General features: G+C 37.5%; 4 protein-coding genes and 3 pseudogenes across 4 annotated transcripts; all 7 read left to right on the top strand.

Moving 5' to 3' along the window:
• LOC133066859 (putative olfactory receptor 8G3) overlaps positions 1–5,420 on the top strand; it is a 5,566-nt pseudogene extending 146 nt beyond the window's left edge.
• Positions 5,421–11,801: 6,381 nt separating this feature from the next.
• Positions 11,802–12,770, top strand: LOC133066848 (putative olfactory receptor 8G3). The gene has a single exon (XM_061158250.1). The coding sequence runs from the start codon at positions 11,835–11,837 to the stop codon at positions 12,768–12,770; it is 936 nt and encodes a 311-aa protein (XP_061014233.1). The 5' UTR covers positions 11,802–11,834.
• Positions 12,771–21,743: 8,973 nt separating this feature from the next.
• On the top strand, positions 21,744–22,706 carry LOC133068172 (putative olfactory receptor 8G3). The gene has a single exon (XM_061159295.1). It carries the CDS (start codon positions 21,768–21,770, stop codon positions 22,704–22,706), a length of 939 nt encoding a protein of 312 aa, XP_061015278.1. The 5' UTR covers positions 21,744–21,767.
• A 545-nt stretch (positions 22,707–23,251) lies between these two features.
• On the top strand, positions 23,252–36,310 carry LOC133068166 (putative olfactory receptor 8G3; annotated as a pseudogene).
• A 4,799-nt stretch (positions 36,311–41,109) lies between these two features.
• Positions 41,110–42,042, top strand: LOC133066838 (olfactory receptor 8G1-like). Its single transcript, XM_061158241.1, has one exon. The coding sequence runs from the start codon at positions 41,110–41,112 to the stop codon at positions 42,040–42,042; it is 933 nt and encodes a 310-aa protein (XP_061014224.1).
• A 5,197-nt stretch (positions 42,043–47,239) lies between these two features.
• LOC133068161 (putative olfactory receptor 8G3) lies at positions 47,240–48,217 on the top strand (annotated as a pseudogene).
• A 13,901-nt stretch (positions 48,218–62,118) lies between these two features.
• Positions 62,119–63,060, top strand: LOC133068155 (olfactory receptor 8D1-like). The gene has a single exon (XM_061159257.1). It carries the CDS (start codon positions 62,119–62,121, stop codon positions 63,058–63,060), a length of 942 nt encoding a protein of 313 aa, XP_061015240.1.
• Positions 63,061–72,089: the final 9,029 nt, after the last annotated feature.

Here is a 72,089-nt window from a genome sequence, read left to right as displayed (position 1 = left end):
TGGGCTCAGTTCTCACCTGCACACCCCCATGTACTATTTCCTCATCAACTTGTCTTTATTGATCTCTGTCAGTCCACTATCATTACCCACCCCCCAAATGCTGATGAGCCTTGTGATAGAGAAGAACATTATCTCCTACCCTGAATGCATGGCTCAGCTCTATTTCTCCCTCATTTTTGCTTTTGCAGAGTGTCATGTATTGGCTGTAATGACATATGACTGCTATGGCGCCATCTGCAACCCCTTGCTTTAGAATGTCACATTGTCTTATTACTTCTGCTTCTGCCTCACAGTGGGAGTTTATATTTAAGAATCATTGAATACACAATCCACATAGGATTTTTGTTGAGCCTACTTTTCTGCAAGAACAATGTGTTTAACCATTATTTCTGTGATCTCTTCCCACTCTTGGAGCTATCCTGTTCCAGCATTTATGTCAATGAATTATCAGTTATATTCTTCTGTGTATTTAACATCTTGACTCCTGCCTTAGCTATTCTTGCTTCATACATCTTCATCATCTCCAGCATCCTCCACATTTGTTCCACTGAGGGAAGGACCAAAGCCTTCAGCACCTGCAGTTCCCACATCTCAACTGTTGCTCTCTTCTATGGATCAACAGCATCCATGTACCTGAAGCCATCATCTGTGAGCTCAATGGACCAAGGGAAAGTGTCCTCTGTGTTTTATTTCATCATTGTGCCCATGCTAAACCCTCTGGTCTATAGTCTGCAAAATAGGGATATCAAATTTGCCCTGAAAAAAATTGTAGACAGCAGAAAGTGTAGATGAATAGAAACAACATAATGATGACATATCAGTTATTTGGTTCCCTAAAATATGTTATGCATTAGGATTATTTTTTTTACAAAAAATCAATCATACTTGCCTATATAGGGCACTTCCAAGATTTTAACCAGGCCACTTCTTGAATCTATATTGCAATATTTATATATAAAATCATAATCTGTGATTATGATTAAAGTAAAAAAACTCCTGAAGATAAAGGAGTCTTATTTTTTTATTTTTAATGATAATCCATACAGGAAGACAAAGATTGAGGCAGAAGATGATTTTGAAGTTAATCATAGTAATCTATATTGTTAATTTTATGAATGATAAAACACAATGTCCAGCATTTAAATGGATAACTTTATTTTATATTCACAGTATTATATAAGCAAGTCGTAGTATTGTTTTTCTTAAGAGTAGGATGAAATTGAATGGCATTTGGTTTGTGTAAATGTCATGGTCCCAAACATGATCTACACATCAAGCAAACTCAGTTCACTATAAGACTGAGTTTCTCAGATCACCAGCCCAGGTGGGATGCATGAGACAAGTGCTCGGGCCTAGTGCACTGGGAAGACCCAGAGGAATTGGGTGGAGAGGGAGGTGGAAGGGGGGATCGGGATTGGGAATACATGTAACTCCATGGCTGATCCATGTCAATGTATGACAAAACCCACTGAAATGTTGTGAAGTAATTAGCCTCCAATAAATAAAAATAAATGAAAAAAATAAATAAATAAAAGACTGAGTTTCTTTCCTCCAGATCTCTTCCATGCTTTTTTCCTCTTTATTTCTTCTGATATCATGAAAATAATAAAAAATATTCAAACTTGACTTCATCAAAGTAAAAGATTCATTACAGTCTCAGAGACTTGGGGCTTCCCAGGTGACACTAATGGTAAAAATCTGCCTGTAAATGCAGGAGACACAAGAGATGCAGTTTCAATCCCTGGGTTGGAAAGATCCCCTGGAGTAAGTAATGGTAACCCACTCTAGTATTCTTGCTTGGAAAATTCCATGGAGAGAGGAGCCTTGCAGGATACAGTCATGGGTCCCCAAAGAGTTGGACATGACTGAGCAACTGAGAACATATTAGAGACCTAATTGTTATAGTTGATATAATAAAGCAATATATAGCAATGATTTTTATAAAACAGCCTTAGCATTATTGTCTTATCTTTAGACAAGGAATAGCTATTTATGAAAGCAGATGCTCATGAAAGCCAACATTCCAGCTAAATTGTATCACTGTCATATGGTTCATGCTCTTTCTTTCCATAGCTTACAAATAATCACCATTTTATGTCAATTGTATCTTTGAAGTATCTTTTCTCCTATCCTGTTTTATTGTATTTCTGCTTCTAAGCATCTAACATCTTATATATATCAATTTCCATGACATTCTAAGTACTCAGTTGTTTTCTGTCTCTTCCCAGTTCAAATCATCTTATTATTTGCCAGATTGATGTTCTTTGTCTAATGTGCCATCTTATCTGATATAACAAGTACAGATGCAATGATAGAATTAAAACAATGGCTATGACCTCTTAATAATTTTTTTATAATTGTAAAATCATTTATTAAAGACCTGGTTAAATACTTCCCATTTCTGAACTCTATCTCTATTGGTTTAATCCTGAGATTCAACTGTACAAGCCTGGCTGATGATCACAGCCATATGACCAAGCAGCATCCTGTGAACTGTTGTTGTTGAGATGCTAAGTCATGTCTGACTGTTTATGACCCCATGGACTGCAGCATTCCAGGCTTCCTTGGCCTTTGCCATCTCCCTGAGTTGAGTTTACCTAAGCTCATGTCCATTGAGTTGGTGATGCCATCCAACCATCTCATCCTCTGTCATCCCCTTCTCCTCCTGCCTTCAATCTTTCCCAGCATCAGGGTCTTTTCCAATGAGTAGGTTCTTTGCATTAGGTGGCCAGAGTATTGGAGCTTCAGCTTCAGCATCAGTCCTTCCAATGAGCAGTCCTCTGAGCAGCAGCCACAAAAGTCAGGGTTCCAGACAAGGGTATGATCTCCCTTCCAGGAAATACTTGGAAGCTGGGGTTAGGGACAGGGAGAGTGCAGGCCTGCTGCCCTGTTGCCTATATCCCAAAGAGTATTTCAATAAGCCCTCAATGTGTGTCTCCTTAGATGCCTATTCCTCTTGCTTATGCTTAAAAATAAGCAAAAAAACCTCTTTCGCAAGAAGCCCAGGTGCTTTTCTAAAAGTCATTTGCCTTGAGCTGAGCTCTGGGGTGGGTTAGTCTATCTGTTTATAAGTTTTAAGAACTATGTCTTAGGGACTTCCCTGGTGGCCCAATGGTTCAGGATCTGTCTTCCAATGCAGGGAACATGGGTTGAATCCTTCCTCTGGGAACTAAGATTCCCACATGCTATGGGGCAACAAAGCCCAAATGCTGCAACTAGAGAGACCTGTGCACCACAACTACTGAACCTGCATGCCACAAGACTAAGCAGCCAAAAAAAAAAAAAAAGACTTTTTTAAAAGATCTGTTTCTCAATTCATTATAGTACTATGGGTCTCATGATCACAAACCTTGCTGACTTTCCAGATAAATGTTTTGTGGGCTTCTTTCTTGGGTTCAGGTCTTAACAGTTGGGGTGCCAGATGTGGGGTTCAAGCTGTTAGCTCCTCAAGCAAAAACTCAGGGTTCTGAGGTATGCTGACTGTGGGTTGCTGCAGCGAGCTGTGGTTTATGACAAGATTGTGTCTTAGCCTCTCATATCCACTTCAGTGTGAGCTTTTCTTGTTTCCCAAATGTATAAGAATTAATCAGCTAGTTCCCCTTCCCCCAAAAAGCACCACACAGGAAATTATTTTCTATATAGCTGTAGATCCACTGTGTCCATGGGGAAAGGTGAGTTCTGTATGTTACTACTTTGAAACAGAACACCCATGTGCGTTTTTCTTTTAGTACACTACCCATTAATCAAGCAACAGCTAGTAATTTTTTTACATTGAGGTTTGATAAATGTAAGAACAGAAACTATAAAACTCCTAGAGGAGAACATAGGCAAAACACTCTCTGACATAAATCACAGCAAGATCCTCTATGACCCACCTCCCAGAATATTGGAAATAAAAGCAAAACTAAACAAATGGGACCTAATGAAACTTAAAAGCCTTTGCACTACAAAGGAAACTATAAGTAAGGTGAAAAGACAGCCCTCAGATTGGGAAAAAATAATAGCAAATGAAGAAACAGACAAAGGATTAATCTCAAAAATATACAAGCAACTCCTGCAGTTCAATGCCAGAAAAATAAATGACCCAATCAAAAAATGGGCCAAAGAACTAAACAGACATTTCTCCAAAGAAGACATACAGATGGCTAACAAACACATGAAAAGATGCTCAACATCACTTATTATTAGAGAAATGCAAATCAAAACCACAATGAGGTACCATTACACACCAGTCAGGATGGCTGCTATCCAAAAGTCTACAAGCAATAAATGCTGGAGAGGGTGTGGAGAAAAGGGAACCCTCTTACACTGTTGGTGGGAATGCAAACTAGTACAGCCGCTATGGGAAACAGTGTGGAGATTTCTTAAAAAACTGGAAATAGAACTGCCATATGACCCAGCAATCCCACTTCTGGGCATACACACTGAGGAAACCAGATCTGAAAGAGACACGTGCACCCCAATGTTCATCGCAGCATTGTTCATAATAGGCAGGACATGGAAGCAACCTAGATGCCCATCAGCAGATGAATGGATAAGGAAGCTGTGGTACATATACACCATGGAATATTACTCAGCCATTAAAAAGAATTCATTTGAACCAGTCCTAATGAGATGGATGAAGCTGGAGCCCCTTATACAGAGTGAAGTAAGCCAGAAAGACAAAGAACATTACAGCATACTAACACATATATATGGAATTTAGAAAGATGGTAACGATAACCCTATATGCAAAACAGAAAAAGAGACACAGAAATACAGAACAGACTTTTGAACTCTGTGGGAGAAGGCGAGGGTGGGATGTTTCGAGAGGAATCGGGTGGAGAGGGATGTGGGAGCGGGGATTGGGATGGGGAAGACGTGTAAATCCATGGCTGATTCATATCAATGTATGACAAAACCCACTGAAATGTTGTGAAGTAATTAGCCTCCAACTAATAAATAAATAAATAAATAAATAAAAAAGAAAATTCTTTGTGTTTGCAAGCATTTATGCACATTTAAAACTTAAAAAGTGTTTCAAAAGGTATAAATGTGAATGTGTGTCTGTTAGTCACTCGGTCGTGTCCAGCTCTTTGTGACCCCATGGACTGTAGCCCACCAGGCTCTTCTGTCCATGGAATTCTCCAGGCAAGAATACTGGAGTGGGTTGCCATTTCCTTCTCCAGGGGATGTTCCTGACCCAGAGATTGAACCTGGGTTTCTGCATTGCAGGAGATTCTTTACTGTCTGAATCACCAGGGAAGGCCTAATACACACATACAAATTTTAAAAGTGTTAAGAAAGATAAAAATTTAAAGCCTCCTTAGGAATTTTCTATGTATTTGCAGGGTTATGGATCTCTATCTGAGAACTAGTGGAAGATGTGGTATTAAAATATTAGAATAGATATCACAGTATTTCCAAAACACAAAAAATAGAAATCAAGGACTTGGAAAAAGAGACATACTACAAATGAGAAAAAATTTAATGAATACACAGGATTTGTTAAACATTATGGCGGGAGATATTTTCAAATGTTTTAGTAATTGAAAACAGCATGAATAGGTAAATGCACTCTAAAGTAGGCACTCTGATGGACTTGGGTAATGCTCCCATGCAGAATTTGCTCTCGTTAACTTGGATTCAATCCTATATTAATTTCTTTAAAAAAATAAGAAAAAAGAAAAAAAAAAAAAAAACTGTTCCTGATGTACAATTAGCATGCTCTAGGATCTTTAGTTTGCATTTCACAGGAGTGGACTTTAGATAATTCTTTATTTTCAAATTTAATTGCAATAAGGCTTGGTCGCAATTAGGTTTCAGTGTGCATCACACACACCCACCCACACACACATGCACCATGATGCCCTAAAGATCTTCAGGACTGGTTCAGCAGCTCACTGTGGAACATCAACTTCTTTTAAATTGTTAACTGCTACAACATCTAGCTTCCATCCATCTCTTGGTCTCAGACAATAGCTCTAGATCGATCTTGCATCTTCATCCCTCAGCCATCAGAAGAAAACATGGGGAAGGAGAGGAAATGTCCCCTAACTTGGAGACCACCACTTGAAGCGACAGACCTTACCTCCTCCTGTTTCCCTTTGGTGCAATTTGGTCATGCGATCAAACTCGGCTGGAAGAGAAGTTAAGAAAATACCGAGGTGTCTAGATAGCCATGCGCCCAACTAAGATTCAGGGCATTTATTATTGAGGAAAAATGGGAGAATGAAAATTATGAATAATTAACAATCTCCTCCACTCTTTCAATATTTACATTTAGTCCTAGACATCTGTATGCTGTTTCATCTAGAGTCAACATTTGAATTTACTGGTCCATCTGAGGAAGATGGCAATATGAAATTGATTAAAACAAAATGTGTAGGGCATAAACAAAACATACTACTATTTTCATAACTTTTTAGTATCTACTACAAAGCCCTTAAGTTTTTCCAGGTAGTTTCTGTAATATCTCAACATTTCTGGGTTCATCCCTATGACCTTGGCATGCTGCTTTTCTATCCTGAAATGACTTCATGACTTTATTCTCCTTTCTCAGATTTATGCAACTTTCAATTCTACACACCTTTCTAAACCAAATACCAGCATTTAATTCTCCATGCATTTCTGATCACTCTATTATCAGGCACACTTCCAGTTCCTCACGGATACTAAAATAATCCAAATATTTGTTTGTTTTCTGAGAATATCACGATATCTAACCACAATTAGTATTACACTTGAAAAAAAAACTTTCAATATCTAACCACAATTAGTATTACACACGAAAAAAAAAGACTTTCATGTCTTACATATAAAGTTTATTTCCCTTGATTTTCTACTTTTCACCTAGTAGGAAATCACTTTATCGATAGTTTGATATGAAACTCACTGGAGCTCTAACAAAACGTGTCACATGCTTGTTTACAATACAGAATCCAACAAGAGCTCTGACACACCTGTGTGACACTGTTAAACACATGGGAGCCAAAGGGGGAAAGCAAAATTCTAATTGCTTCTTTTCCCAAGAGTTGATACCTGTGAGATATGAACCTAGTGGGAGTTCACTCTCATTTTTCCTTATTAGACTCTATGAATCAATATCCAGAGTATAAAATTGTCATTCATATCAACCAATCTTTACCAAGAGCCATTTCTTTCATCAGAGGTCAGGACCAGTGACATATCATTACCATGGAGGCTATTAGGCTATGACACCTCAGCACCTAACGGCCCTGCAAGGTTAGTATTCAGACTATTCACCAGCATCATCAGATTTTCTTTTTCGCTTCAGAGAATTTGGGGAGAAACACATAGGTCTGAAATTTCGGGGAACAAGGAGTGTGTGTCTGAATCCCAGTCCTGACTTTTATGCCTTTAGATCTTCTGCTGTGACTCTGTGCTAAGTGCTAAGTCACTTCAGTTGTCTCCAGCTCTTTGTGACCTCATGGACCGTAGTCTGCCAGGCTCCTCTGTCCATGGGATCCTTCAGACAAGAGTATGGAGTGGGTGGCTATGCCTTCCTCCAGGAGATCTTCCTAACCCAGGGATAGAACCTGCATCTCTTATATTTATCTGCATTGGCAGGCAGGTTCTTTACTACTAGCACCACCTGGGAAGCCCTCTGTGGCTGCCTCCAAGTGCAATTACAAATGCAGCTAGCTTTTTTTTTTTTTTTTTATCACTGTCTGTCCTCACTCTAATATTCACACTACATTATGAGCAAGGAGAGGATGAGATGGTTGGATGGCATCACTGACTCAATGGACATGCGTTTGAGCAAGATCTGGGAGATGGTGAAGGACAGGGAAGTCTGGCTTGCTGCAGTCCATGGGGTCACATAGAATCAGACACAACTGAGCAACTGAACAACAACAAATGAGCAAGGACTACTTTATGAGCAAGGACACTTAGCTGTCCCTGGCTGAATAAAATTATGACCAATACTTCCTTCTCTACTCACTTTGATGGAGGTAGTGTAAGAATTTTGTTCACTTATGTGGAGTCTATATTAACATGCTAAGCATCTTTCAAATGATTTTATTAAAAACTCATGTTTATTGATACTTATTGCATGTAAGGCACCATGCCAAATGTTGTATTGAATAAACACTCTAGTGCAGAAGAAAAATCAGTAATAACCCATAATAAATGATACAGGTTTATTTATGTACTAAATATAATATAAGAAATATATTTATGGGCACATAGAAAATTTTCTTATCAACTGGGTCTTCCACGGTTAAAGTTCTTAACTAAATTGACAACATCCACTGGATCATCGAAAAAGCAAGAGAGTTCCAGAAAAACACCTATTTCTGCTTTATTAACTATGCCAAAAGCCTTTGACTGTGTGGATCACAATGAACTGTGGAAAAATCTGAAAGAGATGGGATGCCAGACCACCTGACTTACCTCTTGAGAAACCTGTATGCAGGTCAGGAAGCAACAGTTAGAACTGGACATGGAACAACAGACTGGTTCCAAATCGGAAAAGGAGTCCATCAAGGCTGTATATTGTCACCCTGCTTATTTAACTTATATGCAGAAGACATCATGAGAAGCACTGGGCTGGAGGAAGCACAAGCTAGAATCAAGATTGCCGGGAGAAATATCAATAACCTCAGATATGCAGATGACACCACCTTTATGGCAGAAAGTGAAAAAGAACTAAAGAGCCTCTTGATGAAAGTGAAAGAGGAGAGTGAAAAAGTTGGCTTAAAGCTCAACATTCAGAAAACTAAGATCATGGCATCCGGTCCCATCACTTCATGGCAAATAGATGGGGAAACAGTGGAAACAGTGGCTGACTTTATTTTTCTGGGCTCCAAAATCACTGCAGATGGTGATTGCAGCCATGAAATTAAAAGACGCTTACTCCTTGGAAGGAAAGTTATGACCAACCTAGAGAGCATATTAAAAAGCAGAGACATTACTTTGCCAACAAAGGTCCATCTAGTCAAGGCTATGATTTTTCCAGTGGTCATGTATGGATGTGAGAGTTGGACTATGAAGAAAGCTGAGCGCTGAAGAATTGATGCTTTTGAACTGTGGTGTTGGAGAAGACTCTTAAAAGTCCCTTGGACTGCAAGGAGATCCAACCAGTCCATCCTAAAGGAGATAAGTCCTGGGTGTTCATTGGAAGGACTGATGCTGAAGCTGAAATTCCAATACTTTGGCCATCTGATGTGAAGAGCTGACTCATTTGAAAAGACCCTGATGCAGGGAAAGATTGAGGGGCTGAGGAGAAGGAGAAGGACGACAGAAGATAAAATGGTTGGATGGCATCACCAATTCGATGAACATGGGTTTGGGTGAACTCCAGGAGTTGGTGATGGACAGGGAGGCCTGGCGTGCTTTGGTTCATGGGGTCGCAAAGAGTCAGACAGGACTGAGTGACTGAACTGAACTGAACTGAAAGGATCTTTAAAATCATGTGCATTTCATAATGTAAAGGGAATAGAGTGAGAAGAGCTAAATAAATTTGTTGAGTCAAAAATGAGAGCCTATTATGCTCTTTTGTGAAATAATTAAATCATGTTGTACCTGTTGAAACATTAAAAAGAAAACTTTTCTTGTCAGATGATATGAATCTTGGAATGACAAAGAATTTGGCTTGACTTTATTTAAAAACCATGGAAAATATTAATAATTTAAGAAGTTAATATTCAGTAAAAAAATTTCAAGCTCTATATTACCATATGTGTTAATGCAGAAAAGAGCAACAAAAAGATGTGCTAAGGAAAAGAAACCTTAAAACTCTGGCCATGACTAAAGAATAAAAATGTTGTTCAAATAAAGCATATTATAGAGAGAAGCTGAATAGATTAACAGTAAATTAACATTGACATTTTCTTAACAAGAGCCAGAGACAGGGCTAAGCTCTTTGTAAGAATAATTTTACTTAATTTTCACATGAAACAGATTTTTGCTTTTTCAGAGTTGGAGAGCAGACCTGGTTATCTCAAGATCATATGGCAAGTATGGGGTTCAGGGAGGTTTCAATGCACTAATTCTAACTTAGTATCAGGGATTACGTTTGTGTGTTTAGTCACTAAGTCATGTCCAACTCTTTGCGATTTCATAAACAATAGCCTGCCAGACCCCTCTATCCATGGGATTCTCCAGGCAAGAATACTGGAGTGAGTTGCCATTTCCTACTTTAGGGGATCTTCCCAACACAGGGATCAAACCCTAGTCTCCTGTGTGTCATGCATCGTAAGCAGATTCTTATAAAAATTATAGAACCATGAAACAGTGAAACTGAGATGTTAAAGATTAAATGCCAAACATCAGGTGTTTCTTGTTATTAACAATGCCTGCTAAGTAACTAGTTATTCAGAACAAAATCAACATTTTATTGTAAGATGTGGGTATTTTGATGATTGGAGTGTTTGTTTTGTTGTACAATGAAATATTTCTCCAACAGTTTCAAGCAGTTATTTTTCTTCACTCTATTGATGACATATAAAATAAGCCCAATAACTCTTAAATAAAGCAATATGTTGAACTATGAGATACCTGCCAGGTGTCATATGAGTTTTTATTTTGCTAGAAAAACATCCCCAGTTATTTCATCCATTCTAATATGGAAAAATTTTTTATCATAGTTCTGAAATTTTCCAATCTTTTTTTCTGTCATGTAAAGTATTGCATTTTGAACTGAACAGATTAATTCAACCACTGTTTGAGTTTTAACTAAGATTATGATTTTCTATTTTATAGACTCTACTCATTATCTGTACAAATGTAAACTGAAAGTGAGTTGATCTTTAAAAAAGAACACATCTCAAAGTTAACCAATACTAAATTTAAATTAAAATTTCTATTTGTATTTTGCTTGTGTTCTACTAATCCACCTCTCTATCATCTTTGAATTCCATAAAGAACATCTGCAAAATGCAGGATAATATTAATAAAAAAGACCAGAATAAATGAGACCTAGTATTTGTCTTCAAAAATGCATCTCATATTTGGGGGGCATATACATAGTTTTCTCACCTCTTCCATCAACCATGAAGTGCAAATTGCATGGAATAAACTTTGTACACTGATCCCCTGGTCACAGTGGTGGAATACATGACCTATACTTAGGTCATTATATTCTGATCCCCAAGATTATCAAAATTAGAATAAAAGAGGAGTTCCTGAGTCTGGAAATGCCACTGAGGTATAAGGATGATGTTTGCCACACAGTTATGTTTCTGCCCTCTGGGATCAAAGACCAGGGAGAAGGAAGTTGGGACATTAAAGCCGTAGACCTCAGGTGAACTGATATAGATAGTTTCCCGTTCCTTCAGATATTTTGGGTTATGATTCTAGTAAGGAAAATAGCTGAAATTAATACAATTGTTTTTCATAGATTTATGAATCCTCTGTTAATTTATTAGAGAAAGCACACACTATTCTTACATATTCTGAGTGGAATAAAAATACCATGCCATTTTACATCAATATCATTAAGACATACATAAAGATTATGGGAATAGAGAAAAAGTCTTCAGAGGTCTCAATAGCAATGTTCACTCTGATTTTAAAAGTCTACAAATCAGTATTTTCTCTTAAAATCTTATGAAGTATCTTAATTATAAATTTTGTGAAGAAGTTTGTATTTTTTTTTTTTTTCTGGTTCAACTAGGATTATTGTTTGTCTCAGAGAAGCAAGAGAGACTCAGGAGACCTCTGCATCATGAGTCTCTTTTGATGAGACATCAAACAATGACCTTCCCAGAATTACTCTCCCCAGCACCCACTCACATGTACACACATACACACAGACACTCACACACATGCACACACGGGCATAAAATCTACTCATTTTCTCTTTCAACTTAGAATTGATTGAGAAGACAATGGACCCTGGAAATCACTCCTCAGTGACTGAGTTCATCCTCGCTGGACTCACAGATCAGCCACAACTACAGTTGCCCCTTTTCCTCCTCTTCCTAGGAATCTATGTGGTCACGGTGGTGGCAAACCTGGGCATGATCACACTGACGGGGCTCAGTTCTCATCTGCACACCCCCATGTACTATTTCCTCAGCAGTTTGTCCTTTATTGATCTTTGTCAGTCCACTGTCATTACCCCCAAAATGCTGGTGAACTTCGTGACAGAGAAGAATGTTATCTCCTATCCTGAATGCATGACTCAACTTTATTTCTTCATCATTTTTGCTATTGCAGAAAGTCACATGTTGGCTGCAATGGCATATGACCGCTATGTTGCCATCTGCAACCCCTTGCTTTACAACGTCACCATGTCTTATTACATCTGCTTCTGCCTCATGATAGGAGTTTATATTATGGGCATCACTGGATCCACAATCCATACAGGATTTATGTTGAGACTCTTTTTATGCAAGACCAATATCATTAACCATTATTTCTGTGATCTCTTCCCACTCTTGGAGCTATCCTGTTCCAGCGTCTATGTCAATGAATTATTGGTTATATTCTTAAGTGCATTTAACATTTTGATTCCTGCCTTAGTTATTCTTTCTTCCTACATTTTCATCCTCTCCAGCATCCTCCAAATCCACTCCACAAAGGGCAGGTCCAAAGCCTTCAGCACCTGCAGCTCTCACATTTCAGCTGTTGCTATTTTCTATGGATCTGCAGCATTCATGTACCTGCAGCCATCATCAGTCAGCTCTATGGACCAAGGAAAAGTGTCCTCTGTGTTTTATACCATCATTGTGCCCATGCTAAACCCCCTGATCTATAGCCTGCAGAATAGGGATGTCAAATTTGCGCTGAAAACAATTCTAGACTGTGCAAAACATATATGAACAGAGCCAATATCATGATCCATATCAGTCATGTGGACTGCTGAGGAATACCAATTCTTAATTATCTAGAATATATTTAATATAGAAACCTTTATCCTTAATTTATCCTTTTGTAATAGGTGTTAGTAACCTGTTTTCCAGCTAATATGTTATTTGGACTCTGAGAGGTAAATATTTTGGAGATTAGGTCAGAACTAATAAGTAATAGAGGAGATTATTTGAAATTAATAAAAATTCTAAGATGTTGCAGCTAATGTTCCCCAGTTATGAATCCATTAGGAGACCCATTCAAATTTGTATGTCTCTCTGTTGTTCAGTCACTCAGTCGTGTCCGACTCCTTGCGATCCCAAGGACTGCAGCACGCCAGGCTTACCTGTCCTTCACCAACTCCTGGAGTTTCCTCAAATTCATGTCCATTAAGTTGGCAATGCCATCCAACTGTTGACCATTTCATCCTCTGTTGTCCCCTTCTCCTCCTTACTTCAATCTTTCCCAGTATCAGGGTCTTTTCCAATGAGTTGGCTCTTTGCCTCAGGTGGCCAGAGTATGTCTCTCTGAGTTTACTCCTGTTTTATTTTCATATTATGTTTCATTACATTAAATATTAGACCTCTTTAGTATGAAGTTTAAAATTTCACAGAGTTAATAATTGTGATTTTGTAATTTTTATATTCTAGTTTAAATCTCATTGAGTGGTAAAATGCTTTCTAAACTCAACATTCAAAAAACTAAGATCTTGGCATCGGGTGCCATTCCTTCATGGTTATTAGATGGGGAACAAGTGGAAACAGGGACAGATTTTATTTTCTTGGGCTCCAAAATCCCTGTGGACAGTGACTGTAGCCACAAAATTAATAGACACTTGCTCCTTGGAAGAAAAGATATGATCAACCTAGACAGTACTTTAAAAAGCAGAGACATCACTTTGCTGATTAAGGTCCATATAGTCAAACTACAATTTTTCCAGTAGTCATGTTTCAATGTGAGAGTTCGACCATCAAGAAGACTGAGCACTGAAGAATTGATGCTTTCAAATCGTGGTGCTGGAGAAGACTCTTGAGAGTCTCTTGGACAGCAAGGAGATCAAACCAATAAATCCTAAAGGAAATCAGTCCTGAATATTCATTGGAAGGACCATGCTGAAGCTGAAACTCCAATACTTTGGTCTCCTGTTTTGAAAATCTGACTCACTGGAAAAGATCCAGATGCTGGGAAAGATTGAGGGCAAGAGGAAAAGGGGATGACAGAGGATTAGATGGTTAGATAATATTACTAACTCAAGGGACATGAGTTTGAGCAAACTCAAGGAGATAGTGTAGGACAGGGAAGCCCATCATGCTATAGTCCATGGGGTCACAAAGAAATGGACACCACTTAGGGACTGAACAGGTTTTTCTCTGATAATTTAGGTGCTAAACAATTTGCCTACAGTGCAGGAGACCCCCGTTCAATTCTGGGTCTGGAAGATTATCTGGAGAAGGGATAGGCTACCTACTCCAGTATTCTTGGGCTTTAAAGAATATGCCTGAAATGCGGGAGACCTAGGTTTGACCCCTGGATTGAGAAGATCCCTTGGAGGAGGGAAAGGCTACTTGCTCCAGTATTCTGGCCTGGAGAATTTCATGGAGTCCATGGGGTCGCAAAGAGTCGGACTTTCACCGGGAGACTTTCACTTTACTTTAACTTAGGGAATGAACAACAACAGACCTTATTAAGTGGTAAAATGCCTTATAAGTAATTTTTGCTAAATAATGGAGTACAGAAAGAAGGAAGAAGGATGGAAAAGAGGTTGAAAATGAAGAAAAAGAAGAATGGAGGTGTTGGGCTGCAACCCCTCAGGCCTATGGGTCTGCTCTTTCCCAGCTTTAAGATCAATGAAAGAGCTCAGAGTCAGTATTAAAGACATCAATGGTTCAATGGATTTTATGCTCCTGAAGCAAGATCCTGAAGGGACACCCCACCATGTGCAGCTCATGAATGGGCAGGGCATGGTGGCTGTCTTCACTCTGGGGAGAGAGGGCTGGAGTGGGGGAAGATTACCAGTTATAGGGGAATTGACCTCAGATAGCCTCATTAGTTACCAGGGAAACCAGCAGAGGGACACATCTCTCACTGCCCCTAGGCAAAAAGAAATGACTAATAGCTGGGGCCTGGGGCAGAAGGTCAGTCATGTGAGTAAGAAGTAAGTGTGGTCAGGCAGGGGATGTACAGAGAGCAAGAAAACAGCCAAATTGAGTGGCTGATTGTAAGGAAGGAAAAGAAATGAGAAGATAAAAGGAAAAAAAATCAAATTTCTCTCCCTGAAACATGCCACTACATGGCATATATTTTGCCTCTTTTTAAAATATTTTATGAGCAAACCTGTAAGAATTGTGTTGTTAATTTCTTAAATGTAAAGACCAGTGAAAGCATTTGAAAAGGTACTATAGCTTGCATCATGAACCACCATACAAATAATTTTATAAAGATTCTTCATGGGTGCATGCTCATTTGCTTCTGTCACGTTGGACTCAAAGACACCCTCTCAACTGTAGCCTGCCAGGCTTCTCTGTTCATGGAATTCTACAAGCAAGAATACTGGAATGGGTTGCCATGCCCTTCAGGGATATTCCAGACACAAGGATCAAACCCATGTCTCTTATGTCTCCTTGGCAGGCAGATTCTTTACCATTAATTCCACCTTATTGTTGTTGCTTGGTTGCTAGGTCATTAGAAGACTCTTTGTGACCCAATGGACTGCAGTATGCCAGGCTTTCCTGTCCTTTACTATCTCCCAGAGTTTGCTCAAACTCATGCCATCCAGCCATCTAATCCTATGCTGTCCTCCGTTCATGGGACATCTGGGAAGCCCCAAATCTGCCTTTATAAAGAATGTGTTTCATTTAATGTTTCTGGCAAGCTATGAAAATATACATATATTCAAATTTATGAATCTTGATCAGATCTTCCTTATCCTTGCTGATTTTTTATTAGATTTTTCTGTCTTATAAATTAACATGATTCATTTCATTCTATTTTTACTATATTGAGATTAAATCAAGACTATATCAAGATACAGTTTTGTCAAGATTACATCAAGAATGTATATACTCATTCTAAAAATAAAGTCCTCCTACCAAAAGTTTTGAAAATTGCATACACTGTGCACTGGGGAAACAAACACCTCAGTAATGATATGAAATATTTTTATCATTCTAAAAGGCTCTCTCATGGCCTTTCCCAGATATTCTCCCATGCCCCACTGCAGTCTGGAAATGACCTCATTTCTACTCTATAGGTTATTAGTTCTACTTTTCTAGATTTCCAGATTCTCATATAAATGGAATTATACAGTAGGTACTCTTTTATGTTTGGCTCATTTTAGACAACATGCCATTTTTAGGATTAGTCCATGTTTCTGCATGCATTTGTGATTTACTACTTTTATTAATAAATAATATTCCACCCTGTGCGTACAAGTACATATCACAATTCATTTACCTATTCATTAGTTAAATATTTGGGTTGTTTTCAGTGGGTTGTTAGTACCAAATCTTCTATGCTCATTTTTGTACACATTTTAGTGTATACATTTGTGTACATTTCTCTTGGGTAAAATACCAAGGAGTAGAGGTGCTAGGTTATAACGTAAGTGTATACCTGACTTTCTACAATTGCTGCACAGTTTTCCAAAGTGGTAGCTCTATATCCTCTCTAGATGTTTCATGTTGCCTCAAAGTTTTGCAATTGTAGGTTTTTGTTTGTCTATTATTTACTTATGTATTTAATGCTAATTCAGTATAGGTATGTGGTGGTTTGTCACTGTGGTTTACCTTTAGCTTTCATTTCCTAATGAGTACTGATTTTATTGTTTTTTTATGAACTTATTAACTATTCTTTTATCATCTTCTATGATATATCTGTTCAGACGGTTTTCCTATTTTTCATTGGCTTGATAATCTTCATGTTATTGTCTTGTCTGTATTGTTTATACATTTTCAATAACAGTCCATAGTGGCTTGTTTTAATTTTCTAATGATGTCTTTTAAGAATAGTTTTTAAGTTGGACAAAACAGAGTTTGTCAACGTTATATGGTTAATCTGTGTTCTAAGAATTATCAAGCTACTCCAATATATGTTTTTTTTTTTAGTCTTTTCTCCAGAAGTTGAATAGTTTAGCCTTCATGCTTATTTGTAAAATTCATTTCATCTTTCCCCCCCACCCCAAGTTCATCTTTCTTTAGCTGTTAAGTAGGCATTTCAGATTTTCTGTTTCTTCTTTTCTTATTTTTAATCAAGTGAAATTCTTTTTAAATTTTACTTTGAGGCATGTAATCATAAAATAATCTATATACTAACAGAATAGGAGACTGCATATATGATTCTACATCCCCTAGTTTGATGACTTTTTGTAGCCTCTTACTTAATGAAAGACAAAAGAGATGAGTATTTTAAACATTGTAATTGGTGTTTGTATTTTGAGGTGTGTAATTACCACTTACTTTCTAATTAATAGCATATTGTAACAATTATATCAAAAACAATTATTATTATTGTTACTACTATTTTTCAGGGTGCTCTATACTGTGCTTAGTTGCTTAGTCATATCTCACTCTTCGCAACCCTATGGACTGTAGCCCGCCAGGATCCTCTGTCCATGGGGATTCTCTAGGCAAGAATACTGGAGTGGATTTCCATGCCCTCCTCCAGGGGATCTTCCTGTCCCAGGGATCCAACCTGGCTCTCCCGCATTGCAGGCAGATTCTTTACCATCTAAGCCATCAGGAAAGCCCTTCAGGTGCTGTATCTCTGCTAAATAGAGAGTGAGGTTGCTTGTCCAAGTTTACCAGCAGTAAATGGTGGATCAGGAGATGAACAGAAGCACTTGGACTTTAAGCATACTCACTGAAGCACTATTTATACCTCTTCCCTCAAGCAAAAGATCTCCAAATTGGTGAATAATGTGTCAATTCCGGTATCATATTTGCATGAGTCTTTTGAATAAAAATATTAAGTGTAATTTTTATTTCCTAATAAAACTATTTAGTATTAAAAAACTAAAATAATCTTTATAACACATGTATCTGTATTTTGTTCTTCAACATATATTTTATAATTATTGGGGAAATTATAAAATTATTAGTCATCATCCTTTGATTTTAGATTTGTTAGGAACTTCTCACAGGGTTATGACAATAGCTATAAGATGCTTTTAGTTAGTCTCAAGTTAAAATATCCAAGTACTTTTATTTAGGAGTGTATCATCATATATAAGTACAGTTAGTATTATATATGAAAACAGAAATTTCAAATCTTACATATAAAATTTGTTTCCCTCAATTTTCCATTTTCCCCTTGTGAAAAACCACTTTAAGACATTACTTTAGTGTATGTCTGTATAATTTCATGAAATTTTGAACTTTTAATTAGTTTGACATGAAATTTAGTGGGCTCTAACAAAATCTATTACATCCTTGTTTATGATAAATAACCTAACAAGAAAAAATAACCAGAGTTATGTGACACTGTTCAACACTTGAGAGTCAATGGGGAAATAGGGAAATTCTAATTATTTATTTTCCCAAGAGCCATAGTTGTGGGGTAAGATTCTAGTGGGAGATAATTATCATTGTTTGTTCCTCATCATCAGACAATTAGTATTGATACCCAGAGTATAAAATCCTCATCTATCAACCAACTTTTGCAGAGGGCCATCAGCTTCATCAGAGATCAACTAGTGACACAAAATTATTATCACAGACGCTTTTAGGCTATGACCCCCAACACCACAGAGTCCTGCAAGGTTGGTACTCATAACTATCCACTGGCATCGTCAGAATCATTTTTGCCTTCAGAGAAGTAGGGGGGGAAAACAATTCAAAATTTTTAAGGAGGAACTGTCTTAAACCCAGTTCTAACTTTTTCAGTGTCTCCCTCCTGGTGCACTAACAGGAGATACAGGTAGCTATTTTTTCTATCTCTGCCTGTCCTCACTCGAATAGTCAACTCCCAGATGAACAAGTAATATTTTACCACCTATCTTTTCCCTGCCGAAGAAATTCATGGCAAACAGTTTGTTTACTCACTTCAACTCTGGCACATCTGAGAGCTTCATTCACTTATGTGAAGTCTATGTTAACTTTTTGCTAAATTTTCAATCATTTTATTAAAATATCATATTTATCAGTACTTTCTTTATGGAAGGCACTGTTTTGAGTTAATCATCAGGTACAGAAGAAAAACTAGTAAATAACTAAATTAATAGAAATTAAAGTTCATGCTAAATGTGACATAAGAAATGTATTCTTGGGCACATAGAAAATGTTCTTATTAACTGTGTCTTGCACTTTTTAAGGACCTTGATTACAGTGTACTTTACTATTAAATAGATTTCACATGATAAGGGGGTAGAGTGAGAAAAGCTAAAGGAATTTGATGAATTGAAAATGAGAGCCTACTATGCTTTTCTGTGAAATAAATTATGTGATAGCTGTTCCAACATTAATAAAAAAACATTTCTTTAGCTGTCAGACAATATAAATCTCTGAATGACAAAGAAATTGATTTGAACTTATATAGTCACTATGGAAAATATTGATAGTTTAGGAAGCTAATATTCAGTAAAAATCTTCAAATATGTATTACCATATGTGTTAATGTAAAAGAGGCAAGAAGAAGGTGTGCTAAGGAGAAGAAAATTTAAAACATTGGCCATCATTAAGGAATGAAAATGTTGGTTAAATAAAAGATATATTGGAAGGAAACTTAATATATCAAAGGTAAAATAACATTGATATTTTCTTACTAAGATCCACTTAATTTTCACATGAAACAGATACTAGTATTTTTGTTTTTTCAGAGAACTGGACAGTAGATGTAATTAACCCAAGGTCATAGGGCAAGTATGGAATTGATATGAAGCTTTAATCCATTACTAGCTTAATATCAGAACTTATAATAATTATAAATTCATTAAACATTGAATCTGGAAGAGATGTAAAAGACTATTTGATCCAACCAGCCATCAAGTGCTTATGTCATTAACAATATATCTGCTAAATAACTAGCTATTCAGGCTGAAAGCAACACTTTGACTAAGATCTAGTTATGTCAGAGTTGGAACAGTCATTTCAGTTTGAACCCAAATATTTCACCTGTAGTTTCAAGCAGTTAATTTTACTTCAGTCTCTTGATGGCATATAAAATGACACCAATATGTCTTGAGTAAAGCAATATTTTGAGACATGAGTTAACTGTCCTATGTTACATGAATTTTTGCTTTGCTCTAAAACTATCTTCAGTTTTTTTCAGACATTCTAAAATGACAGATTTCTAGATCATTTTTCTGAAATTGTCTAGTTTGTCTGTTACATTAAGTATTGTACATCAGACTGAACATATTAATCCAACCACTGTTTGAGTTTTAATTAAGAATATAAATTTCCATTTCCTAGAATCTGCTCATCTTCCTTGCAAATGTAAACTAAACATATCTTTGCCTCAAAAAAATCACACAACTGACCAACATTATCCAAAATTGCTTTTAAACTAAAATTCCCAATTGTATTTTGCATGCACTCTACTAACCTATATCTCTACCATCTTTGAATTCCATAGAGAGCACACGCAAAATACATGATTGCGCGCGCACACACACACACACACACACACACAGACCAGCATGGAATCTTCTGTTTGCCTTTAAAAACCTTTCTTATGTTTTTGGAATATGAACATTTTTCTCACCTCTACCATTGGCCATGAAGTTCAAATTGCATTGATCAATCTGAGTATACTGCCACCCTGGTCACAGTGATGGAATACCTGCCCTACTTTTAGGACATTGTATTCTGGTTCCTGGGATTATCTAAGGCTTCCCAGGTAGTGCTAGTGGTAAAGAACCAGCTTGCTAATGCAGGTTGTCATAAGAGAGTAGTGGGTTCGATCCCTGGGTTGGGAAGATCCCCTGGAGGAGGACATGGCAACCCAGTCCAGTATTCTTGCCTGTAGAATCCCATGGACAGAGGAGCCTGGTGGGCTATGGTCCATAGGGTTACAAAGACATGTTTGAAGCAACTTAGCTTGCACACACACAGGCACAAGATTATCTAAATTAGAACAAGGGAAGATGGGTTCTGGAGTTGGACAAGCTATGGAGATATAAGCATGATGTCTGCCAAAAAGTTATGTTTCTGCTCTCTGGGGTCATGGTCCAGGGAGGAGGAAGCTGCCATGTGAAACAGCAGCCCTCAGGTGGAATGACACTGGTAGTCGTCCAGTGCTTCAGATATTTTGAAGTGGGATTCTAGTAAGGAAAGTAGCTGAGACTAATACAGTTAAAAGTAATAAAATTGCTTTTCAAAGATTTATGAATCCTCTTTATTAATTATAGAAGACATGCACTCCTATTACTTATTGTGGGTGAAATGAACATTATGCCATTTGACATGCATATGTTAGTATACACATAGAATATGGAAGGAAAGAAAAAGTACTCAGAAATGGAAGTGCGTGCTTAGTGCTTAGTCACTCAGCTGTGTCCGACTCTTTGTGATCCCGTGGGCTGTAGCTGCCAGGATCCTCAGTCCACGGGATTCTACAGACCAGAATACTGGAGTGGTTGCCATTCCCTTCTCCAGGAGATCATCCCAACCCAGGAATTGAACACACATCACATGCATTGCAGGCAGACTCATTTGAGCTACCACGGAAGCCCATTCCGATGATTTTCAAAATCCAGCAATTGGGGTTGCCTCTGATAAAGTTATGAAGTGCTTGAATTATAAAAGTTTGTAGAGTTTATATTTCCTTCTCTGATTCAACCAGGATCTTCTTCTTCTTCTTTTTTTTTTGGTCCCAGAGAAACAACAGAGACTTGAGAGATCCAAGAAAAGATTGTCAATCTCTTCTGAGAAGGGACCAAATAATGATCTCTGGAGAACTACTCTCCCCTATAACACATGCACACTAAAGTATGCTGATTTTCTTTTGTAAACTTAGAACAGACTGAGAAGATAATGGACCCTGGAAACCACTCCTCAGTGACTGAGTTCATCCTCGCTGGACTCACAGAACAGCCGCAACTCCAGCTGCTCCTTTTCTTCCTCTTCCTAGGAATCTATGTGGTCACGGTGGTGGGGAACCTGGGCATGATCACACTGATTGAGCTCAGTTCCCACCTGCACACTCCAATGTATTACTTCCTCATCAACCTGTCTTTTGTTGACTTCTGTCATTCCACTGTCATAACCCCCAAAATGCTGGTGAATTTTGTGACAGAGAAGAATATTATCTCCTACACTGAATGCATGACTCAGCTCTATTTCTTCATCATTTTTATCATTGCAGAGGGTTACATGTTGGCTGTAATGGCATATGACCGCTATGTTGCCATCTGTAACCCCTTGCTTTATAATGTCATCATGTCTCACCACATCTGCTTCCGCCTCACAGTGGGAGTTTATATTTTGGGCTTCACCGGGTCTACAATCCATACAGGCTTTATGTTGAGACTCTTTTTCTGCAAGAACAAGATGATTAATCATTATTTCTGTGATCTCTTTCCACTCTTGGAGCTATCCTGTTCTAGCACCTACATCAACAAATTATTGGTTCTAGTCTTGAGTGCATTTAACATTGTGACACCTTCCTTAACCATCCTTGCTTCCTACATCTTCATTCTCTCCAGCATCCTCCAAATCCACTCCATTGAGGGCAGGTCCAAAGCCTTCAGCACATGCAGTTCTCATATTTCAGCTGTTGCTGTTTTCTCTGGATCTGCGACATTCACATACCTGCAGCCATCATCTGTGAGCTCCATGGATCAAGGAAAAGTGTCCTCTGTGTTTTATACCTGCATTGTACCCATGCTGAATCCTCTGATCTACCGTCTGCGTAACAAGGATGTCAAACTTGCCCTGAAAAAATTCTGGAGATTGAAAAATGTGTATGAATAGAATCACTATCATGATGACATAGAAGTCCTTTTGCTCCCTGAGATATAATATGTATTGAGTTTATTGATTTGGAAAACTTAGTGACATATAAATAATATATCCAAAATTCTACTTCAGGCCTCTTCTTCAACATATATTAAAGTCATTATATATAAAATCAGAAACTGTGATTATGTATAATATTCTAAAAACACTTGAGGGTTAAAGGAGTCTTAGTTTTATTTGCAATGATAATGCAGAGAACAAGAACAATATAAAGGAAGGAATGAAGATTTTGAAGACAATCCTAGTAATCTATATTATCAGATTTTATGAAATATTATGCACTATTTCCAGCACTTGAAATGGATAACTTTATTTATATGCACAGCCTATATCAGAGTAAACCCTAGTCAAATTTAGTTTGATTATTTGCCCACAGTACTAAACATAACAAATGGTAAAGCCTAGTGTTTGTTTCCAACACCTGTGATTTTTCTCAAGATGATTCTTTGGCCCCATGTAATTGTGGGAGGTAGTGCTAGTAGTAAAGAACCCATTTACCAATGCGTGAGACAAGTATTTGATGCCTGGGTTGGGAAGATTCCCTGAAGGCAGAAATGGCAACCCACTCCACTGTTCTTGTCTGAAAAAATCCCATGGACAGAAGAGACGGGTTGGATACAGTCCATGGGGTGTGCAAACAGTCAGACATGACTGAATATGCATGAACTAAGGTTTCCCTAGGAATTTTCTTCTACACATCAAGCAACTTCAGTTTCCTATAAGACTGTTTTGCTTTCCTCTAGATCTCCTTAATACTATTTTTACTATTATTTCATCTAGTATCATAAAAATAATAAAAATATTTCTAACCTACTTAATCAAAACAAGAAAAAAGGAGACTTTTTATAGTCTCATATTAGAGACTTAAATTACTATATTTGATAGAAAAAAATTTTTATAAAAGCAACCTCAACAACCTTGACTTATCTTCTCAGTGCAATGCTATAGCTACTTACAGAGCAACTGCTGATATGCTAATTTTTATCACTGTGGTATGATTCAGGCTGTTTTGCCCCATAATTTACAAATAATTGCCATTTCATGTTGGTTTTGTTTTTGAAATTTCTCTGCTCTGCCACTTGAAATATTGCTTTTCTGCTTCTGGACATTTGCCTTGCAACTATGAATTCACATGGTATTTTAGATGCTCAATTGTCTTCAGTCTTTTCCCAAATAAACCATCTTACTCATTAAGATCATGCTCTTTGGATAATGTGCTGCCTTATTCACCTGGGGCTTCAGTAGTATGAGAACCATGAACTTACCAGATGTTCAAGCTGGATTTAGAAAAGGTACAGAGATCAAATTGCCAACATCCATTGGATCATTGAAAATGCAAGAGTTCCAAAAAAAAAAAAAAATCTACTTTTACTTTATTGACTATACCAAAGCCTTTGGCTGTGTGGATCACAACAAACTGGAAAATTCTTAAAGAGATGGGAATACCAGGCCACCTGACCTGCTTCCTGAGAAATCTGTATGCAGGTCAAGAAGCAACAGGTAGAACTGGACATGGAAGAACAGACTGGTTACAAATTGGGAAAGGAGTATGGGCAAGGATTATATTGTCACCGTGCTTATTTACTGCTTTCCTTGTGGCTCAGCTGGTAAAGAATCCATCTGCAATGTGGGAGACCCGGGTTTGATCCCTTGGTTGGGAAGATCCCCTGAATAAGGGAACAGCTACCCACTCTAGTATGGACTTCCATGGTGGCTCAGCCGGTAAAGTGTCTGCCTTCACTGTAGGAGCCTGGGTTCAATCCCTGGGGCAGGAAGATCTCCTGGAGAAGGAAATGGCAACCCACTCCAGTATTCTTGTCTGGAAAATCCCATATATGGAGGAGCCTGGTAGACTACAGTCCATGGGGTTGCAAAGAGTCAGACATAACTGAGCGACTTCACTTTCACTTTCTTTCTTTCTGCCTATTTAATTTACATGCAGAGTACACCATGCAAAATGCTGGGCTGGATGAAGCAAAAGCTGGAATTGGATTGTCAGGAGAAATATCAATAACCTCATATATGCAGATGACACCACCCTTATGGCAGAATGTGAAGAAGAACTAAAGAGCTTCTTGATGAAGGTGAAAGAGGAGAGTGAAAAAGTTGGCTTAAAACTCAACATTCAGAAAACTAAGATCATGGCATCCAGTTCCGTCACTTCATGGCAAATAGATGGGGAAACAATGGAAACAGTGACAAACTTTATTTTCTTGGGCTCCAAAATCACTGCAGATGGTGACTGCAGCCATGCAATTAAAAGACGCTTGCTCCTTGGAAGAAAAGTTATGGCCAACGTAGAGAGCATATTAAAAAGCAGAGACATTACTTTACCAACAAAGGTACATCTATTCAGAGCTATGGTTTTTCCAGTAGTCATGTATGGATGTGAGAGTTGGAATGTAAAGAAAGCTGAGCACCAAAGAATTGATGCTTTTGAACTGTGGTGTTAGAGAAGACTCAGGAGAGTCCCTTGGACTGCAAGGAGATCCAACCAGTCCATCCTAAAGGAAATCAGTCCTGAATATTTACTGGAAGGCCTGATGATGAAGCTGAGGATGAGATGGTTGGATGGCATCACTGACTCAGTGGACATGAGTTTGAGTAAACTCCAGGAGTTAGTGATGGACAGGGAGGCCTGGCCTGCTGCAGTCCATGGAATCATAGAGTCAGATATGACTGAACAACTGAACTGAACTGAACCCTTTTATTCCATTACCCATTCATTCGTCAATGTCAGACATTCATTTTCCAAGTGCTCTTGTATTATTTGACTTAATTTTCATCAGTACTGTAAAAGAAGGAAAGCAGCTACAATTAAAATTCCTATTCTTCCAAATAAAATAAATTTAAAAAAATATTTATAAAAGCTCCTGTCTCGGGCATGATACCTACTCTGTTAGACCAGCTTTACAACCTTGATTCCATAAACTGGAAGTACAAGCTTAAGAATTGATGCTTTTGAACTGTGGTGTTGGAGAATACTCTTGAGAGTCCCCTAGACTGCAAGGAGATCAAATCAGTCAATCCTAAAAGAAATTGACCCTGCCTATTCATTGGAAGGACTGATGCTGAAACTGAATCTCCAGTACTTTGGCCACCTGACTCATTAGAATAGACCCTGATGCTGGGAAAGATTGAAGCCAGGTGGAGAAGGGGATGACAGAGGATGAGATGGTTGGATGGCATCACTGACTCAATGAACATGAGTTTGAGCAAGCTCTGAGAGATGGCAAAGGACAGGGAAGCCTGATGTGCTTCAGTTCATGGGGTCACAAACAGTCATACGTGACTGAGTGACTGAACAAAAACAACATATGTATTCACCTAAATCAGAAAATGTATCCTGTAAAAACAGAAAGACTGGCTTCTATGAGTATCTTAATATTTTTCAGGATGTAGAGTCATAGGAAAATATGTTTATACTTTCTGTTTACATTCTTTCTGTGTCTGACCTTTTGTTAATGTTGCTGTTGTTGTTCAGTCACTCAGTCGTGTCCGACACTTTGTGACCTCAGGAACTGGAGCACTCCATCTCCTGGAGCTTGCTCAAACTCATGTCCACTGAGTCAGTGATGGCCATCCAACCACCATCTCATCCTCTGTCATCCCCTCCTTTTTCTGCTGCCTTCAATCTTTCCCAGCATTATGGTCTTTTCAAATGACTTAGCTCTTCATATCAGGTGGCCAAACTATTGGAGCATCAGCTTCAGCATCAACCCTTCTAATGAATATTAGACTGATATCAATATCAATCAATATCAGGATTGATTTCCTTGAGGTTTAACTGGTTTGACCTTGCAGTCCAAGGGACTCTCAAGAGTCTTCTGTAACACCACAGTTCAAAAGGATCAATTTTTCAGCATTCAACCTTTATGGTCCAACTCTCACATCCATACATGGCTACTCAAAAAAGCAAAACTTTGACTAGATAGACCTTTGTCAGCAAAGCAATGTCGCTGTCTCTTCTTTTTAATATGCTGTCTAGGTTGGTCATGGCTTTTCTTCCAAGGAGTAAATGTGTTTTAATTTCATGGCTGCCATCATCATCTGCAGTGATTTTGGAGTCCAAGAAAATAAAGTATGTCACTGTTTCCATTTTTCTCCATCTATTTGCCTTGAAGTGATGGGACCAGATGCCATGATCTTAGTTTTCTGAATGTTGAGTTTTAATCCAACTTTTTCACTCTCCTCTTTCACTTTCATCAAGAGGCTCTTTAGTTCCTCTTCTCTTTCTGCCATAAGGGTGGTGTCATCTGCATATCTGAAATACTGATATTTCCCTTGGAAATCTTGGTTCCAGCTTGTGCTTCATCCAGCCAGGCATTTTGCATGTTGTACTCTGCAAAATACTTAAATAAGCAGGGTGATAATATACAGCCTTGACCTTTACCAAACTCCAAGTCTCTTTCTTGCTTCTTTTATTCAGCACACTGAAGTAAGTGTAAATCATAGTGTGCTCACCTATAAGGTGGCATTCCATACACATATATTACCCTTCAAACATCCCAGAATCCTGCAGCCACACCAAATCCAATGCTAAAGAAATCTTTTAATTGGGGGCACTTCACTAGAATCTGTAAGAATTCTAGGAAGATATTCAAAACAAGAGGTCTTCCACCATTCGTTTTTTCACGTGGTCCATAGATGAGTAGCAGTGACGAGATCTGAGACATTTTATTTAGAATACATAATCTCGAGTCATTTATGAGACTTACTATCAGAATCTAGGCTTTTGATCAAGATCCTTAGGTTATTCCCATGCACATTAAAGGTTTAAAAGTTTTCAAAAAATACTGATATCTTATGTTATACTCTAAAAATTTGACTTTATTGACATAGGGTATACCCTGGGTATTGAAATAATAATAAAACAAACTCCCTTGTTTACTTGAAATGAGTATCCAAAATTGAGAAACACTAAGGTATGCAAGTGTAACCTGGTAATAATAATTGAACTGATATATTTAACTATATAGTATCTCTCTTCACTAGAGAGACCAATTTACCTTGATTCAGTTAAATATTAGATTATTTCCCATTTTCTGCTTTTAGAACAAAAAATGAAAACATGAGAAAATACTAAAATAGAAGAAATAAGAAACAAAGATGCCTAATAAAACATTTCTTTATATATGCAAATAGCAACTTGAAATTTTAACAGTGAGGACCTTAAAAAAATCAAATATTACATCAATATTATGAATTCTTACCCCAAAACTGTAAATCTTATTATATATAAGATTGACTTTTGAATCAATATTTATATTTTCTATTTATAGTTAAATGAATTAAATGTATCTTTATACAAGTTTAATTAATTTACTTCATTATTTTAAAATCTGTTTCCCTATTAACATTAAGATAACTTGTCAGGAGACTTCCCAGGTGGTGATGGTGGTCTTCACCAGCCAGCCAATACAGGCATAAGAGATACAGGTTTGATCCCTGGGTCAGGAAGATCCCTGGAGGAAGGCATGGCAACCCACTCCAGTATTCTTGCCTGGAGAATTCCAGAGACAGAGAAGCTTGGCAGGCTACAGTCCATGGAGTCTGTCAGACACAACTGAGCATGCATGCATGCAACTTGTCAAGATGAGCCACGATCCTTTAAAACCTGTTTTTTACACAGTGGACTGGCAACCAGTAGCATTGTGTAGGAGTTTGTAAGAGATGCCAGAATCTCAAAATTTCAAATATTCCTTGGAACCACTGGATGAGGATCTGCATTAAAAAAAAAAAAAAGTCCATCAAAAAAGAAAGCAAAATATGCATAGAAATGAATGAAAATGAAAACATGACAACCCCAAACCTATGGAATTCAGTAAAAGCAGTGCTAAGGGGAAGGTTCATAGCAATACAAGCTTACCTCAAGAAACAAGAGAAAAATCAAATAAATAATCTAACTTTATGCCTAAAGTAACTAGAAAAAGAACAAATGAAGAACCCCAGGGTTAGTAGAAGGAAAGAAATCATAAAAATTCAGGTAGAAATAAATGAAAAAGAAACAAAGGAGACTATAGCAAAAATAATAATAATAATAATAAAATAAAAAAATCAACAAAACTAAAAGCTGGTTCTTTGAGAAGGTAAATAAAATAGACAAACTATTGGCCAGACTCATCAAGAAAAAAAGGGAGAAAAATCAAATCAACAGAATTAGAAATAAAAATGAAGAAATCACAACAAACAACACAGAAATACAAAGGATCTTAAGAGACTACTATCAGCAACTATATACCAATAAAATGAACAACTTGGAAGAAATGGACATATTCTTAGAAAAGTATAACCTTACAAAACTGAACCAGAAAGAAATAGAAAATCTTTACAAACCCATCACAAGCATAGAAAGCGAAAGTATAATAAAAAATCTTCCAACAAACAAAAACCCAGGACCAGATGGCTTCACAGCTGAATTCTATCAAAAATTTAGAGAAAAGCTAACACCTATCCTACTCAAACTCTTCCAGAAAATTGCAGAGGAAGGTAAACTGCCAAACTCATTCTATGAGGCCACCATCACCCTAATACCAAAACCAGACAAAGATGCCACATAAAAAGAAAGCTATAGGCCAATATCACTGATGAACATAGATGCAAAAATCCTTAACAAAATTCTAGCAAACAGAATCCAATAACATATTGAAAAAAGCATACATCATGACCAAGTGGGCTTTATCCCAGGGATGCAAGGATTCTTCAGTATTTACAAATCAGTCAATGTGATACATCACATTAGCAAAATGAAAGATAAAAACCATATGAGTATCTTAATAGATGCAGAGAAAGCCTTTGACAAAACTCAACATCCATTTATGACAAAAAAAAAAAAAAAAAAACCTCCAGTAAGCAGGCATGGAAGGAACATACCTCAACATAATAAAAGCCATATATGATAAACCCACAGCAAACATTTTCCTCAATGGTGAAAAGTTGAAAGCATTTCACCTAAAGTCAGGAACAAGACAAGGGTGCCCGCTCTCACCACTACTATTCAACATTGCTTTGGAAGTGTTAGCCACAGCAATCAGAAAATAAAAAGAAATAAAAGGAATCCAGATTGGAAAAGAAGAAGTAAAACTCTGTTTACAGATGACATGATCCTCTACATAGAAAACCCTAAAGACACCATGAGAAAATTACTAGAGCTACTCAATAAATATAGTAAAGTTGCAGGATATAAAACTAGAACACAGAAACTGCTTGCATTCCCATACACTAAACAATGAGAAAACAGAAAGAGAAATAAAGGAAACAATTCCATTTGGCATTGCAATGAAAAGAACAAAATACTTAGGAATAAATCTACCTAAAGAAACAAAAGACCTATATATAGAAAACTATAAAAGACTGATGAAAGAAATCAAAGGTGACACAAATAGATGGAGAAATATACCATGTTCATGGATTGGAAGAATCAATATAGTGAAAATGAAAGTATACCCAAAGCAATCTATAGTTTCAATGCAATCCCTATCAAGCTACCAATGGTATTTTTCACAGAACTAGAACAAATAATTTCACAATTTGTATGGAAATACAAAAAAACCTCAAATAGCCAAAGCAATATTGAGAAAGAGAATGTAACTGGAGGAATCAACCTCCCTGACATCAGACTAGACTACAAAGCTACAGTCATCAAGACAGTATGGTACTGGCACAAAGACAGAAATATAGACCAATGGAACAATATAGAAAGCCCAGAGATAAATCCACGCACCTATGGACACCTCATCTTTGACAAAGGAGGCAAGAATATACAATGGAGAAAAGACAATCGCTTTAACAAGTGGTGCTGGGAAAACTGGTCAACCACTTGTAAGAGAATGAAACGAGAACACTTTCTAACACCATACACAAAAATAAACTTAAAGTGGATTAAAGATCTAAATGTAAGACCAGAAACTATAAAACTCTTAGAGGAAAATTCAGGCAAAACACTCTGGCATAAATCACAGCAGGATGCTCTATGACCCACCTCCCAGAATATTGGAAATGAAAGCAAAAATAAAAAAATGGGACCTAATTAAACTTAAAAGCTTTTATACAACGAATGAAACTTAAACAAGGTGAAAAGACAGCCTTCAGAATGCTAGAAAATAATAGCAAATGAAGCAACCGACAAAGAATTAATCTCAAAAATATAAAAGCAGCTCATGCAGCTCAATTCCAGAAAAATAAACGACCCTATCAAAAAATGTGCCAAAGAACTAAACAGACATTTCTCCAAAGAAAATATACAGATGGCTAACAAACACATGAAAAGATGCTCAACCTCACTCCTTATCAGAGAAATGCAAATCAAAACCACAGTGAGGTACCATTTCAAGCTGGTCAGAATGGCTGCTATCAAAAAGTCTACAAACAATGACTTCTGGAGAGGGTGCAGAGAAAAGGGAACCCTCTTGCATTGTTTGGTGGGAATGCAAACTAGTACAGCCACTATGGAGAACAGTGTGGAGATTCCTTAAAAATCTGGAAATAGAACTCCCATATAACCCAGCAATCCCACTGCTGGGCATAAACACCGAAGAAACCAGAATTGAAAGAGACACGTGTACCCCAAATTCATCGCAGCATTGTTTACAATAGCTAGGACATGGAAGCGACCTAGATGTCCATCGTCAGACGAATGGATAAGAAAGCTGTGGTTCAGTTCAGTTCAGTCCAGTCGCTCAGTTGTATCTGACTCCTTGCGACCCCATGAACCGCAGTAGGCCAAGCCTCCCTGTCCATCACAAACTCCGGGAGTTTGCTCAAACTCATGCCCATCGAGTCGGTGATGCCATCCAGCTATCTCATCCTCTGTTGGCCCCTTCTCCTCCTACCCCCAACCCCTCCAAGCATCACGGTCTTTTCCAATGAGTCAACTCTTCACATGAGGTGGCCAAAGTATTGGAGTTTCAGCTTCAGCATCAGTCCTTCCAATGAACACCCAGGATTTATCTCTTTTAGGATGGACTGGTTGGATCTCCTTCCAGTCCAAGGGACTCTCAAGAGTCTTCTCCAACACCATAGTTTAAAAGCATCAATTTTTCGGTGCTCAGCTTTCCTCACAGTCCAACTCTCACATCCATACATGAGCACTGGAAAAACCATAGTCTTGACCAGACAGAACTTTGTTGGCAAAGTAATGTCTCTTCTTTTTAATATGCTCTTTAGGTTGGTCATAACTTTCCTTTCAAGGAGTAAGTGTCTTTTAATTTCATGGCTGCTGTCACCATCTGCAGTGATTTTGGAGCCCCAAAATATAAAGTCTGACACAGTTTCCACTCTCTCCCCATCTATTTCCCATGAGGTGATGGGACCGGATGCCGTGATCTTAGTTTTCTGAATGTTAAGCTTTAAGCCAACTTTTTCACTCTCCTCTTTCAATTTTATCAAGAGGCTTTTTATTTCCTCTTCACTTTCTGCCATAAGGGTGGTGTCATCTGCATATCTGAGGTTATTTATATTTCTCCCAGCAATCTTGATTCCAGCTGTGCTTCCTCCAGCCCAGTGTTTCTCATGATGTCTTCTGCATATAAGTTAAATAAGCAGGGTGACAATATACAGCCTTGATGTACTCCTTTTCCTATTTGGAAACAGTCTGTTGTTCCATGTCCAGTTCTAACTGTTGCTTCCTGACCTGCATACAGGTTTCTCAAGAGGCAGGTCAGGTAGTCTGGTATTCCCATCTCTTTCAGAATTTTCCACAGTTTGTTGTGATCCACACAGTCAAAGGCTTTGGCATAGTGAATAAAGCAGAAATAGTTGTTTTTCTGGAACTCTCTTGCTTTTTTGATGATCCAGCGGATATTGGCAGTTTGATCTTTGGTTCCTCTGCCTTTTCTAAAACCAGCTTGAACATCTGGAAGTTGTTGGTTCATGTATTGCTGAAGCCTGGTTTGGAGAATTTTTAGCATTACTTTACTAGCATGTGAGATGAGTGCAATTGTGCAGTAGTTTGGGCATTCTTTGGGATTGCCTTTCTTAGGGATTGGAATGAAAACGGACCTTTTCCAATCCTGTGGCAGCTTCTGAGTTTTCCAAATTTGCTGGCATATTGAGTGCAACACTTTCATAACATCATCTTTGAGGATTTGAAATAGCTCAACTGAAATTCCATCACATCCACTAGCTTTGTTTGTAGTGTTGCTTTCTAAGGCCCACTTGACTTCACATTCCAGGATGTCTGTGGTACATGTACACAATGGAATATTACTCAGATATTAAAAAGAATGTGTTTGAATCAGTTTTAATGAGGTGGATGAAACTGGAGCCTATTTTACAGAGTGAAGTAAGTCAGAAAGAAAAACATCAATACAGTATATTCATGCATATATATGGAATTTAGAAAGATGGTCACTATGATCCTATATGTGAGACAGCAAAAGAGACACAGATGTAAAGAACAGACTTTTGGACTCTGTGGGAAAAGGCGAGGGTGGGACAATGTCAGACAATAACATTAAAACATATATATTACCATATGTGAAATAGATCGCCAGTCCAGGTTTGATGCATGAGATAGGGTGCTCAAGGCCGGTACACTGGGATGACCCTGAGGGATGGAATGGGGAGGGGTGTGGGAGGGGAGTTCAGGATGGGGGACAAATTTACACTCATGGCTGATTCATGCGAATGTATGGCAGAAACCATTACAATATTGTAAAGTAATTAGACTCCAGTTAAAATAAATGAATTAATTAAAAAAAAAATGAAGCCATAATATGACCATGCTTTTATGGGTATAACAGTTATTCAGTTAATATATAGTAGCTAATTTATGCCCAGATACTTAAATGTTTTAATCAAATGAAACTGATACACTGATAGAAAAAAAAAAAAAAAGCATCACACTTTGGCTAGTATTGAATTGACTCTAAAATTACTTATTTTATTTTACATTTACTTTACTCATCCACATCTCTAACATGTTTGAATTCTATTGAGAGCACATGCAAAATACATGATTATATTTTAAGAAGGTTGGCATACCAAACACCTAGTTTGTAAACAAAGCCTTTTACAATTTGGAGAATAGAATAATTTTCTCACCTCCATCATTTAAATCATGAAGTCAAATTGCATAGATCAATCTTGGTACCCTGATGCCCTGGTCACAGTGGTGGAGTACATGACTTGTATTTAGACCATTGTACTCTCACCTCTAAGATTATCCAAATTAGAAAAAGTCTTCTTTTTCTAATGGTTCCTAGGGTGGGAAAACCTATTGAGGTATAAGCATGATGTCTGCCAAGCAGTTACATTTCTGTTTCTGGGTTCAAAGTCCAGGGAGAAGGAAGCTGGGACATTAGAGCATCAGATCTCAGGTGAAGTGATACAGGTTGTCACATTTCAGATATTTTCAGCTGGGATGTTGCTAAAGAAGACAGCTCCAACTGATATAACTACTTTCCACAGACTTGTGAATCCTCTATGCATTAATTATAAAAAGCATACAAGACTACTACTTATTATAAATGGAAGGAAAATACTATGTCATTCGACATGCATATTAATTTATGAACATAGAAACTTGGAAGAAAAAAGAATACTCAGAAATAATACTAGAAATGTTCATACTGATGGATTTTAAAAATGCTTAAATTGCTATTTCTCTTAAAATTTATGAAATCTCTTAATTATAAAGTTCTTGAAGTTTATAATTTCTATTCTAGTCCAACCAGATTCATTGTTTGTCCTAGAGTAGCACATCACCTCATAGGAAATAGATAGGGAGAGAGTGGAAACAGTGTCAGACTTATTTTTTTGGGCTCCAAAATCACTGCAGATGGTGACTGCAGCCATGAAATTAAAAGATGCTTACTCCTTGGAAGGAAAGTTATGGCCAACCTAAAGAGCATATTAAAAAGAAGAGACATTACTTTGCCAACAAAGTTCTGTCTGGTCAAGACTATGGTTTTTCCAGTGCTCATGTATGGATGTGAGAGTTGAACTGTGAGGAAAGCTGAGCACTGAAAAATTGATGCTTTTAAACTATGGTGTTGGAGAAGACTCTTGAGAGTCCCTTGGACTGGAAGGAGATCCAACCAGTCCATCCTAAAGGAGATAAGTCCTGGGTGTTCATTGGAAGGACTGATGCTGAAGCTGAAACTCCAATACTTTGGCCACCTCATGCGAAGAGTTGACTCATTGGAAAAGACCATGATGCTTGGAGGGATTGGGGGTGGGAGGAAAAGGGGATGACAGAGGATGAGATGGTTGGATGGCATCACTGACTCGATGGCATGGGTTTGGGTAGACTCTGGGAATTGGTGATGGACAGGGAGGCCTGGCAGGCTGCAATTCATGGGGTCGCAAAGAGATGGACACGACTGAGCAACTGAACTGAACTGAACTGAATTGAGCAGAAGATGCTTGCGATTTCCCTGCATTATGTGTTTCCTCTGATGAAGGATAAAGAATGATCACAGATTTACTCTCTGTCTCTGTCTCTGTCTCTGTCTCTCTCTCTCTCTCTCTCTCAGACACACATGTACAGACACACACATGTGCATAAACCTCTCTCTCTCTCTCTCTCTCACATGTTCATAAACCTCTCTCTCTCTCTCTCACACACACACAAACACACACACACTTAAGTACACTCATTTTCTGCTTTTTTAATTAGAACATGCTGAGAAGAAAATGGACCCTGGAACTCACTCCTCAGTGACTGAGTTCATCCTCAATGGTCTCACAGCACAGCCACAACTCCAGCTGCCCCTTTTCCTCCTCTTCCTAGGAATCTATGAGGTCATGGTGTTGGGGAACCAGGACATGATCACATGATTGGGCTCAGGTCTCACCTGCACACCCCCATGTACTATTTCCTCAGTGATTTGTCCTTTATTGATCTGTCCGTCCACTGTCATTACCCCCAAAATGCTGGTGAACTTTGTGACAGAGAAAAATATCTTCTTTTACCCTGAATGTATGACTCAGCTCTACTTCTTTCTTCTTTTTACTATTGCAGAGAGTTGTATGTTGGCTGAAATGGTATATGACTGCTATGCTGTCATCTGTAAGTGCTTGCTTTATAATGCCATCATGTCTTATTATAGGTGCTTCTAGCTCACAGCAGCAGTTTACATCTTGTGCATCATTCATTTGACATTCCATACTTGCCTTATGTTGAGACTTTATTTCTGCAAGGCCAATGTGATTAACCATTATTTCTGTGATGTTTTTCCACTCCTGGAGCTATCCTGTTCTAGCATCTATTTCAAAGAATCATTGGCTCTAGTCTGTAGCTCTTTCAAAGTCCTGATTCCTGCCTTAACTATTCTTATCTCCTACTCTTCATCCTCTACAAAATCTTCCACATCCACTCCATAGAGGGCAAGTCCAAAGCCTTCAGCACCTGTAGTTCCCACATCTTCGCTGTTGCTGTTATCTATGGATCTGCAGCATTCATGTACCTGCAGCCATCATCTGTGAGTCCTATGGACCAAGGGAAATTGTCCTCTGTGTTCTATACCTGCATTGTGCCCATGCTGAATCCTCTGACCTACACTCTGCAAGACAAATTGGCCCTGAAGAAAATTCTGGAAAGTGGAAAATGTAGATGAATAGACTCCATGTTGGTGTTATATCAGAAATACCTTTGCTGAGATACATAATGTTTTAGCTGTATTGTTCAAATTTTTGAAATTCAGGATCATTTTCCCATACAATACATTTCCCAAATTCCTTCCAGGCTAATTCCTTTGAATTTGTGTTACATTGACTGTATAAGGAGAAATATCAAAAATAAAGTCAGAGACTCTTGAGAATGAAAGAAGTTACAGTGTAATATAAAAAAAGAATACAGACAACAAGAATCACTGATGATCATCATAATGCAATAACAATATTTTTGAGATAGTATAAAATATCAAACTCTGTGTCCAACAGTTTATATTAGACAACTTTCTTTAATATTCCTGATATTCTTTCAAGGCAAGCCCTAGTATCATTTCTGTTTGAAAGATGAATAAATTGAAGCTTGTTTACTTTGAGTGAATGTCCATAGTCCCAAACATAATAAAGACAGAGGCTAGAATGTCTGGCTCCAAAAACTGTGATTTTACCCAAAGTAATCTATTGGCCTCAGGTAACTGTGGTTAAGTGTAAGGACTTCCCAGTAATTTCTTTCTACTCATTAAGCTTCTATCTCCTGTGAGACTGTATTGTTTTTCACTAGATCTCTTCAATTTGATTTTCACTTTTACTTCATTTGATTTAATGAAAATAATCAAAATATTTCAAACTTGCATTGATCAAGCAAAAAGATCAAATGCAGAGTGACTGCAGAAACTTATGGTAAGACTAATCAAAGAGATTAAAATTATCATGCTTAATGCCAACAATTTTACACAAGTAGTCCAACACATTTTTATCTCTAGGGGCTTCCCTGGTGGCTCAGTGGTAAAGAATACAGCTGCCAATGCAGGAGATGTGAGTTTAGTCCTTAAGTGGGGAAGATTTCCTGGAGAAGGAAATGGCAACCCACTCCAGTATTCTTGCCTGGGAAATCCCATGGAGAGAGGAGTCTTGCGGGATACAGTCCACAGGGTCACAAAGTGTCCATCCAAAAACAATCTTGCCACTAAACTACAACAATAAATTTATGTTAACAACTACTCATAATAACCCCAAATTCTGTAAGTTGTATTACTATCACACCCTTTTGCCATATAAGTTATAAACAATTGTCATTTCACATCAGTTTTATCTTGGAAACATCGTTTCTCTCCCCTCATATTGCTCCTTTTTAGCTTCTGATCATCAACATCCGGTAACTATAAATTCACATGGAGCTCTAAATACTCAGTGTCTTCTGCCTCGTCTCAGTTCAAACCGTCTTTCTCATTACTGATAGATCAAAGTTCTTTGTGCAGTGTGCTGCCTTATTCACCTGTAGTGTCCAAATAAATGGATATATATATATATATATATATATATATATATAAAACAATATTATTTACCACCCATGTAGTTCATTATCCACTCATTCATCAATGTCAAACATTCATTTTCAATTATTACATATTCTTTGACTTAATTTTCATGTTATTTGTCTTATTATTTGACTTAATTTACATTAGTACTATAAAAGAAGGCAAAATGGTTACAATTACAACTTCTACCTTAGGCATGATTCTTAGTATGTTATATATAGTCCAGATATATATAGTCCAGAATATGTATGTGTTTGAGTATACACACACACACACACACACACATATATATATATATACATATACATATATATATATATAAATCAGCTAAATCAGAACATAAACTCTGTTAGAACTGAAAGAATGACTTCTATGGGTCTCTTCAAATTTTTAATTTCTGAGTAATTATAGGATCTGTTTACTTCTTGTTTACATTCTTTCTATATCTGACCTCTACCAAACTCCAGCTCTCTTTCTCACTTCTTTTATTTGGCACAGTGAAGCAACTTCAATTGTAGTCTGTTCACTTATAAGGTGGCATTCCAGACACACAGTATTCTTCTCCAAACATATCAGAACCCTGCAGCCACAGCAAACCCAAAGCTAAAAGATTTTTGATGCATGGGTATGGTGGATTTTCCTTGAATCTGAAAGAACTCCAGTGGGAGGTATTCAAAACAAGAGATCCTCTAGAACCTTGTTTCTCAGAGTTGTCTATAGATGAGAAATATTGGCAAAAATCTGAGAAATTTTATTTAAAATGTATAATCTCAAACCATACACGAGACTTACTATCAAAATCTGCTTTGGATCAAGATCCTTAGGTTATTCTCATGCACATTAAAAGTTGAGAAGCTTTTGATAAATATTGATATCTGACCTCACACCCTAAAATTTTGACTTAATTGGCATAGAGTTCACCCTTGGTATTGAAATTAAAAAAAAAAAAACTTCCCTGATAATTTTTTAATGAGTTTAAATGAGTATAAAATTGAGAAGCACTAGCTTCCCTTGTGGCTCAGCTAGTAAAGAATCCACCTGCAATGTAGGAGACCTGGGTTTGATCTTTGGGTTGGGAAGATCTCAGGGAGAAGGGAAAAGCTACCCACTCCGGTAATCTGACCTGGAAGAATTCCATGAACCCATAGTCTATGGGGTCACAAAGAATCGGAGACAACTGAGTGACTTTCACTTTCAATGTAACACAAGTATAAACTGGTAAAAGTAACTGACTCTTCTTATATTTAACTATAAGATCTCTCCTGACTTGAGTGTGCAATTACCTTGATTCAATCATTTCTAAGTATGGTTCCAATTTTCCTATTTTAGAACAAAAAGTGAAAATATAATATATAAGAATAGAAGTGAAACATAAGTGCCTAATAAACTATTTTATATATGCAACTTAGCAACTAGAATCATTAACAGTGAGCACCTAAAAAAATAAAAAATTAAGTTAATATTCTGAATTCTTACCCCATAACTTTAAATCCAATAGCATATAGATTTGACTTTGAATTAATATGTATATTTTGTATTTACATATAAAATTGATTAAATACATTTTCGTATAAGGATAAATGATTTACTTCATCATATTAAAACTTGTTGGCATGTTAATATTAAGATAACTTGTCAGAATGTTGCCCAGTCCTCTAAAACCTTTTATTCACAGAATGGACTGGGAACTGGTAGCTCTGGCTAGAAGCTTGTACGAGATGCAGAATCTCAAGACCTCAAATGCTCCTCAGAACCGCTGGATGAGGATCTGATTTTGAAAAAATATCCAGGTGAATCTGTGAAGAAATCTTAATCACTAATTGATGAGTTTAAGACTGACAAAGAATCCCTCTTGAAGGGAAAAGTTAGACAACTGGGGCCATGCCAACTGTAACTGCTTCTTTTCTCAAGAGCTTGTCTCCTGAGAAGTGGAAATCCTTGGAGAGTATTTGAATCCATGTTATTTATTGCCTGGCATATATGAAATCCAGGACACACCTTCATAGCACAGTGATCACAACCGCTCAGGGGAGAACTGAGAAAGGTGCAGATGTTTGCTCCCTTGAAGCTGAAGAAACACACACTAAGACAAAGTTAGAGATGCTGACCTGTGATGCATACCAGCTTCAAAAGGGGCTCTAAGACCTGGGCTGTGCTGGCCCTCTCGACAGACAGCAGAAAGCTGGGTACCTATCATTCCTGACACCAATACAGAGCTATCTTCTGAGTCAAAGGAAGCATGTTGCAAATAAAATTTGGTGTTGAGATTTCCAGCAAGAAGAAAGGTGAGTATATTCATCTCACATTTGTGGCCTGAGACTATTAAGTCTGGAAATACTAATGTGAAAATTCAGGCAAATATTCCTCATATATTCATGTATGGGATTATGTATAAAATCCCATTTATATTCTCAGCACTATACAATTGCTTGTTATACAAAGGAGAATAAGTCTGATTCTGTGCATCATCTGACTTACAGTATATCTCAAGTCTAAAAATGTACTGTTTAGAAATGACAGTTTTTTGAACTTGAAGTAGGAAGGTTAAAACAATTACAAGGTGTTGGAGAATGTTTTCATGATGATTTCTAACTTAAATAAGATTGAAAAGAAAAGAGAACTTATTTAGCACACAACAGAGACAAAGAGAATTGGTAAGATTATTTCATGTGAAAAAAAGAAAAAAAAAACATGTAAAAAGACAGACAGCAGCTACCTGCTTCTCCTTTAGCCTTCAATATTCCCCAGCATCAGAGTCTTTTCCAGTGAGTCAGCCCTTCACATCAGGTGGCGAAAGAATTGGAACTTCAGCCTCAGCAACAACGCTGTCCAATGAATATTCAGGGTTGATTTTGATGGCACTCATAGGAAATGGTAACAATGATATGGCATCATGAGGTAGACAGATGAGGCAGTTTGTGGCTGAAGGTGAAGAATTAAGAGATTCTGCATGTCACACTTTAAATCCCAACTATAGATGCCCTCTGTATATGTCTATCTATATTTATATGTACACACACAAATGTATATATATATGAATATGCATATTTTATGCATGTATGTATTATACTATGACTCATTCATCTATTCATCAGTTGCTGAACATAAATTTGAATTATTTCCAATTTGGATTGTTATGCATACAGCTGCCATGCATGTTTTAATGATGATTAACATGGCTAAATTTTTTAATAGAAAATATATTTATTATATTTGAAAATGAGGCTTTATAAATATTGGATTGAGATGTATTGTGATTCCATAAATAGACCCAGAGTTAAGTGATTATATAGGTCAAAAGGATACCTAAACAGTGAATCATTTCTATGGAACATTCTACTGCAAACGAAAAAAAAAAAAAAAGCAAAATGGATTCCTTCCAATGACTGTGTTTTTCTCTTTCCCCTCCAGGGACTATGCAGACAGAAATGGCAGCAGAAAATCACTCCTCAGTGACTGAGTTCATCCTCGCTGGGCTCACAGAACATCCACAAATCCACCTGCCCCTTTTCCTTCTCTTCCTGGTAATCTATGTGGTCACGGTGGTGGGGAACCTGGGCATGATCACACTGATTGGGCTCAGTTCTCACCTGCACACCCCCATGTACTATTTCCTCAGTAACTTTTCCTTCATTGACCTCTGTCAGTCCACTGTCATTACCCCCAGAATGCTGGTGAACTTTGTGACAGTGAAGAACATCATCTCCTACCCTGAATGCATGACTCAGCTCTACTTCTTTGTTCTTTTTATCATTTCAGAGGGTTACCTGTTGGCTGCAATGGCATATGATCGCTATGTTGCCATCTGTAGCCCCTTGCTGTATAATATTACCATGTCCCATCAGGCCTGTTTCTCCCTCCTTTGTGGAGTGTATATGATCGGACTGGTATGTGCATTCTCTCACACAGGCTGCATGCTTAGGGTTCATTTCTGCAAATTAGATGTGATCAACCATTATTTCTGTGATCTTCTGCCCCTCCTAAAGCTCTCCTGCTCTAGCACCTATGTCAACGAATTACTGGTTCTATGTTTTGGTGCACTTAACATCTTTGCCCCCATCCTGACCATCCTCAGCTCCTACATCTTCATCATCTCCAACATCCTCCACATTCGTTCCTTGGAGGGTAGGTCCAAAGCCTTCAGCACATGCAGCTCCCACATCTCAGTTGTTGCTACTTTGTATGGATCTGCAGCATTTATGTACCTGCAGCCATCATCTGTGAACTCCCTGGACCAAGGGAAAGTGTCCTCTGTGTTTTATACTATTGTTGTGCCCATGTTGAATCCCCTGATCTACAGCCTCAGAAATAAAGATGTTAATGTTGCCCTGAAGAAAATGCTTAAGAGAATATTTTTGTGACCAGACATGAAATGAGCATGATATTTTAGATCTGGTCGTTGCTCATTACATTGCATGGATTTATGGTTCTGAGAGAGCCAATTCCTAGACAGGTTGATGAGAAGTCTGGGGGTCCCCAAGGAGAGAGGAGTCTGGAATTCTCAAGGAGGAGGAAAGGACAATTTTTTTTTCCCTTTACATTCCTTAGTCCTAGTCACATAAAACATTTTTATCTTTAAGCCTGGAACCGATAATTACACAACAAACAACTCAGTTTAAACTCTGTACTAAGGACTATATAACAACAATGCATCCTGCTTGAGGACAGTTTCTCCTTCCTGACAACCTTCTGGCTAATCCTGTTATCTTAAAATATAAATTGTGGGAGTGGGTCTAGTAAAATTTTCACAAACTTGAGACATTCTTTTGATTCATTGTAATAACTAATTAAAAGGCATATAACTCCATTGCTAACACTAGCAAGGGGGCACTCCCCATCCCCGTTCTGATATCTGTGTCAGAAGTGTTCTCTCTTTTATATGTTAATAAAACTTTATTACCCCAAAGCTCTGAGCGATCAAGCCTTGTCTCTGGCCCCTGATTGAATTCTTCTCCTCTGGAGACCAAGAATCCTGGTGTCTTTCATGGTTCAGAAACAACCTTTCAGTTCTCTTACTTCAAAATCTTTACCAGAGCTTAAAATCTGAGTTAAGAACTCCTTCATGCTTTGTAACACTGCTCAAACCAGTATGTCTCCTACAATGCATTTATTGTTTTGGTTATGCAGTTGCCTGCTTATTGTTCAAAATGCACTGAACTGTAATGTTCATAAAGGTCACCCCCATGCATGTATTTTACTGCCATATCTGCAGGACCTAAGATAGTTTCTGGCACTAGAAAGACCTTGATAATTTTCTTATTTCTTTTTAAAAAGTATTTAGGTTGATGGGGTCGCAAAGAGTCAGACATGACTGAGTGACTGAACTGAACTGAACTGATGTGAAGTCATATTTCTCTCATACTATCTTTACCCATTACTTTCTCCAAATATCTACACATCACTTTTAAATGTTAAAATCAATTAAATTTATACCTGAAGAGTTCTTCAAAGGTCTGCAATAAAACTGATGGCATCCTAAATTATTTCTATACAAAAATTTAGAAAAATGAAAAGTAGCTGCTATATCAAACCCCAGTGCAGATAGTATACCCTATGAGCACCTGATTTCTTAAGTCATTTGATAAAGTTAACAATCCAATATCCTCGAAACAAAAACTCTTGGTTTTCAATCATGCAGCCTACATGTGTTAAAAAATAATATGTATGTTTGATATCTGATGGGTCAACATAGCAAATCAGAGGTACATTGGTATTTGGAACTTGAATACTCCAGTCTAGAGTACCATGGTTTCCAATACCCAGACTAGAAAAGAACATCACCTATGCTGACATTGAGAAAATTCTTAGCATGTAGAATTTTATCATATATAAATTAAAATTCAATAAATTTGATTTCAAGATAAAGAGAAAGTATGATGACCTATATTGCTGCAGTCAGAACTGTGGATCTTCCTAGATTGCCACGTTGAACCAGAACATGAATTTTTTTTATTCCTCTATATATTAAGCAATCAACATTTAGTAAACTTTTTCACAGTAAGCGACAGATTTCTATATTATTCCTCAATATTTCTTTTATTTATAGAGTTAGGTAAAGTCATCAACTTATTATACTTGTTAGGAAATTTTCATGGGGTTATGACAGTAAACAATTGAAACCTTCCTGCAGCCTACATGTTAAAATGTTTCAAGTATTACTGTTTTATAAATACATCATGGCATCTAAATACAGTTAATAGAGGTCAATGAGAAAAGAAAATCATTCAAATATTGCACACAAAGATTTTTTTTCTGTTTTTTTTTCAATTTATCTTATGTGAAATCACTTTAGAAAATTCCTTTAATGCATGTCTTAAAAATTTCCTAAAATTTTGAATTCTTTTTTTTTCTTTTTTTTTTTAAATTTTTATTAGTTGGAGGCTAATTACTTCACAACATTTCAGTGGGTTTTGTCATACATTGATATGAATCAGCCATAGAGTTACATGTATTCTTATATAGCTTGACATGAAGTTCACTGGAGTTCTAATAAAATCTCTCACATTTTTGTTTCCAAGCTATAATCTAACAAAAATGATAAATTACAACTATATGGGACGATTAAACACTTGAGAGTCAATGGGAGAAAAGGGACTTGCTAATTGTAACTTTTCCCAAGAGCTGATACTTGTGGGATATGATCCTAATGGGAGATCATCAGCATTACTTGTTCCTCATCTTTTGTTAGCATCAATACTCAGAGTATAAATCACAGTTCATATCAAGCAACCATTGCAGAGGGCCATCAACTTCAACCAGTGATTCAGTTATTACAGCAGAGTCTTCTAGGTTACGGCCCTACAACAACTAGAAATCCTGCAATGTCAGTACTCAAAACTATCCACCAGCATCACTAGAACCATTTTTCCCTTCATGAAAATAGAGGAGAAGAATACACGGCACTGATGTTTTGGGGAGCAAGAGGGATGTATCTGAATCCCAGTCCTGGACTTTAAAAAGTTGGATCTCCTGTTCTAGCTCCCTCACAATGCACTAATAGATGAGAGTAGCTATTTTTCTGTGTCCATCTGTCCTCACTCTAATATCCACACTTCCTGAGGAGCAAAGGTTCCCTTATCATCTCTCTCTCCATGCTGGATAAAAGTATGGCCAGTATTTCTTTGTTTACTCACTTCAACTCAGGCAGTGTGAGAGCTTTGTTCACTTGTGTTGGAGTCTATGTTAACTTATTACTACACTCTTTTCAATAATTTCATTTAAAAAGTCATACTTATTGATACTTGTATGTAAGGCATTGTGCCAAACACTGTACTGAGTTTACCATCTGTTACAGAAGAAAATTCATAGGTATCTCATAATAATTGATACAGAATTAAGCATGTGCAAAATGTAAACTTGAGAAAGGTATTCCTGAGCATATAGTTAACTGGGGTTTCCATTATTAAAGCCCTTGACTTAAGGACCCTAACTATTGAATATATTCCATCAGATACCCTGGGAATGTGTGAAAGACAGATAAAGAAATATAATGAGTCATAGAAGAGATTCTAACAAATGCTCTTGTGCAATAATTAAATCCTATGATACCTGGTGGGATATAAAAATAAAAGATTTTGTTGTTGGGTGATATAAATCATTGAATGACAGAAATTTTTCAAGCTTTATTTGGGTCCTAGGAAATATTGATATTTAGGAAGTTAATATTTAATAAAAATTTCAAATTTCTGTATCATTGTATGCATTTAGGTAGAAAGGAGGAGCAAGAAAATGTCTTAAGAAAAAATAAAATAAAAAAAAATTCCAGCCATCATAGCAGAAATGAAAATGCCACTGAGACAAAAGATAATGGAAAGAAACTCAATAGGTTAACATTAAAATAACATTACAGTATTAAGGTCTTTCCAAGAATATGGGACTGTGCTAAGCATATCATAGGAATCACTTACCTGAATTTACACAGAAGGTAGATTTTAGTGTTTCTGTTTTTCAGAGAGTTGGACGACAGACATATCTCAAGACCACACAGCAAGAATGGGGTTAAGCTGAGGATTCAATCCTCTACTGTCTAACATAATCAGGATCCATTAGAATGAAGATAAAAGAAGTACATTTAATCCAACTACCTATTAGGTGTGTCCTTAGAGAATATCTGCTATGTGTGTGGTTATTCAGTCTGAGTAATCTGTACTCAAATTTTTATGACTGTCAGCTCAGAGTGTGTTTGATGATAGGGATGTTTGTCTCTGCTGTGAAACCATATATTTCTTCCCATAGTTTGAAGCAGTTGATTTTACCAAATCTCTTGAATGTATACAATAAGTTCAGTACCTCTTACTGCCATGTGATGAATGTTGAGATAACTGTCTTGTGCAATATGAATTTTTGCTTTGCTAGAAAAAATTATCCTTGATTATTTTAGCCATCTTAAAATACCATATTTCTAGATCATATTTATAAAAATGTATACCTTTTCCTATATCACACACAGTATTTTATTTCAAACTGAACACAATAGTCCAAATATTACTTGAGTGTTAAGAATATAAATTTCTGTTTTCTAGAACCTACTCATTTCCTTATCAAATCTAAAAAAAAAAAAGATACATTGGTTTTTAAAAAGCATATCACTGTTGACTAGAATTGACACTAAAATTACTTATTTTATTTTGCATGTACTTTATTAATCCACATCTCTACCATCTTTGAATCCTATTTAGAGCATGTGCAAAATACATGATTATATATAAAAATGTTGACATAGCAAATGTTTAATGCTTTGCATAGATCTTAGTACACTGATGCCCTGGTCACAGTGGTGGAGTACATGACTTGTATTTAGATCATTATACTCTCACCCCTAAGATTATTCAAATTAGAATAAGAAAGAATGGTTCTTAGAGTGGGGAAACCTATTGAGGTATGAACATGGTGTCTGCCAAGCAGTTATATTTCTGCCCTCTGTGGTCAAAGTCCAGGGAGAAGGAAGTTGGGACATTAAAGCATCATTTCTCAGGTGAAATGATACTGGTCTTCAGATATTTTCAGTTGAGATATTACTAAAAAAGACAGCCCCAACTAATATAACTACTTTCCACAGACTTGTGAATCCTCTATACATTAATTATAGAAAGCATGCACTACTATTACTTATTATAAATGAAAGGAAAATTCTATGTCATTCAACATGCATGATATTAATATATAAACATAGAAACTTGGAGAAAAGATGAGTAATCAGAAATAATACTAGAAATGTTTTTTGGACTGGCTTTAAAAATTCATAAATTGTTGCTTGTCTTAAACTTTATGAAGTAACTTAATTATAAAGTTCTTGAAGTTTATAATTTCTGTTCTGGTTCAATCAGAATGATTGTTTGTCCTACAGTAGCAGGATATACTGGAGAATTCCCTTCATTATGTAGGTCCTCTGAAGTGGGATTAAGAATTATCTCTGCAGAATTACTCTCTGCCTCTCACACAGACAAGCACACACATACATACATATGTGCATAAACCTCTCTTTCTCTCTCACACACACACTCACACACAAGTACACTCATTTTCTGTTTTTTAAACTTAAAACCTACTGAGAAGAAAATGGACTCTGGAAATCACTCCTCACTGACTGAGTTCATCCTCACTGGGCTCACAGAACAACAACAATTCCAGCTACCCCTTTTTTCCTTCTCTTTCTAAGAATCTATGTGGTCACAGTGGTGGGGAACAAGGGCATGATCACACTGATGGGGGTCAGTTCTCACATGCACACCTCCATGAACTATTTCCTCAGCAATTTGTCCTTTATTGATCTCTGTCAGTCCACTGTCATTACCCCCAAAATGCTGGTGAACTTAGTGACAGAGAAAAATACAATCTCCTACCCTGAATGCATGACTCAGCTCTATTTATTTCTTCTTTTTATTCTTACAAAGAATTATGTGTTGGCTGAAATGGCATATGACCCTATGTTGCCATCTGTAACCCCTTGCTTTATAATGCCATCATGTCTTATTATAAGTGCTTCCAGTTCACAGCAGCAGTTTACATCTTGTGAATCATTCAATTGACATTCCATACTTGCCTTATGCTGGGACTCTATTTCTTCAAGGTCAATGTGATTGACCATTATTTCAGCGATGTTTTTCCACTCATGGAGCCATCGTGTTCTAGCATCTATTTCAACCAGTTATTGGCTCTAGTCTTTCAACATCCTGATTCCTGCCTTAACTACTCTTACCTCCTACATCTTCATCCTCTACAAAATCTTCCACATACACTCCATGGAGGGCAGGTCCAAATCTCGCACTTGCAGTTTCCATATCTCAGCTGTTGCTGTTTTCTATGGATCTGCAGGATTCATGTACCTGCAGCCATCATCTGTGAGCTCCATGTAACAAAGAAAAGTAACATGAGCCCATGTAACAAAGAGGTACTGAACGTATTGCATACATTCAACAGATTTGGTAAAATTATACCTGCACCGTGCCCATGATGAATCCTGTGATCTACAGTTTGTGGAATAAGGATGTCAAATTGACCCTGAGGAAAATTCTGGAAAGTGGAAAATGTAGATGAATAGACTCAATGTCATGGTTTCATATCAGAGTTAAGTGTTTGCTGAGATACATAATGTTTCAGTTTTACTGTTCAAATTTTTGGAAATTCCAGATCATTTTCCCATACAATACGTTTCCCAAGTTGCCTCCAGGCTAGTTCCTTTGAGTTTGTGTTATATTAACTATGTATGGAGAAATATCAAGAATAAAGTCAAAGACCTTGAGAATTAAAGAAGCTCCAGTGAGGTACAAAAAATAGAAACAACAAGAATAACTATAATGATCATCATAAAATAATAACATATTATTATTGAGATAGTATAAAATATCAAACACTGTGCCCAGCACTTTATATTAGATAACTTTTATATTTACGGTATTCTTTCAAGGCAAGCCTTTGTATTGTTTTCATTTGAAAGACGAATAAATTGAAGCTAGTTTACAGAGAGGAAATTCACACAGCCCAAACCTAATAAAGACAGAGGCTCGAATGTCTGACTTCAGGAACTGTGATTTTACTCAAAGATGTGTATTGCCCCAGGTAATTGTGTGTAAGTGTAAGGCCTTTCCAGTAATTTTCTTCTACACATTAAGCTTCTACCTTTCCTTTGAGATTCTATTGCTTTCCATTAGATATCGCCAATGCTATTTTCACTTTTATTTCATTTGATATAATGAAAATAAAAATATTTCAAACCTGTATTGATCAAACAAAAAGACCAAATGGGAGAACAAGATGGTGGAGGAGTAGGTGGATGTAGAGTGGATGTACATCTCTCTCCACGGATGCAAGAGGAATACACCTTCAGACCCAGAAGTGCATGCAGAACACCATCTGAGAGTGGACAGGAGGTCCTGACCAGAGGAAAAGAATATATAGAATCACAAAAAACTCGGTAGGATGAAGAAACTACGGGGAAAAACAGGAGTGTTAGTAGGACTGGGCCTGCCCTTGTGGGTGGGGGAACTGAAGCTGGGGTCTGATCCCCACTTTGGGGCAATTGTCTGAGTCAGAGGAAAAACATTTAAGGCGGGGAGTGAAACAACCGATCTGTGGCAGCCTAAATAGAATAATAATCATACAGTCCTTGTATGAACGCATACATACGTTCATGCCCCGGACAGGGACGCAGGTCCCCTGGAAGGTGTAGTGGCTGGGAGGTGAAGTTTAAGGATTATGGAACAACCCCAGGGTGAGGGCTGCTCTTGACTGTGGAGAGACTGATTGAGGGGATGTGAGGGGGGAGAGTGTACTGGGAAATGCATGTGGAGGAGAGCTGGACAGCCATGGAAGCAAAGTGATACTGAGTCACACGTAGGGGGTGGAGCCATCACCATAGCCTCTGTCTCCCCACGGGCCAGAATCCGCAGCTGAACAATAGCGAGGCTGGCCCATCAAACGCCTGATGCACTGAACTAGAGAGCAGAACACTCCCAAGGTGCTCCTTTAAGTGACTGATGAGATTAGGGCTCCTCCCAGGGCGCCCCTTTAAGTGCCTGACGTGCTGATCTACAGAGTAGGACCCCAGTCAGGAGGGCCCCTCTGAGTGCCTGACACATGGAACAACAGAGAAGGAATCCAGGGAAGGGAGCCCTCTAAGAACCTGCATCAGCGGAGCTATGGAGAAAGACTGGCTAAGGAGGCCTTTTGATTGCCAGCTACAAGAGGCTGGAAGAAAGACTCTGATAGGGTCATAATTCCTGCGTTGTAGGCAGAACATGTCCCTGCAAACCTGGCACTGCTAGGGTCCCTGCAAGCCAAGCAGCTGTGCCACCTTCACGTTCAAATCTCAATGGGACAGAGCTGCCGCAGGCCAAAAAGTCTTGTCTATGCGTGCAGGGTCGCTTCGGTAGTGTCCAACTCCTTGCGACCCTGTAGACTGTGGCCTGCCAGGCTTCTCTGGCAGGGAGGGGGCTTCTCCAGGTAAGAATACTGGAGTGTATTGGCCAATATTGGTTGCCATATCCTTCTAGAGCACTGTGTTTCCTGCTGCCCTAGCCACCGACTCCCCTGAGTACCTGGTGTTGTCATAACCCCTGTGATGCAAACAGCTGAACTACCTCCACATCAGACCCTCACAGGGGCAAGCCCACATCCTCCAGGGCAGACTCAGGAGCAAACCTGGGAGATCGACCCACTTGCAGAGGTGGAAATAAAACCACAGTTGAAAGCCAGGGGGCAGTGTGGCTAAGGAAGATGACCCCACACCTTCCCACCACCTGTACAACCTGCAGATTAAATCTACACTATCAACTAAGCAAACTCAGTGTCTATGGAATATACAAAAGGTCATTGAGAGCTCCCACAAAAGAAAATGCACTAGTTCTGATAACTGTGGGTACTGGAGATAAGAACACACAGGATTAGGACCAGTTTAGAAGCTGAGCTGCCCCAAAAGATGGTCCAAAGATCAGAACAGTGTCAGAGGGCATTCTAGGGAGGTGAGGTGGACTGTGATTCCCAGTGAGGCAAAGGACTCTTAACAGCAGTGACTCAACAAAAACATTTATTATTCCTATGTTTTGACTTGTTCTGTAGATTGTTTTGAATTCCCTGCCGCCATTTTCTCCCCCTGTGTTCAGTTCAGTTCAGATCAGTCACTCAGTCATGTCGACTCTTGGCAGCTCCATGGACTGCAGCACGCCAGGCCTCCCTGTCCATCACCAACTCCCAGAGTTTACTCAAATTCATGTCCATTGAGTCAGTGATGCCATCCAACCCTCTCATCCTCTGTCATCCCCTTCTCCACCTGCCTTCAATCTTTCCCAGCATCAGGGTCTTTTCCAATGAGTCAGTTCATCGCATCAGGTGGCCAACATATTGGGTTTCAGCTTCAACATCCGTCCTTCCAATAAATATTCAGGCCTGATCTCCTTAAGGATGGACTGGTTGGATCTCCTTGCAGTCCAAGGGACTCTCAAGAGTTTTCTCCAAACGACAGTTCTAAAGCATCGATTCTTTGGTGCTCAGCTTTTTTATACTCCAAATCTCGCATCCATACATGACTACTGGAAAAAACATAGCCTTGACTAAAGGACTTTTGTTGGCAAAGTAATGTCTCTGTTTTTAAATATCTTTTATAGGTTGGTCATAACTTTTCTTCCAAAGAGCAAGTGTCTTTTATTTTCATGGCTGCAGTCACCATATGGAGTGATTTTGGAGCCCAAAAAGATAAAGTCTGTCACTGTTTCCCCATCTATTTACCATGAAATGATGGGACCAGATGCCATGATCTTAGTTTTCTGAATGTTGGGCTTTAAGCCAACGTTTTCACTCTCTTCTTTCATCATCAAGAGGCTCTTTAGTTCTTCTTTGCTTTCTGCCATAAGGGTGGTGTCATCTGCATATCTGAGGTTATTGATATTTCTCCCAGAAATCTTGACTTCAGCTTGTGCTTCATGCAGCCCAGCATTTCTTGTGATGTACTCTGCATGTAAGTTAAAAAAGTAGGATGACAATATACAGCCTTGATGTACTCCTTTCCCTATTTGAACCAGTCAGTTGTTCCATGTGCAGTTTTAACTGCTGCTTCCTGACGTGCATACAGATTTCACAAGAGGCAGGTCAGGTGGTCTGGTTTTCCCATCTCTTTAAGAATTTTCCACAGTTTGTTGTGATCCACACAGTAAAAGGTTTTGGCATAGTCAATAAAGACGAAGTAGATATTTTTCTGGAACTCTTTTGCTTTTTTGATAATACAGCAGACGTTGGCAATTTGATCTCTGTTTCCTCTACCTTTTCTAAATCCAGCTGAACATCTGGAAGTTCGTGGTTCACATACTGTTGAAGCCTGGCTTGGAGATTTTTGAACATTACTTTACTATCATGTGTGAGGCGAGCCGAAGTAACGCAGCTTAGATTAGGAGTAGACCTTGCTACTTGGTACCACTGTTTGCCAATTAGGACCAATTAGCTTTCACTTAATTCTGACTGCTGTTTGCCAATTAGGAAATTAGGAACCGGGCGGACACCCCCAGGAAAGTCCCGCGCGTGAAAGTATTGACCAATGAAATTGCTTTGCAAACGTGTAACCAATCCGCTTCTCACCCTATAAATTTGTGTAACAGCTTGGGCTGGGGGCTCTCTGACTCGCACCACTGCGTTGGTTGCGGGCGGAGAGTCCTGGCTCGAGTCAGTAATAAACTTCCCTTCCTGCGAGTTGCATTGTCTTGGAGGCCTCCTCTCTTCCCGCTCGGGGATTCGGACATCAGGCATAACACATGTGAGATGAGTGCAATTGTGTGGTAGTTTGAGCATTCTTTGGAATTGCCTTTCTTTGGGATTGGAATGAAAACTGACATTTTCCTGTCCTGTGGTCACTGCTGAGTTTTCCAAATTTGTTGTCATATTGAGTGCAGAACTTTCACAGCACCATCTTTTAGGATTTGAAATAGCTCAACTGGATTTCCACCACCTCCACTAGCTTTGTTCGTAGTGATGCTTCCTAAGGCACACTTGACTTCGCATTCCAGGATGTCTGGCTCTAGGTGAGTGATCACACCATCATTGTTATCTGGGTCATGAAAATCTTTTTGGATAGTTCTTCTGTGTATTCTTGCCATCTCTTCTTAATAGTCTCTGCTTCTGTTAGGTCCATACATTTTCTGTCCTTTATTGTGCCCATCTTTGCATGAAATGGTCCCTTGGTATCTCTAATTTTCTTGACGAGCTCTCTAGTCTTTCCCATTCTATTTTTTCTCCTCTATTTCTCTGCTCTGGTCACTGAGGAAGGCTTTCTTATCTCTGTTTGCTATTCTTTGGAACTTTGCATCCAAATTGGTATATCTTTTCTTTTTTCCTTTGCCTTTCACTTCTCTTCTTTTCTCAGCTATTTATAAGGCCTCCTCAGACAACCATGTTGCCTTTTTGCAATTCCTTTTCTTGGGGATGGTCTTGATGACTACCTCCTGTACAATGTCACCAACCTCCGTCCATAGTTCTTCAGTCACTCTATCAATCAGATCTAATCCCTTGAATCTATTTGTCACTTCCACTGTGTAATCATAAGGGATATGATTTAGGTCATACCTGAATGGTCTATTGGTTTTCCCTACTTTCTTAAATTTCAGTCTGAATTTGGCAATAAGGAGCTCATGATCTGAGCCATAGTCAGCTCCCAGTCTTGGTTTTGCTGACTGTCTAGAGCTTCTCCATCTTTGGCTGCAAGGAATATAATCAATCTGATTTCAGTCTAGTGATGTCCATGTGTAGAACTGTCTCTTGTGTTGTTGGAAGAGAGTGTTTGCTATGACCAGTGCATTCTTTTGGCAAAACTCTATTAGCCTTTGCCCTGCTTCATTTTGTACTCCTAGGCCAAATTTGCCTGTCATTCCAGGTATGTCTTAACTTCCCACTTTTGCATTCCAGTCCCCTATAGTGAAAAGGACAATTTTTTTGGGTGTTAGTCTTGTAGGTATTCATAGAACCATTCAACTTCAGCTTCTTCAGCGTTACTGGTCGGAGCATTACTGTGATTACTGTAGATTACTGTGATATTGAATGGTTTGCCTTGGAAAGAACAGAGATCATTCTTTCGTTTTTGAGATGCATCCAAGTACTGCATTTCAGACTCTTCTGTTGTCTATGATGGCTGCTCCATTCCTTCTATGGATTCTTGCCCACGGTAGTAGATATAATGGTCATCTGAGTTAAATTCACCCATTCTCGTCCATTTTAGTTTGCTGATTCCTAAAATGTAGATGTTCACCTTTGCCATCTCCTGTTTGACCACTTCCAATTTGCCTTGATTCATGGACCTAGTATTCCAGGTTCTTATGCAGTATTGCTCAGTATCCCTCTGTTGTAGTTGTCAATTTTATTGTCACTATGAAATCTAATTAACTTCTGAGGGCCCCCCCCAACCCCAGTCATGTTTTTTATTGTTGTTTTAAACTTCTGCCTCTACTTGGGCTTTCGCACTTCTGTGGAGTTTTCCTTTATTTTTTTCGTTTCTCTTTTCTTAATTTAAATTTTGAATTTTTAAAATCTATTATGACTTTTTCTACATTATTCTTGTATTTGCTTTTCCTGCTGTTCTTTTCCCCTTGCAGTTAATCTTTAATGCATATAAATTTTCTTTATCTACCTCTATTTAACTTTGAATATTTATTATTTGTTTCTTTTCTTTCTTCCTTTTCTCTCAACATATTTGTTAGTTTTATTTCCATTGCTTTATTCTTCAATTGGCACCTTGCTTTACTTTTGTTTTCCAGTTTGTACTTTAGTTAGTTTTGCTCTAGTAGATTTAATTTTTCATTTCCATTGTTGGCCTGGTCGATCTATTATACTTTATTTTTGTTGGACTCTTGATTTTTCTTATGGTTGTATATGTATACGTGTATATTCAGTCACACTTTTTATTGTTATCAACCTCTTCCTCTAGGTTGGGCTTTTGCAGTTCTTTGGAGTTTTCCTTTTTTTTTTTTTTTTCTTTTCTTTCTTCTTCTCCCCCCCCCCCCCATTTATTTTTTTATTACTTGGAGGCTAATTACTTTACAATATTGTAGTGGTCTTTGTCATACATTGACATGAATCAGCCATGGATTTACATGTATTCCCCATCCCTATCCCCCCTCCCACCTCCCTCTCCACCCGATCCCTCTGGGTCTTCCCAGTGTACCAGGCCTGAGCACTCGTCTCATGCATCCAACCTGGGCTGGTGATCTGTTTCACCCTAGATAATATATATGTTTTGCTGCTGTTCTATATGCAAAACAGAAAAAGAGACAGATGTACAGAACAGACTTTTGGACTCTGTGGGAGAAGGCGAGGGTGGGATGTTTCTTTCTTCTTCTTCTTATTTCTTGTCTATTTTTATAATTGTAATTTTAAAAATTATTCTATTATCTATGTATTTATTCCTTTGTTTGCCTTTCTTACTGTTCTTTCCCCCTTGTGCTGCTGCTAAGTCGCATCAGTCTCATCCGACCCTGTGCGACCCCATAGACAGCAGTCCACCAGGCTCCCCTGTCCCTGGGATTCTCTAGGCAAGAACACTGGAGTGGGTTGCCATTTCCTTCTCCAATGCGTGAAAGCAAAAAGTGAAAGTTAAGTCGCTCAGTCATGTCCGACTCTTAGCGACCCCATGGACTGCAGCTTACCAGGCTCCTCCGTCCATGGAATTTTCCAGGCAAGAGTACTGGAGTGGGTTACCATTGTCTTCTCCAAGCAGTTAAAATTTAATGTATATAGATCTTCTTCATCTACCTCCATTTAACTTTGAATATCTAGTCTTTCTTTCCTTTCCTCTCAAAATATTTGTTAGTTTTGTTTTCATTGTTTTATTTCCAACTTGGCAACTTGCTTTAGTTTTGTTTTCCAGTTTATGTTTTAGTTAGTTTTATTCTTAACTGGTAAATATAATTTTTTATTTCCTTTTTTCCCTGGGTCAATCTACTGTACTTTCTTTTTGTCGGACTGTTTTGACTTTGCTCATGGGTGTATATGTATACATGTATCAGTTCAGTTCAGTTCAGTCACTCAGTCATGTCCAACTCTTTGCGACCCCATGAACAGCAGCATGCCAGGACTCCCTGTCCATCACCAACTCCTGGAGTCCACCCAAACCCATGTCCATTGAGTTGGTGATACTATCCAACCATCTTATCCTCTCTTGTCCCCTTCTCCTCCTGCCTTCAATCTTTCCTAAGACCTTGATGTGAAGACAGTTCTTCACATCAGGTGGCCAAAGTATTGGAGTTTCAGCTTCAGCATCAGTCCTTTCAATGAACACCCAGGACTGATCTCCATTAGGATGGACTGGTTGGATCTCCTTGCAGTCCAAGGGACTCTCAAGAGTCTTCTCCAACACCACAGTTCAAAAGCATCAATTCTTCAGTGCTCAACTTTCTTCGTAGTCCAGCTCTCACATCCATTCTCACATCATTCACTATAAATAAACTAAAATGAAATTCCAAAAAATATCAAGTAAACCATAGGAGGTCAAGAAAGGGAATCAGGGAAAATAGGGGGAAAAAAAAACATAATAAAGTGGCAGACTTAGTCCTTTACATACCAATAATCAATTTAATTACAAATGGTCTAATTCATGAATCATCTATGGAATCACTAATAGAGCAACTCTGTCTGCAAGAAATCTTTTTAAATAGAGTGACATAAGCAGGTGGAAGTAGGAAGATAAAAATTATATACTATGGAAACATTACTATTTAAAAATAAGGAGTGGATTTATTAATATCAGGTCAAATAGACTTCCAAGCAATAGGCAAAATATCAACAACAAACTAATAAAGTTCATCTAGCCCAGAAAGGAAGAAGTAAAACTTCTTAATAGCATGTGATAGTCTATGTAGAAAACCCAGTGGAATCTATAAGACGAGCTACTATAAATAGCAACTGACTTTAGTCAGATTGTAGGAAACAAAATCAACAAACAAAAATTTATTATTTTCAATACACTCTCAAAAAACAATAGAAAATTAAATTAAAAAAATACCATTTGCAAAAACAAAAATCTTATAAAATCCTTAGTGATAAAGTTGGCAAAATATATGTAAGATCTTTATAAGCAAAACTTTGTTGAGAGAAATTAAGGGAGACATGAATATACTGAGTTCCTGTAGCAGAAGACTCATTACTAAGATGTCAGTTTTTCTCAAGCTTATTTACAGATTCAATATAATCCCATTCAAAACCCCAGCAGACATTTTATAATGATGATAAGCTATTTATAAAATTCATAAGAAAATGCAAAAGTCCTAGGGAAAAAAAAAAAAACCTTGGTAAAGAATGATGCTTGAGGATTCATGTTATAAACTTCAAAATGTATTATGAAGTTGCAAGTAACAGGACAGTGTGATACAGGCATCAAGATAGATAAATAGATCAATGAAGAACAAAAATTTAAAAAATAGACTCACACATATTTGGCCAATTGATCTCAATAAATTTACAAAACAAGGCCATCTGATGGTACTAGAAAAGCTGGACATGTGATTCAAAACAAATAAAAAATGAAAAGAAGGGGAAGAAAAGAAACTATGGATACACACAAAGAAACCATGAGTGAATCTCAAAATAAATATGTTGAATAAAAGAAGTCAAGGTAAGAGTACATACTAGATAGTTTTATAGGTTTAAAGTTCTTGAAAAGGTAAACTAATCTACAGTAGCAGAAAGTGGATTCACGGTTGCCTGGGAATGAATGGAAGAAGCTTGAGAGGGAGAGATTACAAAGGGTGGGGTGAATATGTTCATTCTATTAATTTTGGTGATGATTTCATGGGTAAACATGTTGAGTTTACCTAATTATACACTTTAAATGTGTAATTGATTGTATGTAAATTATACCTTGATAAAGCTGCTAGCATTTTGAAAAAGAAATGAACAAACAATTTATGGAAGCTTCTATTGGCTAAAAGACACATATTTGAAATCAGGACTGGCCTGGGAAAGTGTATGTATATACGCTTTCCACAGACATGTGACATATAAGGAAAAGCTTTGGAGACCAGGTGACACCTTATAGAAAAAAAATCACCTATTCTTTTTCTCCATGTATAATCCTTGAAAACATCTAGAAGAGTTAAGAACAATAAATTTTTCTGTGTTCAGAGATAATGGAATGGGTTTGACTGGATTACAGAAAGTTTTAAATGCTAAGGAAATACTTGATATTGTGTGGTTTTAATAAAGCAATGTAATTTTAATATGGTTTCCAAAGTTTGATATTTGCTATCTGTTGTTGTTCAGTCACTCCATCATATCTGACTCTTTGCAACTCCATCATCTGCAGCACTCCAGGCTTCCTTGTCCTTCACCATCTCCCAGAGCTTGCTCAAACTCATGTCCATTGAGTTGGTGATGCCATCCAACCACAGTATATTTGTTATGGAATCATTATTAATTTTCTTACCACTCAGGGAAAGAAGTTTGATGTTTGTTTTAAACACTCCAGGAATAGGAATACCACTATACTGCCAACAAACAGATATTTTATAATTGCTTTTTCCCTATAGAGTTCAACTACTGGGATGACAATGCCCTAAGGGGAATTTATGCTTACATCATCTCCTTCAGGTCCACGTAGATGCAAATAAAATTTTTCTTCAATAACAGAGGACTGAGAGTCAGTGGGATTACTTTTCTTGCTCTGCTTAATTGGTTTTAAGCTGTTACTCATCAATAACATTTCTTGAATCCTTATATAACATCAACTCCATGGCTTTTCCAGAATCAGAAAGATTTGGAGCCATTAATGCTTGGTTGTAAAATTATCTTGTGTGTGTGTGTGTGTGTGTGTGTGCACGCACACATGCATGCACTGTGTGAGACCAAATTTAAAACATCATATGGGACCAACAACACTTTACCTATTGGTAATATTCAGGTAAGTCATGAAATTCTATCTACCTTTAATAAGATATTGTAGTTGAAGCTGAATTTTGGAAGGCAGTTAAAAATTCTTATCACCCAAGCTAATGGGTAATACTGAACAGGCAGGTGTCTGCTTCTTGACGGGTAGGCATAAAGCATGTAATGCATAGAGACCATTTCTCCTCTCACTAGTTCTATACCTGTTCTTCTGACTTCAAACTCTTGATTTCCTGAGTGCTGTCATATTAATAATATCTCTCATTTATATGCAACTTTGCAGTTTATAGAGAATTTTCAAGTGCATTAATAATGTAACATCACAAGATTTATTCAGGTCAGGAATTCCTTTTACTACAAAGACATTGACATTAACCAATTGATATTATCCAACATCTCTAAGTTAGCAATGGGTCAATCGATGAATAAAAATTCAAGCTCCTGACACTCAGTCTAATTCATAAACTGCTACATTAAGGGTCAAAAATCATGCCATTCTCCACTCTATGCTTTCCAAAAGTAGATTCACAAACCTTCAAAATGAAAGGCAGGAAATCCTAGCGTTCTTTCTGACACCTCTATTCATTTATTCTGTCTGCTTTTCTCTTTTGGTTGCAGTACTAGAATGAGAAACATGTCCCAGAACTTAAATTAAGTTAGATGTTTCCAATTTAAAAAAAGACTCTTTTTCATCGCTTAAACATCAAGATCTTCAAAAATTTTCAAACAACCCTATGCCTCAGAGACAGAATCACCCAAGAGTTCCTATTGTATTAGAAGAAGTTAAAGGAACTTTGTATCTAATACTTTGTCAAGGAAAGAAATTTTGAACTATTTTTTGTTAATGTCACAATCCATACAGGTATATATATTTTTAATATTTATCTGAAGTGTGTCCAGTTTCTAATAACACTAAGATAATTAAATCTTATCCCAGTCTTGGCACTCCTTATTCAGATTTTTCTAAGAAAAGAGAGTAATGCAAAGAATGTAAATGCAACCAAAGAAAATTTTTAAAAAAGAAAGGAAACCTAGGGGAACTTTCATGTAAATATAGGCTACTGTCTGAGAGTATTGCTTTATTTGAAGACTGAAAAGAATTAGGGGTAGAAAGTGTGCCAAAGTCATGTTGGTAGAATTTGAAAGAAGAGAGAAAAGTGAACAGTTAAGTACAGATCTCTGTTAGATCCTAGAGTCTGTGTTGGATGTCTACAGAGCAACACTGTTGCTCTGTTGGAATACTGCTCTGGCTGAATTGCTGTAGGGAGTAGTCAAGATAAGTCAAGATAAGGAATAGAAAAAGAATGGAGAAAAGGCACTAAAAATTCTTAATGTCTAGCTCAAAATATCAGATATAACAATAAAAATGACCAAACCAAACTTTATTGATAACTTTTCACATACTGGGAACTGCTTTAAGGTGTTTGTACACATCATACCTGATTGACCTCATCCAGTCCCTTGGCTTTTAATGTCATACATGCACTGATGATTCAGAAAATAATGTCCAAGGCAGACCTCGCCTCTGAACTCCAAACTCATACCTTCAGTTTCCTACTCAATATATCCATTTGGTCATATAATAAGACATCCAAATTAAAATATTGAAAACAGAAAACTGCCTCTTAAGCCTGCTCTCTACCATGACCATTGATCCAACCTCAGGCTCATATCCTCCATCCTATCTCTGCCACTCTTTCTCAGATGCCCATATCCAACTTGTAATCCAGCTGCAATTTTTCTGACTACTTCTCGATATCCCCATCATTATTAGCCTGGTCCAAGCTATCATCTCTCAACAGGAGCACATTTTGTCTCCTATCTGATTTCCCTGAATCACCTGGTTCACTCTTCAATGAACATTCTTGACAGAGCAACCAGAGCCTGAAGGATCCTTTTAAAAAAACATCAGAGCACAGAACACACTGCCTTCTGCAAACTCTCCATCATTGCCCCATCATAGATGAGATGAGATTCACAGGTTTTACTAATACCTGCAGCCAGCATACAGTTCCATTTACAGCCTCCACTTGTCTTTTAGATTCTGTCTAGTCCAGCCTCATTGGCCTCCTAGCGTTCCTCCAACACCCCAAGCATGCTCTCTGCCAAAGTCTTTACTCTGGGTGTTCTCTCTGCACAGAACAATGTTTGATTTCCAGATTTATCTAGACATACTTGACAGATAACACTGTATAAGTTTTAAGTGTACAATATGATGATTCAATATATGTATCTACTACAAAATTATCACACTAAGTTTAGTTAACATCTACCATTTCGCCTAGTTACAATTTTTTCTTGTAATGAGAACTTTAAGATCCAGTCTATTAGCAACTTTCAAATATACAATATAGTATTGTGAACTGTAGTCCACCATGCTGTATATCATATCCTCAGGGCTTTTATCTTATAATTGGAAGTTTGTATTTTTTGATGCTTTTAATTCATTTCACTCAGGATAATTTGTCTTTAAATTTTTTATGTATTTTTAACTGAAGGATTATTGCTTTACAATATTGTATTGGTTTCTGCCATACAACATGAATCAGCCATAAGTATACATATGTCCCCTCCTTCCTGTCCCTCCCTCCCACCTCCCACTCCATCCCACCCTATCCCACCCCTCTAAGCTGTTATCCAGATACTGACATGGCTGCCCCTCTGGCTCCCATTCTTAGAGGGCAAAGAAAGACTGAGAAAAGAGGCAAGTCACTGCAGATTGGTAGGTGGCAGCTTTAATAAATGAAAAAATGAGGTTTGTCTCTGGTGGCCATATGGCAGTAGATCTCCACACCTGCCCACCAGAATCTTAAAGGTTTGTTTAGTGAAATAAGCAGTGAAAATATTATTGCTTTTAAATTGTGTGATTTAACCCACATGTTTACTTAACCTCTTTCTCAGTCTCTCAGTCAAGCAAAAACAAAGAAAAAGTCAAGATATCTTGGAGGAAACAAGCACTTTGCAACTGGAGTCAGAGAAGACCAAATTAAAGATGTTAAAGATGCCAAAGCCAAGAAGAAAAATGCAAGTGAAACCAGCAAGAGACCATTTATAATAGCCCTTGAGACATTGGAAGAGAGCACAGATTGTTGCAGACTGAACATCAACAAAACAGGGTGGCAACACTGTACTTTCTCCAAAGGTGTCTGAATTACAGAAAGGTGGTTTTCCATTAATTGTTGTTGTTCAGTCACCCAGTCGTGACTGTCTCTTTGTGACCCCATGGACTGCAGCATGCCAGGCCTTTCTGTCCCTCAACATCTCCCAAAGTTTTCCCAAGTTCATGTCCATTGCATTGGTGATTCCATCCATCCATCCATTAGTAGATGAATCTAAAATTCCATTTGTAAAGACAAAATGGTTTTCACCCCTAAATGTCACTTGAGAGTAGTAAAAACTGGAGCCAAGTAAAGCATCAACATCTTGAGATCAAGTCTTCAATCAGGAGTAGATTTTAGTCTCTTGTTTTCTGAAATTCTGGGTCAGTTAGAAAATATGTCATTCATCAGATCTTGGATTGTTAAATCCTGTCAGATGACAATATTTGGCCAATGAGAATCTCTTCCCAAAACCACACTGGGAGAAGAATGGATACAAGAAATCATTCTTTGGTAACTGAGTTCATCCTTGAGGGGTTAACAGATCAGCCAGGACTCCAGCTCCCTCTCTTCTTCCTGTTTCTATTGATCTACATGGTCTCCGTGGTGGGCAACCTGGGCTTGGTCATTTTAATCAGGATCAGTTCTCAGCTTCACACGCCCATGTATTATTTTCTCAGTAATTTGTCCTTCATAGATCTCTGCTACTCCTTGGTCATAATTCCAAAGATGCTGGTAAACTTCGTGTCAGAGAAGAACTTCACTTCCTTTCCTGAGTGCATGGCCCAGCTCTTTTCCTTCTGCTTCTTCATTATTAATGACTCCTACATGCTGGCAGCCATGGCATTTGATCGTTATGTTACCATCTGTAACCCCTTGCTCTACACTGTTACCATGTCCCACAGAGTCTGTTTCCTACTGGTCACTGGTGTGTACATACTGGGGGCTGCTGGAGCCTTGATTCACACCAGCTTCATATCTAGTCGCTCCTTCTGTGGCACTAATGTCATCCACCATTACTTCTGTGACATCCTTCCTCTTCTGAATATATCTTGTTCAAGAGACTACACCAAGGAACTTTCAGTGATGATTTTGGTTGGATTCAATGTCTTTGTATGCGCTGTAGCCATCTTCATCTCTTATGCTTTTATCCTTCGCAGCATCTTGCACATCCACTCAGCTGAAGGCAGATCTAAAGCCTTCAGTACCTGTAGCTCCCACCTTGCAGCTGTTGGGGTTTTCTATGGCTCCATCATCTTCATGTATTTTAAACCATCTACCAGTGACACAATACAGGAGACGGTGGCCTCTGTGTTTTATACCACAGTGATTCCCATGCTTAACCCCCTTGTCTATGGCCTTAGGAACAAGGATGTCAAAGAATCCATTAAAAAAGTTCTGAAGGGTGGGATACTTCCCAGGTCTGTGTAGAAAATAGTACTTTTGAAAAGAAATAGCACAAATAGAACTTGTGTTTTCTTTTAGCTTGTTTTTAACAGTAATTATTTTCAAATCAAGAGCCATTTTAAGCTAAATGGTCTGAATAACTTATTTTCAGTTACTCTTTAGGTGCCCTTACTCCCAAAAACAAGTGTCTTTTAACTCTCCTTAGTCTCCTACTTACTCAAGAAACAAACTCTTACATATATTTTCACCCTTTGGTATAAGCTTATAGGTATCTCAGAACTCTTTCTTTTTGTAATTTTTCTTGCTAAACTGAAAAGTCCTGACCAAACTTTTTTCAGTTGTAATATCGAATGATGACTAAATATGTAAATCCCCTTAGGTATTTGCATTTTTAATACACAACAGAGTTATAGAGGCAATATACATTTTTTTGTAAAAATTTTTAAGGAAATCTGAGTGCTAAGTTCCTGCAGTCATGTCTGGCTCTTTGCAATCCTACATAGTTTCTAGTAAATAAGAAGAAATAGCATTTTCCTAAGATTTCTAGCCATTGTTATAACCATCAAAAATAAGATCTGTCTTGTGGTGGTCTCAAGCAGGGTAGAGGCTGGGATGGGCATAGAACAAAAGAGCAAAATTATTTTAAATTTTCACTCTAATTTTAACTTACATATTTTTCTGTCCAACTTATTGTGTAGTTTAAGTTGGAGCTTAATGTGACTTTGTTCTGGATGACTTCCTTAGTTATTCCCTACTTATTTTCTCACTATTGATAATAATTCCTCTGCCCCACCATACCATTATATCTCATTCTTCCAGTCAATCAATCAATTTTTGATGGACAACCATGTGACAGACAGACAAAATCCCTACCCTTTTAGGGAACAAATAATGAAAAAACATATATATATATATATACACTGCATATAAGGAGGAGAAATTTTAAAAGTGTGCTATAAACAGGGAAAACAAATGTCAGAGTAATAGAAGGTGACAGAAAGATGGTGGGGGAGGAGGGCAAGTATCTGTAAGGCTTTATGGGAAGGTTTGAAAGTTTTGACTGTCCTTCTAAGTGAAATGGGAAGTCACTGAGGGTGTGAACAAAAGACCTGATCTGATTAATAGGTGATTTTTGCTCTTTTTGTTGAATGGGCCTAAAAGCAATGAAATCCAAGTAATAAAGATCATACCTATCATCTAATGATATTTGGTTTCTAACTATCACACTCCACTAAGAAAAACCAAGACTTAATGGAGAAATGGCAGATTCCAAGGTAGGATATCTAAAATTCAGGATGAGTCTAGAGCATCCGAATATTTCATAGAGGAAGAAAGTGCCCAATAATTATGAAGATGTATCAAAAGTAAGGAGCCTATACTGGACAAATTTAGAACAATTTAAATATCAGAGTGGATGGCTTATGAGATTCTATGAGTCCTTCCTAATACAAAAATAATAATGAAAATAATAAAATTAAAAGTAATAGAAAAGGGAAAGTACTTCTTTACAGAATGATGTCAACTAATGATATAATTAGAATGACATCATTCTATATCTAAATAAATCTATATCTGATATAAATTTATATATATATATATAAATTATATATCAGTTCAGTTCAGTCACTCAGTTGTGTCCACCTCTTTGTGACCCCATGAATAGCAGCACACCAGTCCTCCCTGTCCATCACCAACTGCCGGAGTCTACCCAAACTCATGTCCATCAAGTCAGTGATGCCATCCAGCCATCTCATCCTCTGTCGTCCCCTTCTCCTCCTGCCCTGAATCCCTCCTAGCATCAGGGTCTTTTCCAATGAGCCAACTATTCACATGAGGTGGCCAAAGTATTGGAGTTTCAGCTTCAGCATCAGTCCTTCCAATGAACACCCAGGACTGATCTCTTTTAGGATGGACTGGTTGGGTCTCCTTGCAGTCCAAGGGACTCTCAAGAGTCTTCTCCAACACCACAGCTCAAAAGCATCAATTTTTCAGCACTCAGCTTTCTTCACAGTCCAACTCTCACATCCATACATGACTACCGGAAAAACCATAGCCTTAACTAGATGGACCTTTGTTGGCAAAGTAATGTCTCTGCTTTTTAATATGCTATCTAGGTTGGTCATAACTTTCCTTCCAAGGAGTAAGCGTCTTTTAATTTCATGGCTACAATCACCATCTGCAGTGATTTTGGAGGCCAAAAAAATAAAGTCTGACACTGTTTCCACTGTTTCCCCATCTATTTCCCATGAAGTGATGGGACCAGATGCCATGATTTTAGTTTTCTGAATGTTGAGCTTTCAGCCAACTTTTTCACTCTCCTCTTTCTCTTTCATCAAGAGGCTTTATAGTTCCACTTCAATAATTTAAACATATATTTATTAATTTACATAATCATTATAATGATATATTTTTTATAAATTTATATATAAATATAAATTCAGATATGAATCTATATCTGAATTATATAATTAGAAACTTATCAAGTTGCAATGACCATACTAATAATTGAATTAGCTAAGAATCATCAATGGAAACTAAAATCAATGGGTTGAAAATACCTCCCTATAAAAAAACAAAAAGTACCTCCCTCTTAAGGGAATAAGAACAAGCCAGACCTACAGTCTTAAGGTGTCATGTCACAGATTCCTCATTCATAATAAAGTAAAGGGAATACCTCTGCAATAGTAAATTTTAATGGAAACCATTTTTAACCAAATGATTAAATTTAACATTAGCAATAATGGAACAAATTGATGTCTCATCCCTTCTACTGTGATTTTCTGAAAGAAATAACACAATGTCACCTAGAGTAGCCATCTGGGCCAAAGATGTTTAACCTGAATTTAATCACAAGGAGTTAGACAAGTGAAAATTGAAAGATCATCAAACATGATGAACCATGTTCTTTTTAAATGCCAATGTCATCCAAGACTGAAAAAGGCTGGGAAAAGGACTTTAAATTATGTATACTAAAGGTAAATGTCAATTAAACATTATGCTTAGTTAGCTCTTCAAAAAAACAAAACAAAAATAACCTGTAACACTCATTATTGGGGACAATTGAGGATATTCAAATGTGGGTTATGTGTTCATCGGTAAAAGTGAATCAATGTTAAATTTTCTGAGTGTAATAGCTGCATTGTGGTTGTATAGGAGGACATCTCCTTTCTTAGGGGACTTATGCCAAACTGTTTAGGGATAAAGTGTCATGATGTGATGTGGATAGTCATCTCTCAAATGAGATGGCATTGTGTGTGTGTGTGTGTGTGTGTATTCCCAAATTAAACACAATTCAGTTTTATGGTGACAATGGCCATGTTTCTCTTGTGTGCCTTTGTATCTCTAATACCTATGGTAACAAATGATTCACAGTTGTTGAAACAATATTCATTGAATGACTCAATGAATCTCTGTAAATAAGAGTGATAAGCAAGAATTAAATAAATGAAAAATAAGTAGAGGTAATGCATGCAGTCAAACTCCTAGATGCATATATTTCTCTCCTCTGGGAGTAAACCTAAGTGCTTATTATTCGCTTATTTGCTTATTTTCGCTTATTGAGGAGACATTGAGTTTCCTCCACCATCCTCCTCCTTTACATCCCCTTCCTCCCTTTTCCCCTCCCCGCCAATTCCTCTCCCTTTCCCCTCCTGCTCCTTCTCCTCCTTATCTTTCTTCTCAGGATTTTACATTTACTCACTCACTTTTCTTTTCCTCTTTCAATACAGATTCAAAAAGTTTCCTCTTCCTTCACTTAATACTCTTTCCCTAGAAGTGTTGCCTTTCTAAGGTTGCATCTTTGAGTCTTATGTGAACTTTCTTGACTTCTTTCCTATAGTCAATATTCTAGTCTACCAAGACTACATTTTTTGGTACTTATTGCATTTAAGTCATAGCTTTTAATTCTAGGAGTCATATTTCTACATATAGGTAGTTTGAACTTAGTAGTGCTCTCTTCATATAGCTGTGCTGAAGGTGCAGTGATTACGTGGTTTCACTTGTTCTTCTAGTTGATCTGTACAGCTTTCAGGAGAATGTATGGAGAGATTTCAATTTGCACAGGTGCCATCACCTCAGTTACCCCCAAAGTTCTCGATAAAATATTTGAAAATTTTAAAAGTACAACCATTGTAGTGCAAAAGCTTTTAAGTTTCATTAGGTCCCATTTGTTTAGTTTTGCTTTTATTTCCAATATTCTGGGAGGTGGGTCATAGAGGATCTTGCTTTGATTTATGTCGGAGAGTGTTTTGCCTATGTTCTCCTCTAGGAGTTTTATAGTTTCTGGTCTTACATTTAGATCTTTAATCCATTTTGAGTTTATTTTTGTGTATGGTGTTAGAAAGTGTTCTAGTTTCATTCTTTTACAAGTGGTTGACCAGTTTTCCCAGCACCACTTGTTAAAGAGGTTGTCTTTTTTCCATTGTATATCCTTGCCTCCTTTGTCAAAGATAAGGTGTCCATAGGTTCGTGGATTTATCTCTGGGCTTTCTATTCTGTTCCATTGATCTATATTTCTGTCTTTGTGCCAGTACCATACTGTCTTGATGACTGTGGCTTTGTAGTAGAGTCTGAAGTCAGGCAGGTTGATTCCTCCAGCTCCATTCTTCTTTCTCAAGATTACTTTGGCTATTCGAGGTTTTTTGTATTTCCATACAAATTGTGAAATTCTTTGGTCTAGTTCTGTGAAAAATACCGTTGGTAGCTTGATAGGGATTGCATTGAATCTATAGACTGCTTTGGGTAGAATAGCCATTTTGACAATATTAATTCTTCCAATCCATGAACACTTAAAAGCTTTTGCACTACAAAGGAAACTATAAGTAAGGTGAAAAGACAGCCCTCAGATTGGGAGAAAATAATAGCAAATGAAGAAACAGACAAAGGATTAATCTCAAAAATATACAAGCAACTCCTGCAGCTCAATGCCAGAAAAATAAATGACCCAATCAAAAAATGGGCCAAAGAACTAAACAGACATTTCTCCAAAGAAGACATACAGATGGCTAACAAACACATGAAAAGATGCTCAACATCACTCATTATTAGAGAAATGCAAATCAAAACCACAATGAGGTACCATTACACGCCAGTCAGGATGGCTGCTATCCAAAAGTCTACAAGCAATAAATGCTGGAGAGGGTGTGGAGAAAAGGGAACCCTCTTACACTGTTGGTGGGAATGCAAACTAGTTCAGCTGCTATGGAAAACAGTGTGGAGATTTCTTAAAAAACTGGAAATAGAACTGCCATATGACCCAGCAATCCCACTTCTGGGCATATACACTGAGGAAACCAGATCTGAAAGAGACACGTGCACCCCAATGTTCATCGCAGCACTGTTTATAATAGCCAGGACATGGAAGCAACCTAGATGCCCATCAGCAGATGAATGGATAAGGAAGCTGTGGTACATATACACCATGGAATATTACTCAGCCATTAAAAAGAATTCATTTGAACCAGTCCTAATGAGATGGGTGAAGCTGGAGCCCATTATACAGAGTGAAGTAAGCCAGAAAGATAAAGAACATTACAGCATACTGACACATGTATATGCAATTTAGAAAGGTGATAATGATAACCCTATATGCAGAACAGAAAAAGAGACACAGAAATACAGAACAGACTTTTGAACTTTGTGGGAGAATGTGAGGGTGGGATATTTGAAAAGAACAGCATGTATACTATCTATGGTGAAACAGATCACCAGCCCAGGTGGGATGCACGAGACAAGTGCTCAGGCCTGGTGCACTGGGAAGACCCAGAGGAATCGGGTGGAGAGGGAGGTGGGAGGGGGGATCGGGATTGGGAATACATGTAAATCCATGGCTGATTCATATCAATGTGTGACAAAACCCAGTGGAAAAAAAAATAATAACAATAAAAAAAATAAAATAAAAGTACAACCAAATAGCTGAATAATAAACAATTAGTCTACATGATTGGATATCAAGGGATTGCATACAATGAGACACTATGACATTACACCAAAAAGGTTACAATTTAAGAGACCCACAATATTAGGTGTTGGCAAGAATCGGCAGAAGCTGGAACTCTCAGGCATCACTAGCAGCAGTATAGCATTACCAACTGAGTTGTAATACAGTTTGGCATTATTTTCTAATACTAAATATTAATCTTCTTTATATACCCTAGAGAAATAAAGATGTACATCAATTAAAAGATTGGTAAAATAACATACATAAAAGATATAACAGTTCCAAACTGAACATGATCTTAAACATTCATCAAACAGAAGGATGGATAATTAAGTGTGTCGTATTTATACAATGGAGAGTACACAAACATGTCATGACACAAAAATGTCTTACAGACAAATTTTTGAGTGAAACAAGCTACACACAGAAGAGTATATACTGTGTGATTCCACTTAAATGCAGTCCAGAAAAGGTAAAACTACCAAAATGTACACTACTTCTACTCCTTGGAGAACTTCCCTGTTGGCTCAGACTGTAAAGCATCTGCCCTCAATACGGGAGACTTGGGTTCGATCCCTGGGTTGGGAAGATCTCCTGGAGAAGGAAATGGCAACCCACTCCAGTATTCTTGCCTGGAAAATCCCATGGATGGAGGAATCTGGTAGGCTATAGTCCACGGGATCACAAAGAGTCGGACATGACTGAGCTACTTCACTTCACCCCTTGGAACATGATAAAGCCTTATGATGTGATGCTAATTTTCTATTTATATTTTTATCTGATTAGTCACTAAATAGGTATGAGCATAATAAAAAATTCAAAGAGCTGTATTCTTAGTACATTTTGTATATATAGATATGTAAAAATTCACTGAGGTACAGTTGAAGTATGTCTTGAAAGATGCTTGGAATAGAAGGTAAAACTCCTTCAATTCCCCTGCACTCAACATAGACACATAGAAAATTACTTCAAAATCATCTCTATAGCAATGTCCTCATTCATATGCAGGATATTTAATTATTGCAGCTGGAAAAGAGGAAAAAAATTTTAATGCACCTTGAAATTTTCATCCTGTTGAATCATGTGTATGAGTGCCATTTGCAAGCAGATCTTTTTAAATTTCTACTTATCTTGAATATATTCACTGTCACTAAGTATAATTTTATAAAATTATTTTAATGACTACTTTTTATTCTATTGTACATCTCTACCATATTTTACTTAAGCTTATATTTTTGAAGGACATTTATTGAAATTACTTTTTTAATTATCAGTAGCACTTTATCTTTGCAGCTTTATCTTTGCCAGTTTTATTTTATTTATTAAATATGGATGACCAGAAATTGAACACCTTGGTAAAAGTTCATATAGAATTTACAATATAGTGTATTTAATATATGTTGTTAAACTGTCTTACAGAAATTAATATAGATATTTGAGCATGTATATCACTATTGTTTTATCAAAATTTGTGTTTCTAACAAAGTTGGAGAAGTTTAATGTGCTAATTTGCATTTATATTATTCTTGATATTTGTCTATTGAGTGATTTTGGCTTAATTTTCTATGGGCCATCCATTTTTGTATTAATTTATAAGGATCTTTACATATTTTTATTTTGGTCAATGAAAGTCCTCTTGCTCTTCTAACATCATTCTGACTTTTCTTTCTGGAATCAAAACAGAATAATCCTAATAAGTTTACTAATAAATGTTTTAACCATAAAGAGGATTTTGTGTCACTTTGCCTAAATCTTACTTAGAATTCTCAGTTATAATTTCAATTTTGAGTATTTTCTATTTCCTAATTCTATTTTTATCCACCATAGACTTGCTTTTTTTCTAGATTGATTGAAGTCTGTCTTTTCTAAATTCTAGGTGTGCATGAAAGATGAATGAAACAGCTCTTTCTCATCCCCAATATTCCTTCCATGTGGTGGAACATTAATTCCTTCACTCTGGACTCTGTTTTACACCCTTATTCACACCTCCTGGAAAGATGGAATGACTTATCTGATAGGTGAGCTTCAAATAAGAAGATATTCTTTTATTGTTTATTTTCTTTCTGAGAGTAAGCATATTTTCAAAAAGCGCATATTCTCATATATTTCCCATGCATTCCTCCGTGTTCTGGTAAAGAACGGCAGGAATCTAGCACTTCCTGTGATTAGAGTAGTAGGTTGCCCACTCAGGGCTTGGATTTAAGTATACCTTGTCCAACAATAAATATGTAATAAAGATATTTTGTTCTTCTATTGACAGATTGTTTATGTACTTTTCTATTGGTCTAGAACAGGGGCTCTGTAATTGATTTCCTCAAAAGTACCTTGTGCATTGGACCAGGGATATAAAGAAGTTAAAAAGAGAAGATTTAGAAACAAAAAGGGAGCTAAGGATTTGGGGCTTTTTGATGGGGAGATGGGAATACTACATCAGTGGCATGAATTGACAATTATTTTGATGTTTTTATATTTTATAGCTTATGCATAACTTTTCGCTAACCAGATCCCTGCAGGTGGCTATGAGTCTAAACTTCTAACAGTGTGGGATTTTCACCTTCACACATGCCTCATAGTGCAGATTTGTTTAAAGCTGAGTGAAAAATTTTATATGGGCACACATTCATTTTTATCCAGAGGTTGTACCACTAGTGCTGGCTCTTAAAAAAATGCAAATGTCTCAATAGAAGCTCTACCCCTTGAAACATGTGAAAACTGAGTGTTCACAGAGCCATATGTCTACGGTCCACGATAAATGTGGGTTGGGTAAATTGAGCCAATCTTAGTATTTGCACAAGCAAATATTGCTGCAGCTTAAACCTGAACATAGAGACGAAGCTTTCCCCAAGCAGCGATTTGATTATAATGAAAAGAGAAACATTCATATAAGTATTGTTTGGAAAATAGGGGGTAGAACAATCATTTGTTGGTTCCACTCTGTTTTCAGCCCTATCTTCAAGAAACATGAATTCTAAGACTAGTAGAGCAGGGTGGTTTGGGCTGCTGTACATTGTGACACTCTTGTGTTGTTTTAAATTGCCTTTGTGACCCATCCATGGCACTGTGGAGAGCCTAACTGAATTACTATGGCTTGTGGACAGGCTCAAGAAGTAGCTCC

The sequence above is a fragment of the Dama dama genome, chromosome 2, assembly GCF_033118175.1.
Source record: "Dama dama isolate Ldn47 chromosome 2, ASM3311817v1, whole genome shotgun sequence".
NCBI lineage: Eukaryota > Metazoa > Chordata > Mammalia > Artiodactyla > Cervidae > Dama > Dama dama.
The sequence above is the reverse complement of the archived record's forward strand: the minus strand, read 5'-3'. Positions and strand labels throughout refer to the sequence as shown.

Coding starts and splice junctions, on each gene's coding strand:
- LOC133068155 (XM_061159257.1), top strand. CDS start 62,119: ATGGATACAAGAAATCATTCTTTGGTAACTGAGTTCATCCTTGAGGGG.
- LOC133068172 (XM_061159295.1), top strand. CDS start 21,768: ATGGACCCTGGAAACCACTCCTCAGTGACTGAGTTCATCCTCGCTGGA.
- LOC133066838 (XM_061158241.1), top strand. CDS start 41,110: ATGGCAGCAGAAAATCACTCCTCAGTGACTGAGTTCATCCTCGCTGGG.
- LOC133066848 (XM_061158250.1), top strand. CDS start 11,835: ATGGACCCTGGAAATCACTCCTCAGTGACTGAGTTCATCCTCGCTGGA.